General features: G+C 43.3%; 3 protein-coding genes and 1 non-coding gene across 5 annotated transcripts; 3 read left to right on the top strand and 1 right to left on the bottom strand.

Annotated features, from left to right (window-relative positions):
* Positions 1-6788: 6788 nt before the first annotated feature.
* KRT24 (keratin 24) lies at positions 6789-10941 on the top strand. The gene is made up of 8 exons (XM_037129725.2): positions 6789-7449; positions 8243-8325; positions 8699-8855; positions 9133-9294; positions 9387-9512; positions 9876-10093; positions 10282-10394; positions 10575-10941. Exons 1-8 carry the CDS (start codon positions 6868-6870, stop codon positions 10676-10678), a joined length of 1545 nt encoding a protein of 514 aa, XP_036985620.2. The 5' UTR covers positions 6789-6867; the 3' UTR covers positions 10679-10941.
* Positions 10942-16829: 5888 nt separating this feature from the next.
* On the bottom strand, positions 16830-16936 carry LOC119037579 (U6 spliceosomal RNA). The gene has a single exon (XR_005080223.2). It is a non-coding gene; the product is annotated as a U6 spliceosomal RNA (small nuclear RNA).
* Positions 16937-25389: 8453 nt separating this feature from the next.
* Positions 25390-33545, top strand: KRT222 (keratin 222). 2 transcript variants are annotated; one of them, XM_037129777.2, is made up of 6 exons: positions 25390-25543; positions 28756-28884; positions 29628-29848; positions 31879-31952; positions 32129-32264; positions 32692-33545. In XM_037129777.2, the coding sequence occupies exons 1-6, from the start codon at positions 25448-25450 to the stop codon at positions 32918-32920; spliced, it is 885 nt and encodes a 294-aa protein (XP_036985672.2). In that variant the 5' UTR covers positions 25390-25447; the 3' UTR covers positions 32921-33545. The 2 variants fall into 2 exon arrangements, with proteins under 2 accessions (XP_036985672.2, XP_036985673.2); XM_037129778.2 differs by having other exon boundaries at positions 25483-25625.
* Positions 33546-39683: 6138 nt separating this feature from the next.
* On the top strand, positions 39684-59582 carry SMARCE1 (SWI/SNF related, matrix associated, actin dependent regulator of chromatin, subfamily e, member 1). The gene is made up of 11 exons (XM_037129706.2): positions 39684-40140; positions 42142-42193; positions 42373-42416; positions 45369-45473; positions 50576-50656; positions 52000-52131; positions 52392-52563; positions 55476-55648; positions 56175-56276; positions 56922-57132; positions 59307-59582. The coding sequence occupies exons 2-11, from the start codon at positions 42187-42189 to the stop codon at positions 59513-59515; spliced, it is 1236 nt and encodes a 411-aa protein (XP_036985601.1). The 5' UTR covers positions 39684-40140; positions 42142-42186; the 3' UTR covers positions 59516-59582.
* The last annotated feature ends 11279 nt before the right edge of the window (positions 59583-70861 follow it).

The following is a 70861-nucleotide window of genomic DNA, read 5'->3' as shown; positions in this document are numbered from 1 at the left end:
AAAAGAATCCAAAAAACAAGGATTGGTTAAGGAGCCTCTGGGACAACTTCAAACAAACCAACATTCAAATCATAGGAGTGTCAGAAGGAGAAGATAAAGAACAAGAAATTAAAAACTTATTTGAAGAAATAATGAAAGAAAACTTTCCTAATTTGGTGAAGGACATAGACATGCAAGTCCAGGAAGCACAGTCCCAAATAAGATGGACCCGAAGAGGACCACACCAAGGCACATCATAATTAAAATGCCAAAGGTTAAAGATGAAGAGAGAATCTTAAAAGCAGCAAGAGAAAAGCAGATAGTTACCTACAAAGGAGTTCCCATAAGACTGTCAGCTGATTTCTCAAAAGAAACTGTGCAGGCAAGAAGGTACTATTAATAAGCAGTCAAAGTGATGAAAAGCAAGGACCTACAACCTAGATCACTCTACCCAACAAAGCTATCATTTACAATGGAAGGGCAGATAAAGTGCTTTCCAGACAAGCTAAAGTTAAAGGAGTTCATCATCGCCAAGCCATTATTATATGAACTGTTAAGGGACTTATTTAAGAAAAAGAGGAAGAACAAAACTACGAACAATAAAATGGCAAAAGACACATCTATCAACAATGGAATGTAAAAAACAAACTAAGTGAACAAGCAGAACAGAAACAGAATCATAGATACGGAGATCAGTAGGAAAGGTGAAGGGGAGAATGGGGTGAAAGGTACAGGGACTGGGAAGTACACATTGGTAAGTACGGAATAGACATGGATGTTAAGAACAGTATAGGAAATGAAGTAGCCAAAGAACTTATATGCATGACCCATGGACATGAACTAAGCAGGGGGACTGCCAGAAGAATTGGGGAGTACCAGGTGTGGGGGGGAATTGGTTCAACTGTAACAGCATAATTAATTTTATATATATAAAGAAAAATAATATACAGTAAGAAACAAAACAAAATTTTCAAAAATTTTTAAACATTAATAATCCATTCCTAGAAATCCATTCCAACACCAAGAGGAAATTTGTGCAGCTAGCCAGCCAGCCCACTCCAGATTTGGGCTGCACAATTTCAACCTGTCCTAGCTGCAGTTTGGCGCCACCTGCTGGCCACTGTCTTTTCTGTCTAAAATCACGAGAGGATTCTGGGAAGAGCCCACCTTCAAGAAAGCTGCAGTTGCAGGAATCTTCAGCTTGTTTAGTTGACCTAACTCATCCTCAGCCTCCCATTTTCCAATCTCCTCTTCCCTAAACACTCCTGCCCACCCTGCCTGTCCCCCCTGACTGCCCTATCTCCCCTCCTTACTCCAGAAGATATGAACTAGGGCTGGGCACACAATAGGAGCAAACAGCTCCCATTACAATCTGGGTTATATGTGTCTGTAGGTTCTCTGAATAGGAAGTTATTGTCTATTTTATATGAATGAAGGTTCAAAGGACCTTTTAAGCAAATATAATCAAAACTCTGTGCTGCTTCAATTTGTATTGACTCTGGGCCCCACAGGACAGAAGCACCTCAACTCCCACAAAGTCACGTGCCCCTTCTCTTAACTCTCCATAAACTGATGAAACAAGCTTCAGGCAAAGTAAAAAATTGAGCTCTTTAAAGAGATACTAGAGCATTTAACCTCAACAAGTGTGAAGCAAAGTCATTTTCTCCCAAAACAAAATTTGGCAAAATGGAGTGATCGAGCAGATGCTGGGGGAGGAGAGGAAACCTTCCAACAGATGTGCTTCATTGAAAACTATAAAGAGAGAGAATGGAAAGGAGTGACAGGGAAAGAAGATAGAAAAGGAGAGGAAAGAGTGAAGGAAGAGAAACAGTCCCAGAACCGGCACATCTCAGCTCTGGTTCTGTAGAGTTTGTAGCTCCTTCGGTGTCTGGCAGCAGCACAGGACTGAACCTGATTTGTGGATGGAGCCCAATGCACTGGGAGCGGTTTCTCAGGACACGCATTGCTGCAAATTCTGGTTTTTCCTTCAGGTAGTTGAGGCTAGTGAGGCTCACAGGGGCCACCATCAGGACACTGACCTAAACGATGATTCTCTGCAGGGAAGTCCCCAGCTGATTCTGGCCTGACCTTCCCTGCACCGTCCCCAGACAATACCTCCTTTCACAAACAGCCCCTCTAACACACACACACACACACACACACACACACACACACACAGAATCACAAACCCAAAAGGTGGAGAATAAAGGGTTAGAAGACAGAACACATAATAAAGGACGGAAGCAATCAGTGACCCAAGGTGTTCGTGAAGTAAGGCAAGCCGTGTTGTTTTTTGCTAATTTGAGGACAGTTGCTTATCTACCTACAACATGCTGGTGTTATAAAGTGGCTGTGAACACATCAAACTGGATCTTTTCCTTTCCCATACCATCTGCCACGGAGACCTCTGCCAACACTCCACAAACACTCTACGCCCAGTTACTTCCCCTAACTATTCTGATCTCATGCTTTTACGTGAAAAATAACAGAATATCCTCTAGAGTGAACAGAAGTTAGAATTCCCAAGTCCATTCTATTCTCAATGCTAAAGATTAATCAGGGACCAAATGCCATATTTTTCCATTATTTTATTTTACTGATAATCTAAAAATATATTAATATATTAATCTAATAGTTTAAACATTCTGATGATTTATCTCACAAAAATGTTGATGGTTAATATTTGCAAATCGTTCTGCTAGGCAGGATAGATAGTAAGCCAAGGCAGGGAGTGGGAGGGAGACAGGTCTCACCCATTAACCCAGCAGTCCTGAGCCTGGTTCAATAATACCGCTAGGTGTGCCAAAAATCACGAGAAAAACCATGATAGCACAGGAGGAAGGAAGCCCTTGAAATTCTGTATGTATCGAGTCCTTTATCTGGGAAAGAAAGGCTTTGAAACTCTGCATTTATCCCAAAGTCTGGGGGGCTGGGAGGTGTGGAGAAGACAGAGTGGAACCTACTGTAGAAGCTGGCTACAGTCATAAAACCCCTAAAATCCCAATCGTCGGGGCACTCAGACTAGCTGGGTGCCTGCTTGCAGCCTCCTGCTAAAGTGTATTTCATACATAAACATATTATCTTATTTCTACTACAGGTGTGGTCTCTCGTCTGAATTCTTCTCTTGCGAGTGAGGCAATAACCGAGGAGGAGTCCCCGGCCTCAGGTCTCCCCGGCAACAATTCTGCATTTACCGCAAAAGTCATATTCTACAGTGAAGTTCTCTGTAGGTAAAAGTAAACTGCTAATAACGAACCATCCAGAACAGCGAGTCACTGAGGGCAGCACTGGAGTGGGAGTGCAGACCTGCGGTCCAGCCCATTTCCTTTGAATTTCCATATTTAGAACTCCTGGATGCCAGGCCCCAAGGCCGGCTTTTCTCAACGATATTTTTTCCACTGGAATCTCACCAGATTCTCGAAGCTTTCCTTTTACAGATGAAAGGAACACCGAAAACGAACTTGTGAACGTTGGCAAATCATTATTTCAAATAAAAGAGAGTATTAAATGTGGGTATGTCTCAGAACAATCAGGACCAATGCTTACTAAAGAATTCTAACACAATAAAGAAGGGGGGAAAAAAAGAAGCAAACGAATTCTAACACTGCGGGCCAGAACAGAGTTGTATTTATGTGTGTGATTAAAATCCTTTTATCCACTGAACGTCAACGTGCTAGACAACTGATCGTCAACCTATGTCATCTCATGGCACCCATACACTAATTACTAAAGTTCTGCAGCCCATCAGAAAATATATTTCTGGCCAATGTGACAAAAAATAAGTACCATTTTGATTCATTTACACTGGACCACTGTTGTGGTGGTGGCTGTTGTCATTTTTTTTTAATTTGATAGTCTAAGGAAAAAAGAGGCCAGTGCCCCTGACTAAACGTAGTACGTGTTTTAAAAATGCTTGTGGCACGAGGGTTGCAAATCGCTGTTCTGGGTGGTTTGCAAATCACAGAACTGACATTAGTCCGTTTATGACAGATTCACCACTAAAAAGAAAAGGATGCGATACACAGAAAAAAAGCATGAAACTGCCTTTAAGGAAATACTGGCACAAACAAGAAAATCCTGTGAGTTCACCTCTATCTACATTGACTCCAACACTGACTCACTAGGTAAAGAATCTGAGGTGGTAATGGCTGTTTCATTTACTAAATAAATGCCCTTCTAAGAGGTAATCTCTGAAGTACAGAGTATGCAAGAAGCATCTCAAAAGAGCTTGATTTTGAAGTCGAATTTTAAAAAACAAAGAACAGACATGTCGGTGTTAAAATTATATTAATTGTTATTACATGTAATAAAATCATATCAACAAGAATATGATATGCTATAAAATAAGACACAAGACAGGGTACCTCGGTCATCACAAGCTTCCTCAACAGAGACTCAAATGTCCAGATATCCCACATCCCAAGGTAAATGAAGCCCCCAAAATGCAAAGGCTATGCCTACCATGACCACTGAAGAAAAACCCCCCAGACCCCAGGCAAAAGTCTCAAGCCACCAACGCTACTGAACGTCTTTTCTCAATCTTGTTACATGAAGTTCCTTCTCCCTCTGCTCAGAAATTTCTAAATTGTATTAGATTTTTTTTTCACTTGTCTGCTCTTCCTTTCTTGAACCTCCTTTTACCAAGCAACAGACCTTAGGGAAGTAGAAAGATTCCATTTCGTAATGCTAAGCGGAAGGAAAAGCCCAGTGGTGGTCCCTCCCCTCTCTGGCTCTCACGTTCCATTAAATCATTAGCACTTCGACTCCTTTGGTTTCGGGCTGTGGGGAGGGGTGAGGCAAGATGACCGACAGGCCGTGATGGTTGGTGCATGTTTTAGCTGCCTGAGAAGGGTGTGATCAGAATCACGCCCAGCTTCACGATTTGAAGTTCGTAAGACACCTGTACCCCTGGGAGAGATGGCACCCTAAGAAGAAGCCCGGTAACATCCCCCTGCTGGGAAAACAGTACAGGTAGAACAGAAAAGCTTGTAACCTGAAGAGCTACACAGCAAAGGGAATGGCCGCTGACTTAATAATGTGTCCAAATCAAAGGCAGTCTAAGGAAAAATTAAAGAAGGCAGAACATTGCATTAAAAAAATGGTCAAATATAAGGACATAGGGTGTCCAAACTTTTGGCATCTCTGGGCCACACTGGAAGAGTTGTCTTGGGCCACACATTAAATGCACAAACACTGATGAGCAAAAAAAAGGTTTTAAGTTGACGATTTTGTGTTGGGCCGCACTCGCAGCCACCCTGGGCTGCACGCAGCCCACGAGCCCCGGGCTGGACACTCCTGGGTGCTCATGGTTTAACCGACTTTGCCAAGTGTGAAGAAAGTTTTAAACAAACAAAAGTCGGCAAACTCGTGGGTGTAAAGCGAGGAAAGTCAAAAAATATTTTTGAAAGCACCTATACTTTTATAAAAAGATACTTTTAAAAATTGTGGTAAAATACACATAACACAAAATTTACCATCTTAGCCATTTTTAAGTGTATAGTTCAGGAGTGTCAGATGCCTTCACTCTGCTGGGCAACCAATTTCTAGAATTATTTTTATCTTGCAAAACTAAAACTCTGTCCCCATTAAATCACTCCCCCCCGACCCTGATAACCTCCATTCTATCTTCTGTCTCTGAATTGGACAACACCAGGTACCTCATATAAGTAGAATCATACAGCATTTATCTTAAAAACACCAACACACTTTTAAACTACCAGCAGAGGCAAATGGAAAATTCTAAAGCACAAAGGGACAGAAAAACAGGAAGCAAAATGTGAACTGGGGAAGATTCTAGATTTCAGTATTTATGTAAGGACCCCCAATCATAACATTAGTTACCAGAAGTGGATACAGATTCTCTTTTCTAAATATCTTTTAAACAGAACAGAAAAGACGGGGAAAAGCCAGATTTCCATGTCTGCAAATGACTCCATCACGCTGGTTAACAGAGGGGGAGGCAGGTTCCACTCTTCAGATGTCTCTAAAACGAACATGAAATCAACATCATCTTAGTTTCGTAAGATGTGAGTCTCAAGAGGGAAGCTGGTATCATTACATCAGATTCAAATTCAATCAGAAAGATCACCATCTTTGCAGCGTGGCACGAGGGACCACTCACTCTGATGATAAAGCAACCTGCCAAAAAACCTTCCAGTCTTTCTGGGACATTCTCTGCTCACGTAAACTTGTTGCAGAGCTCTAACAACACATGCATGGGAGACTATTACTTGCTTCTGCTTTTTTATTAACCTGAAAAATATCTCATTTGACCTCAAAATGCAAAAAAGACAGTAATCTAAAAATCACAGATTTCACCAACCTCAGAAATAGGCTGAGTGAAAGAAACCATAAAGAAGGACAAGTACACCTAAAACGAACACTGCTCCTGAAGCTAGCTGCAACGTTAAGAGAACAATACAAACACAAAGTGTACAAGTTCAACGGGAAATTTCCCTTATCGCCTGAAGTATTTTAATGACACTTGTTAATCCGGGGATGTGCCCTGCCATTGGGAAATCATGAAGCAAATATAATAGAATGACTCCTTCAAAAAAAGAATTATCAGTCATTAAAACCATTGAAAGATTAAAACTGTAATTCTGAAAAAAAAATGTTTTTGCTTTGCTCCACCTTATTTTTTTTCCTTGATATAGTAAATGCCCCAAGGCTCTGACCCAGCTTCAAAAACAAAGCCAGTAGAGTGGGTCCAGGAAAAAGAAATGATCCAATTGTGGTTTAGCAAAACTGTAACAGGGATTAAGAAGTGACGCAGAAAAGGAACACCCTAGAAGTGTATGTATAAGGGCCAAAAAGGCAACCCGCAAACACATTCTTCACCCTTACCCTCCTGTTCTCCTGGACAAGCTAAACGTTTGCAGGAGCATCATGTCTTGTTCATCCCGGACCTCTTCCTCCCAGGCTGGAGGCAGCAGCGTGGTCAGGGTGTCTGCTGGTGGCAGCAACTTCAGCAGAGGAAGCAGATGTGGGCTGGGGAGCGGCTCTGCCCGGGGCTTCCAAGGAGGAGCTGGCAGCTGTGGCCTGAGTGGGGGCTTGAGCGGTGGCTTTGGAGGGGGTTTTGGTAGCTGCTCGGTAGGAGGTGGTTTTGGAGGAGGTTCAGGCGCTGGTGTTGGCATGGGTAGGGGTTCTGCCTTTGGTATGGGTTCTGCCTTTGGTATCGGTTCTGGATTCAGTGGCGGTTCTGGATTCAGTGGTGGTGCTAGTGCAGGCTTCTGCAGCTTGGGTGGCGACGGAGGGCTTTTCTCTGGAAATGAAAAGCAAACCATGCAGAACCTCAACGACCGCCTGGCTAACTACCTAGACAAAGTCAGAGCCCTGGAGGAGGCCAACAGTGATCTGGAGGACAAAATCAAGGAGTGGTATCACAAGCATGGGTGCGGGTCTGGCGACAGGGGCTCGGGAAGAGATTATAGCAAATACTACCCAATCATTGAAGACCTCAGAAATCAGGTAAGACACTCTCCACAGCTGAGTTTCTATGATCTCTTTTGCTTTCATTCAGAACACGTACTGTAATGAAGGCTGTAAGTCAAAGAATTTTTTTGGCAACATACATGCTTGATGGATACGTAAAATGGGCCTCAGTGTGCGCTAACTCTGCCAGGGCTGCATGTGACATCCCACCAGGTGAATTTTCCGTTTGCACCTCAGATTCGAGTATTTCTACATAAAATGTTATACGATGGCAGGCAGCTCGTTAACATGTATATGGGAGTGATGGCAACGAGGCAAAACGAGCTTCATCTATCTCACGATTAATTCTGGCAGGCTGACATACTTCAGTGTCTTGCTAGATTGAAATAGTCTTTACAACTATTTTTATTTCTAGAAAATCTGGCACAAATATTATATAAGAATATGGTAGGGTCTAAAGTGTTCTTGCCACAGTTTCATGGAAAAAAATATTTTTTAAGACTTTTTAAGAAGTGAAGCTCATTTTCCACGCGATTTTCTCAATGAGCTCACAAAGAATGACTGGTCTTCCAAAGTAGCAGAAGCATGCAGGGGAGCTGTGTTCCATAAAACAATGTTCCGTGCCTATTCCAATACTGTGCAAACGGTCACCTTTTTGCAGAAAGATCCAGTCCAAACACACCAGGGCTATCAATCCAGGTGCCGTTACTAAGCAAGTTCTCAAAGCAATTCACTTTTAAAAGCTGACTCAGGGGCATCTACCCAGACAGGTGGGCATGCAGACGCAAGGTAGAAAGCATGATTCATTCATTATTTTTGCCTTTCCTAGATCATTGCTGCCACTATTGAAAATGCTGGGATCGTCTTGCAGATTGACAATGCCAGGCTGGCTGCTGATGACTTCAGACTGAAGTAAGAAAAGTGGAGACTTGAAAACAAATGTAGCAAAAGTAAAACTCAATCTGTTTGCTTAAATTATTCTAAATTTTTAAAAAATCTTATAGGGGTTGAAGACCTAAATTCACAAACATCCCAAATGCAATCTTTAAATAAAAGCCATCATCCCGCCAGTAAGAAAAGAAGACAAATTGAGAATGCAATTTTTGTCATAAACAATATTAGCCATCAAGAGAATTAACATTAGGCTCATATTTTTTACAAGGGAAAAAAAACATAGTAGCCTTTGTTGACCAGGTAGCTCAGAGGAGAAAACTCCTTCTTGAACACATCAGCATGGAGGTGCTCCGTGAAGTGTACTGTACTGTCTTCCTGTGGCCCCTTCCAGGTACGAGAGTGAGCTGCACCTCCGGCAGGTCGTGGAGGCCGACATCAACGGCCTGCGGAAGGTCCTGGACCAGCTGGGCCTGACTCGCTCCGACCTGCAGGTGCAGGTCGAGAGCCTCACGGAGGAGCTGGCCTTCCTGAAGAAGAACCACGAGGAGGTAGGTGCCCGTTCCTCGTTATCAAATGGCTCCGGCCTCCCTGCTTCCCCCCTGCCCCAGGGCCATTCAGTAAAAATAAAACAAATTCTATCTGGGTGGATTTCCAACTCTTGTGACCAGGGGAAAAAAGTAGAACAAAGAGCAGATTATTATATCTGAATTTGGTGTGGGGCTTTGCCACTTCCACGTCTCAATTTCAACCATGCATTTCAGGGAGTCCATTGCTTTTCTGTCTTCATCACTCTGATATCCCCCCCCCCTCTCTCTCTCATGCTAGGAAATGAAGAACATGCAAAGAAGCTCTGGAGGAGATGTGACGGTAGAAATGAACGCCGCCCCAGGGACTGACCTGACCAAGTTACTGAACGACATGCGGGCACAGTATGAGGAGCTGGCTGAGCAAAACCGCCGCAAGGCCGAGGAGCAGTTCCACAAGCAGGTAGATTATTGCCGCTGAGCAGCGGCTAAGCCTGCAGAAGCCACTCCCGTCAGCCCATCAGCCCACAGTGACTGCTTTTCGTTTTTATTTAGAGTGCCTCGCTGCAAGCACAGATCTCCACTGATGCTGGAGCGGCCAGTTCCGCCAGGAGTGAGATAACAGAACTGAAACGGACCCTGCAGGCCCTGGAAATTGAGCTTCAGTCCCAACTGGCCATGGTATGTGCAAGGAGCTTTGTAAAATCTCCAACTGGGCGCCAAGGGATTTGGTGTGCCCTCTTTGCCAAGATGTTCCACTTGGCACATAACGACAGCAGTATTAAGAAGGGCTGTACTGTGGTCACAGAAAGCACTAAACATTCCAAGTTAAGATGATATACCCTGTTTCTGGAAAAGATTTAGTTTTTAAAAAAGTAATGCCAACAAAAGTTAAGAAAACAGTGATGTATAATGATATAGCTTGTAACTCGGCAAAAGTGTACATCTCCCAGGACCTTATAAAATTCTGTAATTTTTAAAAATCATTGATGACTTCTTACTGTCATCATGATTGTTCTACCTGTGTATCTATCTATCTCTTAGAAAAGCTCCCTGGAGGGGACCCTGGCCGACACGGAGGCTAACTACGCGGCTCAGCTGTCAGAAATTCAGATGCAGATCAGTAGCTTAGAAGAGCAGATCTGCCAGATCCGGGGCGAGACCGGATGTCAGAATGCAGAATATGAGCAGCTGCTGGACGTCAAGACCCGCCTGGAGATGGAGATCGAGACTTACCGCCGCCTGCTCGACGGAGAGGGAGGGTAAGTGAAAGTCACGTGTGCGCCAACAGGCGTGCCTTGGTGTGCATGTGTGATGAAACCAAAAAAGGGGCTTGGACAGTCCATTCAAATAACATCCGCCTTCATCACGGACAGCCCTCTGCATGGGGCATTTCTTCCGCCTTGGCCAAAGGCAAAGGAGAACAATTCTTTTTTTTTTTTTTCTCCAGTGGTTCTTGTTTTGGAGGATCTGATTTCAGAAACTCAGGATCCAGAAACATGGAATCCAGGGATTCTGTGTCTGGTGACTCAAGATCTGAAAGCTGTTCCAGCCAAGGAAGAGGTAAGCATGTTTTGAATGTCCATAACTTTATCATTGAAAAGTAAAAACATGTTTTGCTTGTCATATTAAAAGCATATACTGTTGTTCATGTAACCTTACCCAAAGAGAACGTACTCCGTGAATACACCTGCATTTCCCCAGACCATTTCCAGGCTGACATTGTGGTTCTATGATTTTCAGACCCAAGCAAGACGAGAGTGACTAAGACCATCATAGAGGAGGTGGTGGATGGCAAAGTCGTCTCATCTAAAGTCAGCAATGTTTCTGAGGTGAAAGTCAATTGAGCAGCTTCCAGATCAATAACAGCGTCTTTCAGAGAAAAAGAAATCTAAAGGACACACACGAAGATACTACATCAATGTAGCCATCATTCTGGATAACGTCGGGGAACGGCTTCTGCGCGGAAGTAGATGCTAACCAACTTCTTCTGCAGCCTCTTCTTTTATTTCTGGAATGCTCTTCTCCCTCCCTCTCTTCCCCTCTCTCTAAAAATAAGTAAAATCTTTATTCAAAAAGAATGCTCTTGAAAAAGTTGAAATGACAACTTTGCTCTGTTTCTATGCTTCAATAAACTTACTTTTGCAAGTTCATTAAATTATTACTGAAATTTTCTAAAGAAATTTAACATTTTATCTAGAAATGACGCTGTCAGCTGTGCTCTAGCTACAGCTAGATACAAATAGTCATTCATTCATTCATTCATTCATTCATACCCTCTTCGCAAAAATCAAAATTACAGTCATTTTGTATGTGACATTTTTAACGACATCACAGAACTTAGTGCTAGCTGAAATCAAACTCAGTGTCCCTAAAACCAGAGCCAACACCTGAGCCCACGAAGAAGGAACTAGAATTATCCTCTTCGAGAAAGCTACATCTTAGATGGAGAAGAAAGCTAAAGTGCAAAAGACCGGAAAACACTGAAGGGTGTTGCTAGTGAAGGGCTTGATTCCCCCACGTTCACCAGCAGTGCCACCGCGGTCTGACGCTGCGTGGTTGCAAGGTGTCTAAGAGACTGGTCGCGATAAAAGTCCTGGGAGGTAGGGTGGGGTATGTGATACAGAGCCAGATTTCTGAAAACTTTGAAAGCCCCAGCGAGAAGAGATGCTCAGATTCTTTTCCTGTACCAAATCTAGCCACGCTTCTTAGCCAAAAACTTGTCACTTGGCCAAGGTAGTGTTTCCTTTCTCCACTCTCCGTTGCTGAGGTCTTTCACCCTGAGGGTGGTCCACGTGGCTGTCTCACCTTGTCTCGCTTGGGATAATGAGGCTGTTACAGTAGGTAGGAGGCGGTTTGAGATCAGTCCCAAGAAGAACTGATGTAAGCCAAAAACAGGCTGCGTAAGAACTCCCCCATTTGACGGACTTGATATGAACAGGTCACAAATTAGAAAAGCAACCCTGCAAACCAATTCTCAAGAAAAGAACGTGGGACTTGGCAGAAATAATCAAATTTAAAATTACAACAGGATGAACCTGGATATATTTCATGTAAACTGTACCTCCAAATACAAAACCACTAGCAGCTATATGGAGTATCAAACCTTAACAATCAAGACAACCTAACTGTAGTTTTTCATCTTCTAGGCACACTGAATAAAATATAGAAATGAACCCGTGGGCACAACAAGATTTCTTCAATAGCTAACCATAGACTAAAGTAAATAGCCAAGCATGAAACCACTACTTAGAGGAAATGAGCAATGTGAAGTTGTCTTGAATCTTGTTTTCCACTGAGCCAGTACAGTAAATGCAACCTTGCAGGTGGGCACTCGAATTGTCAGAGGGAACACTTCGTAAAGTATGTGACTGTCCATCTGCCGTGCAGCACACCTGACAGTTAAACAAAATAGTGTTGAATGAGAACTGTAATCAAAAACTAGAATAATAATTAGAATTTCATATCTTGGAGGTTTGTCCTATACTGAAAAATTAAGAAATATGAACCAGCTGATCCACTGGACTAATAGCAGCAGGACAGGAATGGAGACCAGCGGAGTGCAGCCTCTGGCCCCTCGGCCATCGCAGCCGCCACATCAGGAAGCCTCACTCAGCAAAGCTCCCCAGATCCAGTCTTCTGGTCCTGCACACCTGGGACCTGTGCTCGTGGCTAGTCTCCTCCTCCTGTCAAGGGCAACAGTGTGCGGGTACTCTGAAAACTTTAAGGTGAAAACCTTCATTCTGTGCATGTGTTAAGATGCTGCATTAGTACTAAATGGTTGTTTACCATTAAGGAAAAGCTAGAATGTACTGAGATGCAGCATAATGCGTTAAAAGCAAGCTCGAAGGAGCTCCTACCCTCTGCAACAGCAGGGATGGAACTGGAAAGGACTATGCTGAGTGAAATAAGCCAGGTGTTGAAAGACAAATACCATATGACCTTTAACAGGAAGCTAAACAACAAAACAAACAAGCAAGCAAAACAAAAACAATGACAATGAAATAGAGAACGGGGACAGTGACCAGAGGGGAGAGGGGAGGGAATTTCAGGGGAAAAGGGGGAAGGATTTACAGGAACTAGTATAAAGGACACATGGACAACAACTAAAGGGGGTGGAAATGGGAGGGAGGTGGGGAGCACTGGGGGGGTGGGCTTGGATGGGAGTAAAAGACAGAAAACTGTACTCGAACAATAATTAAATTTAAAAAATTAAACTTGGGGGGAAAAAAGCAAGCTCGATTTTTAAAACTGAAACTATTAGACCATATTGGATCATGGAAAATATTTATAGCGCTGAGTAAAATGTTAAGAACAGGATGTTCACATATTATTACCTGGCCCCAAATTATTTTAAAAACCACAAAAACAAGCAGATGCTCTATTTTGAAAATGAAGTTCGGCTCTCCAGTAAACTTTTAAATTAAGAGAAAGTGTTTCTTTCTCCTAAGAGTCAGATTACTCCATAAGAAGGAAGAGCCCGCGCCTACTTGCGTATGAAGTTTTATCTGTCGACTTTTGATCCAGATTCATAATAAGGTTGTCCTTGTCTTTCTGAACTCAAGGGGCAAGGGACAAGAACAGAGAGAACACTGGGAGAGGCATCCGTCCTCACAGAGATTAGAAACAAGAAATCAAGTGTACAGTAAGCAGAGAAGAAGAAGCAGCCAAAGGATTTGAGACGCCATAGAAAGTGGCCCAAACTTGCTTAATGACTTTATGGAATTAGATGGAGTCCAAAAGACAAGTAGAGACAAAGTGATGAATCTAAATCACCTAGGACAGGGCTCCAGTGATGTTTTCCAAATAATCTCCTCAAGTAATAAAGAGCTGCAAGTAATAAATCACTTAAAAAAATTATCAGCGGCTCTCACTCACCACCTGCAGAACAGGACACAGAGACCAGGTTCTGCTATAAAACCCAGTACTCGCGTGTTGTGTGAAATGACGAAGTGGAAAGAAGCACACACTGAGACAGCGCCGCAACCCCATCTTTGTTAGTGTTTAAACTGCACATAAAGGACCAGCTGGAGTACTCACCTGTCGCAGGTGAGTACCTGGACTCCCAGAGAGGGGACGTGCTTATTCTGCTGACTGAGCCTCAAGGAATGTGAGAGTGTTTGAGAGCTCCTTACGAAACCAGGTTAGAAGGTGCTTTGCATGGCTCCGCTTGCTTGTCAAGGACACCATAGACTTGGGTGGTGCTCAGCAGATCCACCAAGTAATGAAACAAATTACTGGAATGACAGTCACACTGCCATAGCTACTTTTGAAAAGGGCAATAGAAAGAACACCCCCCAAAAAAGGTATTATGGTAACATTGTGCAAGCGTACATCTATAAATTACAATAGAAAAATTTAGGGGGGTGGGCTGGGATGGGAGTAAAAGACAGAAAACTGTACTTGAACAACAATTCAATAAAAATTTTTAAAAAAGAAAAATTTACATGGACTTCTGCATGAACTTCCCAGGAAATGATTTGCAACTTTGAGGAGAATTCCATCACCTTTCTCAACACGATGCAGGAGGTACCCAGAGGTGGGAGGGCAGGGAAGACCTCCATCCAGTTCATTCTGGAAACCCTGGTTGTCGGCTGGGAAGGACCACTGCCGTTCCAGATGGTACCTCCAGCTGATCCGTCATAGGACTTGTCCAAAGCTCTGGGACCCATTTTTAAGAAATTGCAACAGCCAAATATAATAAGTTATAATATCGTATAACATAGAGTTATAATACAGAGTATCCTAAGAAACAAAGAGAGCACGTTCACTTTGGGAAGCTAATAAATATTCATCACAGTCCTGGGGAGGGGAATTATCTCAGGGACAGACTCTGCTTTGTTACGTATTTCAGGGCACAGGGCTACAGCAGCAGGTTGCCGCTGCCCAGCAGCCAGCTCTGCTGTGACTGAGATGAATGAACCGGAACATACGTGTTTTAGGCCCTGGAGACAGAACTAGAGTCTCCAGGAGCCATAGAGTGTAAAAATCTCCTCCTGGGTGAATCCACCAAAAACCAATTTGTGCACAAAGATAATTTTATGATTTCACCTCAGCAATGTGTTTCTTAAATACTATATTCCCTAATGAAGTGTATTTTTAAAGCTCTTAAGGAAAAAATGCAAGATCTTGGGCTTCTTCAATTAATAGCTCAGATAGGAAAGTTTCCATTTAATGTGTGGAAAACATCTGGAAGCGAAATTATTGACTGCAGATATCAGCCCCTATTTTGCAAATCTCACAGCCACCAAAGCAGCTGAGACGCAGCGAATGTCCCCATAGTACAAAATGCTCGGCTTGGTCCGAAGGACAAGAAGGAGACGCCCGCCTCCTTCCACGCAATCTCAAAACCTTGCCCCCTTTTCTGAGTGAAAAAGATGATCCGTTCTACTTGACAGAGAAGTTAGATTAGAAGAGAGAAAATGTCTGTGTGTTGTACCTTCTTTCTTGCAAAGTGAACAGGAACACTACCTGATACGAACAAAAAAGAAAGAAATCCTTTCCAGAAGTGAGTCAAAACAAAAATGCACATGCCATATTCAGAAAGAAATCAAGTAAAGTCTGTCTTACAGGTACTTGACTCAACTCAAAAAACAGTTATCAGTTGCTCATAATATTCAAGGACAGTGAGAAAGTAGTATAGTTAAACTATCAAAGGCAGAATACGGAATCATACCACTGAAAAAAGATCAAAGTTAACCTTGAAAGACTCCCACTTTAGATTTCTCGAAGAGAACGGAAAATGTTTCCCTAAGTCTCCACCACGGCTGACTTCAATGACCATGGCTTTCCAGGTATGAGTCACTGTTTCCTGGCTACTTAGAGGAGTGTCGGAGATAATGATTTTCCAGAGGCGACTAAACTTGTGGTGCCTGTATGTCAACATATCACCAAATTTCACATCTGGAGTCAGCAGTAATAGATGGATTGAGCCGCTGATGAGTGAAGACAGTTGAAAAAAGTGATTAAGAAGGAGCTGAAGCTTAAAGAATTTAGTGTAATAATTTTTCTAAAGGCAAGAGTCCGAAAATGGCTTGTAAAGGTGTGACAGAATGGGGACCCAGTGAAGGGTGACTGGGTTTGCCCTGCCAACAGTCTTCTTGTTCATAGAGACAAGACTAAATTTCAGAAAATGTATTCATTTCCAAATGTAATTGTTTACAATGTAAGCCAAAAGACATCTTTAAATGTATTAAACTCTTAAAATGTTAGTACTGAATGAAAAACATTTTTAATTGAATGGACCACTAGCATAAGAAGCCCAAGAGAAATGGAAATTAAACAGGGGGGCCAAAAAATGAAAAGGAAATTTTAAATGTTCACAAATTTCAGGACACTTTGTCCCACAAAATGAGCATAATATTGCAGACTACAGTCTTCAAGAGAGCAGCAACTGGGTGAAGCACCAAATGAGTGAATGAGTCATGTATGCTGTTGTCTTAATACCAAGACTATTTTTCACACACAGCTCAAAATGTATTGATTGCTAACTATTTGAAGGTTCATGGAAAGGAAAAAGGTGATGTACCTAAACTACCAAAGCAATCACAAAGGACATGAGGGCAATCCGGCTGTGACATCTGCCACCCCAGAGACCGCCAGGTTGGATTTGGTTGATCTGGCTGGCTAGGCAGGGGTCCCCTTCCTGCCTCACTGATCCGTGCGCATCCCTCCCAGAGCTGCGGACTGGGTCTAAGAGAACAATCTTCCTGATGGAGGAGAGAACCTTCCTTCAGTCAATGGCGTACCAGGATCTGCACCTCCCTGCTAGAACCTCCGAACAAGCCTCAAAGCTATCACACAGTTGAAAAAAGGGGGGGTTCTGTTTTACTCAATCTTCAAGATTAACACTGAGAATTTATCAACGCAAATAGAAGACATTTTCTTCTCGACCAGTGCTGACTTCATTGAACATCTTGTAAGCATTCTCATGCTTAAAAGACTAGCTACTCAGCTAGTCTTCTGGCTGCTGAGGGAGAGTTCAAAGACAATGATTTTTTTTTAATGGAGCGCTTCACAAATCTGCATGTCATTCTTGCACAGGGGCCACACCAACCTTCACTGTGACGTTCCAGCTTTAGTACACGTGCTGCTGAAGTGAGCACAATAGTAACTCCAGCTTTCTCTGAATGCTCCAACCATTCACATTAGTAGGAGTATTATATTCCTGTAATACGATCTACTGAGTCAGCGATTTTTCACTGGTGTGCCGCAAAAAAATTGAAAACATGCTGTAGCTGACTATTTAGTCAGGGACACTGACCTCTTTTTCCCTTAGACTGTCAAAGAAAAAACTGACAGCATGCCCTGGCTGGTGTGGCTCAGTGGATTGAGTGCCAGCCTGTGAACTGAAAGGTGGCTGGTTCAATTCCCAGTCAGGGCACATGCCTGGGCTGTGGGCCAGGTCCCCAGTATCGGTTGTGCGAGAGGCAACTGAGCAATGTATCTCTCACACATCGATGTTTCTCTCCCTTTCTTTCTCCCTTCCTCTCTCTCTAAAGATAAGTAAATAAAATTTTTTTAATTTAATTATTGTTTAAGTACAGCTTAATGTCTTTTACTCCCATCCCAGCCCACCCCCCCCAAAGTAAAATTTTTAAAAATGATAACACAATAGCCATCCAGTGTGAATGAATTAATATTATATCTATTTTTTGACAGATTGGCAAAAAAAATATTTTGGGGTGTGCTGCAGATTTTTAATAATTAGCGTATGTGTGCCATGCGATGAAAAGGTTTGAAAATCGCTGACCTATGTAATTAAGTTCTATCAAACTGAATGGCTGCTGGTGTGCTGCATTATAGTCTCTAAACCGAACACAGGTCCACGCCCAAGAGGACAAGATTATCTCACTGTCCTAAATACGCAGCAGTAATCCCCACCAGAGCAACTCCTTCGTTATACAATGAGAAAGTCAAAACAAGCCTGAACGCAGCAATGAATGTTTCCAGAACTCACAACATATTTTTAAGAGAAGTATAAGAGTAATCATTTCATATTCAAGATAAGATAGTCTACTCTGATATTTACTCACTTGTTCAAAAGCATTAAATAAGCATTGAGTCTAAGGGATTAGTGGGAAAACCCACTAGATTAGTGGGAGTAAGACGTGTGCTCTTCCCTTGAGATGTTCAGGCTGGTTAAGGAGGAGACAACTACAAGCATTTTGAACCTCACTTAAAGTAGTGAAGCAACTAAAATTTGTTAATTTTTATGTTTTAAATGCCACCCACTTAATAGTCAAGGTTGAATTACCGCATCTTCCAAGCTGGTGAGGAAATATAGCATAATTTTTTTTAATTGTACCGCTAAAAGTTCTTTTGTAAAATGCGTCTTTGTAAAAAGCCTAAATAGACCACTTCCAGGACCCTATTTTTGCACATCAAGCTCACTGAAGAGGGAGTCCACGTGTACACAGAAGCGCAAGTGTGCTGGGAGCTATGCACATGTATCCTCCAAAGCGAGACAACTTGGCTTTGCTGAGAAGCTGGACGGCGCTCAGACACTTAGAGATGGCCTGCCTGCCTGCCAGGCTGAAAGCAAGAAAAGAAGGGGAGGCCGGGGAGACAGACTCAGGGGCATCTGGGAGCAGCTGTCGGGGAGCAGAGTCCAGCCCAGAGACAGTGGGCGGGCACTTCCCTGGCAGCAGAACGCCGAAGAGGCAACGGGCACCGTGGAGAAGTCAGAAGGCAGAAAGGGCACAGGATACAGGGAGGTGGCTTCTGGAAGAGGCACGCATGTTCATCGAGCCAGCGTGGGCGAGGGGATGGCGTTTTAAGCCTGAAAATAGAAATCAATAATTCAAGCCATGGTGTGAAGGCCAAGAAGCAAAAATAACATCCAAAGATACATGAACTTGGGTTACAGGTAGGAACTATATTATATGTGATCCACGTGGGTCTCCATACGCTTCCTACACAGTCTGTCACGGAGAAGCTACTGGAGAGGTTGAAAGAGGAAAACCAAAGCTGGCCCCACGTTCAGCGTATCTGAAACACATAAACGCTCCACTCTGAGGACTGACTAGACTATCGCAGCTGCCATGGCCTCTACCCAGGACCAGGAAGCGACCACCCTACTGCCAGAGAAGGTTCACGCCCAGACACAGGCTTGCTTGGGTGGATGTTGAAAGCCACACAGAAGAATTTCTGTAAACTTTCCACCCCCTGATTTTTCTGCTCTGGGCCTCTTCCACCCCACTACTTCTTTCACCAGAAAACACTCCACACAATGACCGTGCCATCTCCGATAAGGGTTTGAAATCAAACATGTGGTATCTTCCCATTTGTGTTAAAATGTTCCCTCATATACACTCAGTAGAAGGCAGGAGAGCCTGAGTCATCGGTTAGGGAAAAGAAGTTTAGAAACACCAGGATTTTAAAATTGACTTTTACCAAAATCAGGCACTTTAAAGGCTGAAATGTACGTGCCCAAATGCATTACATAAAAATAAATTAGTCCATTACTTTCCTCCTTAAAGCAAAAGTCCAATCTTAAGGATAATGCAAACCGTTTAGAAGTGATGTTATTTCCCCCAAAGTTTAATGCCAAAATCCTAGCACATTGCTTAGTAAAAACTCACCAAGATGGAGGATGCGTACATGTCTAATTTACTTGAACTTATAAATATTAAAAATGTAACGTTTTTGAGCCACCTGTCTCCTGGTAGTTTATCCCCCTCACCACCCCCCAACTTCCTTCAACAAAAAAGATACCTCTGTACTCACTGCCAAGGAGACTTCTGCTCCGAACCCAGCACAGGGCGATTCCCCAGTTTGGGTTTTAGAATGAAGAGGGCCCAGGGCCCAGACGAAATGTTCAGAAAACAGCGTTCATTCTATACATTATTTTCTTTTTCTTGCCTTCTTTTTTGGTTTTTTTTTCTGTTTTTTAACTGTTCTTTCTTTTTTTTTTTAAGTTTATTTATTGATTCTTAGAGAGGGAAAGGGGAGGAAGAAAAAACTCAGTGTGTTATTCCACTTATTTAAGCATTCATTGCTTGATTCTTTCTTTTTTCTTCTATCTTTTTTCATTCTACAAAATTTAATTGTCTGCTTTCTCTGTGTCAGCCACAGAGCTAGAAAGTGACAACAGACCCGTGAACCAGACAGGCAGCCCTTGGGACGTACGACTAGAATAGAACCCTCAAGAACAGACAAGCGCCCCCTGATCCGAAGGGAGAGAGGAGAAAGAAGTGATCAAATAGTAGCAAGAGTGGGTCCCGAGAGAGGAGCCCAGGACGTGCTTCTGAGCTGGAGCCCCTGCAGAGCAGCAAAATGCAAGGTAAGTTTGAGAAGCTCACTGCTCAGGAGCTCTGGGCCCTGCTTCTTCACAGTGGCCCCAGGAAAGGACAAGAGCCAAATGGGTTACACTTGCGCAGTGTGTCTGGCAGATGGAGCCCCGCCCACTCGATGTCTCCTTGCCGTGGGCACACTGAAGCGGCAGAGCGACGCTCAAGCCCTCGAGCCTGGAAGGAGGTATGGAAGAGAGCAGCGGGTGAAGCAAGGCAAGGACAAACGCAAATTAAAAATAGAGACCTCGTTCTCCCTGTTGCAATAAGGGGAGACACACAGCTCCCCTGCCTTCCCTTAGAGCATTTACTTTAGATACCTTGCGATTGTCAATTCTTTCTCAGTTTCTTGGAAATGTAAGTAAATCTTGTTAAAAGCTAAATAAGCCCTTTAGCCAACTTTATGACCCCAGAATGTTTTTCTCAAGGACCTGGGACCCGTATCTTTGGAATGTAAATTTCTAAGGAAAATAGCACCTCTGCTTCCCTGTTTCTGTGGCAAGAAGGTAGGAGCCTCTCTCCAAAAACAATCTCTTGTTATAAAGAAGCGTACTTTTCCCTTATGTGAAGCCCATTGGTGACCACAGACAGTCACCCCCACCACCAGGCAAGCCACCACAATGACCAGATGAACTCTGCCTACCGAGGGGCGCCATCAGGCCCCCTTACTTGGGGACTGGTTATCATTTACCTTGAGAACATGTGTGTAGTGGGTAATGCCTGCTTGGCTGTATAAGGGAGGGAGACACTGCTCTGTCTTTGCAATTGCTTAGCAAAGTGCCAGCGGTGTGCACCATGTTCTGGTTTAAGGCTTACGTGATAACAAAAGTGTTTTCTTTTTCTACTGCCTTTATGAAGAGCATTTCTGGGTTGGGAGACTTTGTTTTCAACTGGAAGAGCAATGACTGACTTAGCACAGACTTGGACAGATGACCTCAAGGACGATACAGTCCCCTTGTCACATCGATGGAAGTTCCCCAAATCTCTGATGCAACATCTTAGAGAAAAGGTACTCCCTCTACCAAATGGGAGCTCAAAATAAAGAATAAAGCAATGAATCTGTCTTCTCTACCTGAGCGGATAGATTTGAACTTGTAGCAACTACAACATGAATACTGAAACTTGCCAGTGTTTAACTTCGGGAGTCAGACTTCGGACATTCGTGCTACCGACCCACTTCCTCTTGGTGAAGTATGAAAAGGAAAGGAGTGGAAGGAAACAGCATTTATAAGTGATTCTCAAACTTCACAGCATATTAGACTCACTTGGGCAGGTTTTAAAATTCTGATGCCCAGCAACATCCTGAACTAATTGAATCAGAACCTCTGGGAAGGGGACACTGCCGTCATCATTCTTCAAGTTCCCCAAGTTATTTCAATGCACGGACAAGTTTGAGAACCAGGGATTTACCGGAACTTCAGTGTGCCCCCGAATCACCTAGAGATCTTGCTAAAATGCAGATTCCAGTCTGGTAGGGCTGGGGCAGGGCCGGGCCTGGCAGTCTGCATGTCTAACAAGCTCCCAGTCTAAGTAACAAGGATCTAAAGACCAGCTGTGCTCAAAGGGTAGCCTCTGCGCTTCAGTATCTTTATCTATAAAATGAGGATGATGATGATGGTACCGATCAATGTCAGTAGTAGCAATGGTCTGAGGGTTGTGTTATTCATTTCATGTAAGAGATAAGGAAATTGAAGTTCAAGGAGAGTCAGTATTTCCACAAGGCTCACCTTCCAGTAATTGGCAAACAGACACTTAACCTCAGGTCTTCCCCCCCCCACCACCACCCCCTCGCCACGCCCCCATCATGCAGCTTTAAGAGTCTGGTTTAATTTAATCTGATTATCTTCCTCTCTTCCCTGTTCTAGTTGCAGAGTCTAAATCTGAGTCACCTCTCCTCTCCTCTCCTTCCCTGAAGAGTCAGTTGTCACTTGCTAAACCTCACTGACTTCATGCCTGCTCCTCCTACTCTAATCCCATTACTCAAATTCCATTTTCTATGACCTCTTTATGGCTCTTTTCATGGGCAAAAATAGCTTTATGTTCCTCTCCGTGAATGCTGGCTGGCTCACTGGTGCCCTTAACTCTGAATCCTTCTGCACGGCTCCCAAATTTACCCAACCATGTGACCCCCCACTTCATAAACCAGCAGTGACCCCCCATCACCTACCAAATATAACCAACCCAGCCTTGGTAGCAGGCCTTTCCCTGAACCACTTTTTTTTTTTTTTTCCAGTTTCCTCTGTAATGCCTTCTGCACCTTTTCTGGCCACCACGTGCCCCAAGAGGCCACCTCTCCTCTTCAGAACTCCTCTAGCACTTTAACTGCGCCCAGCACACCCCTGTGCAAGCAGGGCCCCTCCAGTGACCAAGTAAATAAAGGGATGGCCTTCCGTTCTCGAATTCTTAACTCCTGAGGGTCTGGGGTCTCGCTCTCATGAATGTCCCTGGAACCGATGTCCTCAACCACATTTTGGCAGTTGTGAGGTGCAGTGTGACTAATTTCTTCCTAGCAACAAAGTCTATTTTCAAACGATCTCCCTTTCTAATAACTAAAGTGGATTCGCGATGCTCCCTATACGAATGACAGTGTTGCTCATCTGCAGTGTTAGGATTTCTGAGGGATGAGAGAACTAGACTTAAAGCCTTCAGAAGTCCATGGACCTTGCGGTTTTGTATATGCCATAGCATTCAGTGAGCTATTGCTGCTAACTCTTTTTAATAAAGAGTGATATTTCTAAAAAGTGCATCAGCAAGCCCTGGCTGGGTGGCCCAGTTGGTTGGAGCATCACCCCCTGCACCAAAAAGGTGGCCGGTTTTGTTCCTGGTCAGGGTGCCTGCAGGAGGCAACCGGTCAATGTTTCTACATTTCTCTCTCTCTGTCTCTCATCAGTGAACATATCCTCAGGTGAGGGGTTTGTGTTTTTTTTTTAAGTACATCAGCAATGTTTTTCCTTGAAAAAAATGACATTTGAGATCTAGAAATAGTTAACTTCATTGCTCATATGCTTGTAGAATCTTTCTAATTGCTAACCCCCCTCCTCCCCATAAAAAAATCCAGCCCTATTTCCTTAGTCAAGGGAGCGTGGGAAGGGCCCCAGTGGTAGAGCTCACATCCGTGTGAACCAGTAGGGCCAGACACTGGAGCCGCACTACCAACACGGTGGCCACTAGGCACGCGACCACGGAACACCTTCAGTGTGACTTGTCCAAACTGAAAAGGGCTGTAAAAATAGGCATCGGATCTCAAAGACAGTATTGAAAGGGAAGAATATAACTATCTCGAGAACATTTTATACTGACTACATGTTAAAGTAATTATACCTTGGATATATCAGGTTAAATCAAATCCATTAAAATTGGTGTCACTTGTTTCCGTTTATATCTCTTGCTATGGCTACTAGAAACTTTGAAGTCCCACGTGTGGCTTGCACTGTGTTCCTGTTGGAAAGCACTGCTTCAGGGTGCACAGGTTATCCCGGACGCCTGTTTAAAACGCAGATCACCAAAACCGCCGCTCTGTGGAATCTAGTTCCACTCTCTGTATTTTAGGCCGAGGTTAGAGGAGCTACATGAACTCACAAGAGAGCAATTCTTTCTCTTCCTCCTTCTCCTCCCATTACCAAGTGCCTGATTCTATTTATATGTCTCTGTTGCAATTACCCAGATAGAGCATTACTTTGGCCTAGGTTATCATAAGCGGCCCTCACAAGTGAGCTTTTATATCAGCTACATCATAGGTCTCTGACCTATGGCTTGCCTGTCCTTCTGTCCAGTGGCAACCCCTAGACCAGTCCCTGTGACTGGTGGGGCGGGGTGTTGGAGAGCGGCAGGAGCAGATTAAACAGAGCACAGGAATGACTGTGGAACCCCCTCCGGGCAGGGGTGTGAACACCGGCTTTGTTCGGAGGGGACTGTGGGAAAGCCTGGCACAGCCTGGGCCAGCCAGCAGTGCCTTCGTTCAGAAATTGAAACAGGAGCTCCAGTGGCGCAATCGGTTAGCGCGTGGTACTTACACAGAAATTAAAACAGCGCCATGCACATTCAAAGGTCCTGTGATCACTGGAGCCAAGGACTAACTCCTCCCTGCACTGTGCCGCTCTGGATACAATTTCAGGCAGGCCATTCTACAAATGACGGTAACGACAGATCTACTCTCAGACGATTTCAGTTACATCTAAGCAACCAGCTGGCCAGATTAAACAGGAAATTTAGGTGGGGAGAGGGAGAATGCAGAGGCAGAAGAAGCAGTATATGGGACACAACCAAGGAATCAGAGTCCCGGTCCCAACAATGCCCCTGCATCACCCTAGGACCTTGGGCAAGACACCTGATCCTGCCCCAGGCTTGCCATCTTTCCGGTTCCACAATGACAGGGCTGTGAAGACTGGATGGCATGATAGAGGTAAAGGTGCTTTTTCAAGTTCAAAGAGCTGCACAAATGTTATGTTTACCAGTATGAGCTGTCGTTAGCTACGTACTGGCTGATGAAGGAGCAACCCCACAGTAAATCGTACCTGAGCGAATACAGCCGCTGCAGGGACCATCTGGTGGCACTTTCTTTAACCTTGCTAAAGTGCGGGAAACATTAACGCTCAGCTCTCGTACTCTGTTGGCACCCACCTCCAGCTCTGGCGTCGTGCGTAATGTGCCTTCAGGAACTCACCTCCGTACATCACACCTGCTGTCAGGCCAGCAGCCCACCTGAGCACACGGTATGCACTTCAGGGAAATGCAATCTATCAGTCCTGTGGCTGATGACAATTGTCATCGGAAGCTGGTGGTAGCTTTTTCCAGTAACTGTCAGAATATCCCAGACTGACAACATATCCTAATGACCTGCCACAGCATTTGTTTAAAGAATTCAAGTGGTAAGAAAAACTGAAGGAAAAGTTCCGCTATCATGCTTTGGGGCCCAGATTGATTTCCATGCAATGTCTTGGGAAAACAAAATATAACTTTATTTTTATTATGCCCCATTTCCTTCCCATAAGAAAAATTACCCTTTTTCCCCAAAAAAGTGCTCGGTTTTAGAGAGAACCACTTCGGGAATACTGAGGATGTTTTCTTTCTTTCTTTTTTTTTTTTTTTTTGGTTCCTTTATGGAGGGTCTGTCACTTCTATTCCAACAACAGCAGAAGAAAAGGGTTTGCCAAATATTTGCATAATTGACTACAAACACAGGAATTTCCGTGGCTTCCAAAAAAGGAGCTCTGCCTCTTTAAGGCTCCTCGGGGCTCTGGGCTCGGAAGCAGCCAGAGCAGCGCTGCTGCCGCAACTCATCCTATCGATAAGGTTCAGTTAGCCAAGGTGGAGGATGGGAAAAGAATGGAGCTGTCCCAGCTACTCAATGAGATCAGGGCAAACTATGAAAAGCTCCTCACCAGAAATCAGATAGAGACCGTGCTCTCAACCAGGATCCAGGTAATGATTTCATACAGACAGGCACCTTCCAGGATAAGGAGACAGTCCATGTCTACCCCATTCCTGCCCCGGCCTCTCTGAGGTACAGTATTTCCTTTTCAATGCAGCATCTACTGGGGAAGGAATTTAGGTTGTACTGCAATCTGACGGGGACTTTCGGGGGCAATGCTGTGAGGACACTGTTAAATGGCCATGAAATAAATGGTGATGGGTGTGTTTAATTTTTTTCTAGAAATTATGAGGTGGCTATCATTAATAAGACCTGGGGTCAACACACGGTAAAATGGTGTACTTGAACCTCTTTTAGACTCCCTCCCAGGAGGAAGCATCTCACATACCCTTCAAAGCTATTGCAGAGTTATTTATAGAGATGATTCAAACAGCATCTTTAAAATTGCAAGTAGAGAAAAACTAAGTAAAATATTTCGAAACCTCTTAATGAATTCAGTTTTATACCAGATCGTTATAAATAGGAATTATCCGGGTATGTGAGCGATGGCATTCAGAACAATTCTGATACAAATTAGGACAATCAAATTCCCCAAATTGATAGATGCTCCATTTAGATTATAGATTTCTGCTTTTGTGCTATAAGATGAGAATGCTTATTTCCAATACTTGGCATGTAATGTTGAAGTTTTAAAAACAAGAGGGAGCCAAGTTAAATAAGGGCTAAATCCTAATTTTATAGACTTCTTTGTTTTAAAGTGTTAATCACCTTTAGCAATTAACTAGGGTCTCAAATCCTTAAACAAATGTACAAATAAATACTTTAGAAACAAAGATTCAGAAATTCAGAAATTTATTTTTAGTTTACCTATTATATCTGAGTTCAAGTTCTATTCCAAGTACCCCAGTACAGCAAAGTGTTTACTTAAGAACATCACCAAGAGGGGGAATATATTACTGGGAAATCATAGGACTTTACTCCATTAGCTATTCATTTTTAGTAACATTATAAATTTTACCTCTGGGTCACATGGTCAGTCTTCCTAGAGAATGATCAGTATCCTGGATTAAGCAAAGTCACTGGGATATTTAACTGTTGGAATAGTTCAGTAACCTTTTACAAAGGTGGGGGGAATAATGACAATTTTTAATGACTGTAAACCAAATAAACATTTTATTTTTGCAATAGTAAAAAGACAAGTTATTTAGTTTACAAGTGACCATGCTGAAATGCTTCAATTAACATATCTACTTTAGAGGATTATTTTCAAAGAATTCAGAAAGCTGAAATAAATTTAAGCCTATTTAATTACTACAAAATAAAGAAACAAGCTATTTTAGTTATGTACTGCTATATAACAAACCACCCCAAAACTTAGATTTGTTTAAAAACTGTATTTCCTGTCGTGATTCTGTGGGCTTCCCAGGTCTGCACATGACATTGGCTGGGACAGCAGTTATCTTGGGGCACCACTGGGCTGGGTCATCCAGGGTGGCTCATTCCCGTGTCTGGCACCTTGATGGGGTTTTTGAAAGTCTGGCTTGGCTGAGACAACTGGGCCTGTCTCTGTCTCCATGTGGCCTCAGGCTGTCCCTCCACCTGGCCTCTCTACGGGATCCCTCCAACAAAACCCCTGGACTTCTTACATGTGGGTCCAGGGCTCCCCTAAGTGTGGAAGTTGTCAGGACGCCTTCAGGCTTAAGCCTGGAACTGCCACTTCTGCCGCATCCTACCGGCTGAAGGACAAGACACGGGTCAGCCCAGATTCGGTGTGGAAGTCCACCACACAAAGACATGAACGTTGGGGAGTGTGGTTCATTGGAAACCATCTTCTGAATCTAGCTTCCACACAAGCCTTGCTGCTGATTCCAAAATCCAAAAGACCAGTAAATGCCATCATTTTTATGCACTCCTATTTCCTAAATTCTCACAAATTTTCTTTTGTAGTTGCTCTGATAGGTGTTGCTGCTTGCTGTTGCCAAAAATGCTAAGAACAACAAACCATGAGAAATATATGGATGCTGTTCTCTGATGCCTTGCCCTAAACTTTATTCATAGGCTTTCAATTACTGCAGTGTTTCCTTTAGAAAAGAATCTGTTGTAACCCTGGCTGGTGTAGCTCAGTGGATTGAGCACGGGCCTGCGAACCAGACAATCACGGTTCGATTCCCAGTCAGGGCACATGCCTGGGTTGCAGGCCAGTTCCCTGCAGGCCAGTTCCCAGCAGGGGACGCAGGAAAGGCAACCATACATTGATGTTTCTCTTCCTCTCTCCTTCCCTTCCCCTCTAAAGATAAATAAATAAAATCTTTAAAAATAAATAAATAAAAATAAAATCTTTAAAAAAAAAAAAAGAATCTGTTGTACCATCATATTAATTTATCTTAAAATGCATTTCATCAGAACATAAAGAGGTTATAATTTTTGCTTCAAAATACTACGACCAATTTCATACACTGCTCCTATTGCTCTTGGGGGCCAAATGCTGAGAGTTCTGTCAAAAGATACTTTCACTTAATTTCAACATCAGCATAAGAACATTGAAAGCTAACTATTATATAAAATATTCTATTTGTTACTTAATATGAAGATATTTAGAAAACAGTGTATAAGGAAGTCCTTTTTGCTACTAACCTAGATCCCCAGAATTAACATGCCTTCCGAAAAGATCATATTGAAAAACCAACAGCGAGGTAGCTTAACACAGAAATCTATTCTGGGATCTCTAACGCCTGTGGTAACTTAATTCTCTAAATTATTCATAATATACTTTCCAGCAATGTTGACTGGCTGTTTATGTACTCAGTCCAATAATTGATTAATTTTGGATACAGAGCAGTTTATTTGCTTTTATAAAGCAACCTATAAGAAAATATAGAGGGAAATAGTAGCTAATTCCGATCTTTCTTCCTTATTAATGCCACATATAATGAAAGGTTAAAAGTCAGAAGTCTCACACTTAGGTCCTATAAACTGTTACTTTTCCTTAAAATTGGTGTATTTCCCTGCTTTTCACAGACTGCCATAGCAGGAAGAGATTTTTGAGGTTCGTTTTACATCTGAGAAAACGGGCTGAGAGTAGCACTGACTGGCTCACATATTTAATTAGTAACTAAGCACCAAAACATACAGTTGTAATCTAACAAGTTAAAGAAAAAAATGATTAGGTTTCTAGGCTATTTTTCTGTCATTACTTTTAAATGTCTCATTTTCGAGAGAGCTCTTTCTTTCTCTGTCACCGTGGTTACTGGCTCTCTTCTAGCTAGAAGAAGATTTAAGCAAAAAAATGGACAGAGATGAAGAGGCCCTGAAGGCAGCGCGAGCGGAACTCAAGGAAGCCCGGCGCCAGTGGCACCACCTGCAAGTGGAGATTGAGTCCCTCCACGCTGTGGTGAGAACGATCTCCAGGGCGACTGGCCCGCTGAGTCCCCGGCGTTACTTGATTAAGACGGGGAAGCAAACAGTCCCATCGCCTGACAGTGAGAAACACAGTACGAGCCAGAAATCAAGGTCACTGAATTCTACCCCTGGTCCCAGTCCATCTGCCTCCTCCCTCCTTCGTGGGAGTGGCTGTTACCAAGTCACTCAAGGTTGGGTTCACACCTAGGAAAGGGAAGTGGCGCTTGCTTATCGCCCAAGGGCTCTCCAAGTGTTGCGGTGGGGCAACAGGCCGTTCGCCATTATCCACAGTCATGGTGGGGAGTCTCTCACCCGCACCATCGAGATGTCTCATAGAAAAATATTTAAACACTTTCCTAAACTGCTTTTTACAAGCAGTCCACTTGGGCTTTGATATTTTATAGTCTGTATTTTCAATACTTAAAAAATTAAATAAGAGTAATAAGTTAATCACACTGGGGTTTGTTTTGTTTCTGTTTTTGTTTTTTTCCATAAGAATTATCACAGCATTCCTTTGAAATAGGAAGCTCTCTAGCTACGTATATAAAAATACATAGATTGTTAATATTTAGGTCATACCTAAAGCTATAAGGAAATACCTCTTCCTTAAGTGATGTAGCATTATTGCAACCTTTTTAAGAAAGGAGATAACACAAAAGAATACAGATACTGCCGATCAGACTTCGGGAACACGCTTTCCTTCCTGACTCGCTGACGATGATCTGTATGAAACAGGAAAGGGGCCTTGAAAACTCCCTGCAAGCCAGCGAGCAGCATCATCAGATGCAGCTGCAAGACCTGGAGGCTGTGATCGAAGGACTCGAAAAAGAGCTACAGGAAGTGAGGCGGGGCATCGAAAAGCAGCTTCAGGAGCACGAGATGCTTCTCAACACGAAGATGAGGCTAGAACAAGAAATAGCCACTTACCGCCGCCTGCTAGAAAAGGAAGAAATCAGGTACTTCATACCCTAACAGTTCATGACAAGTGGCCAGACATGCAGGGTCACTCATGTCACTGTTGATGCATGCAGAGAAACTGAATCTAAAAAGGCCATTATTACCATGGCGTACTCGCTGAGTTTCTTCAATGAAATGAGTATACCCTACAAAGAATGTGAGGAAGAACTATTTCTAACCTCCACAAATTATGGACAAAACAGCCAAAATCAGGCACATTAGCTACGACAGACAGCACATCAGGCCTAACACACAACGGAAACAATTCCCAATTCATGCAAAAATGACCTTTCAAAACTTTCTCACTTTCCTTGCCATGCAAACCTTTTAGGACTAGTCATTGCCTTATATGGACCATTCGCGAGGAAAGTTTGGGAAACTATTATCACCACACACACCCCCCAAAAAAGGCCCACTGCTATTACCCAGCAAGATATCAGAATATGAACTACAGCCATGGAAGGCAGTGGTGCTGGGGGACTTAGAAGACTTCCACATGTCCCGATAACAACAGCTGTCAGAGAGGAATTCTTACTTAATTCAGTTTCATAGTCTGCACTCACTCACAATGTCATATGGCTGTGAACAGAGCACAACCTCCGAGTGTCCGTTTTCTCACACAAAGAAAACTTTATTCTTTTCTAAATAATTTTTTAAAGTTTTCAAGCACAGTCAACATACAATAGTATATTAGTTTCTGGCATACAACCTAATATAGACCCATCTGACACTGTTCATCATTATTATAATATTACTGACCATATTCCCCACACTGAACTTTACATCCCCCTGACTATCCTGTAACTGCCAATTTGTACTTCCTATCCCTTCGCCTTTTGCACCCATCCCCCTCCCCTCTGACAACCATCAAAATGTTCTCTGTATCTGAATCTGTTTCTGGTGGGCTTATTCATTTATTTTGGTTTTTAGATTCCACATATAAGTGAAACCACACAGTATTTGTCTTTCTTTCTCTGTCTTACTTCTCTCAGCACAGTGCCCTCTAGGTCCATCCATGTCGTTGCAGACGACAAGGTTTTATTCTTTTTCTTTAAGGTTAATTCGTATTTCATTGTATATATGAACCACTTCTTTAAAAAGAAACCCTTATTTTTGCTTGCTCCAGAATCCTGAGTCTTCCATAAAACTAGATGAAACTGCTTTAACCTGTAATGTCTTGACATTTACTAAATCTTTGAAAAACATAAATTAAATTCAAAATATACCACTTACTAGCTGAGTGACGCCAGTGAAGTCACTAAACCTCTCTGCGCATCAGTTTTCTCATCTATAACATGGAAAAATATTACCTTCCTCATAGGACTGCTGTGAAGATGAAATAAATTCATGTTTGTCAAGTGCTTAAAATAGTGTTATATAATTTATTATTAAATAAAACAAAGGGTTGTGAATTTTATTTAATTCCTAATCCTTCAGGATACTGGTAACTTGGTCTTCAATATCCCTATAATATGATTTTTATTATGCTATATTTAATGTATGCAAGAAAGTATCAAGAAAAATATCATGAACTCCATGTACGCACGTCTCCCTGCTCTGCAGAGAAACACATCCGCAGCTGTTGAAATCTGTGGACACCGCCCACCCCACCCACACCCACCACATGGCCCCACCCACACCCACCACGTGGCCCCACCCACACCCACCACATGGCCCCAGCGCATCCTCCTCCCTCCGCGGAACCTGGCTCTGGAATCTGACGCTTATTAGTTAGTCTCAAACTCCTTCGTACTGATACGTATACGTCCCTAAACAAAACGTGAAACTGTCTGGTATATTATTTAACCTTTACAAAATTAGCTACAATATACCGTTTTTTCACTCAGTGTAATATTTGGGAGAACTCCATGAGACCCAGTGTACCCTTAATTCATATATTGTCACTGCTAAGTAGTATTTCCATTGTATGAATATACTCCAACTTATCTATTCTCTTACTGGTGAGCATTGGTTTCGATTATCTGCCAGGACATTGTTGCTCCTATAATATAATTCTTTCCAATTTCAGATATTATGGTTGTATCCAAGGAGGGAAAAAAGAACAAAAGCCTACAAGCAGAGTTGGTTTTGTTTTACCTTCAGGTGAGTTTCTGACACAGGTAAACTAATCTGAAAACTGAAGTGCCACGTGGAGGGACCATGAACACTCTGACAAAGCAAAAATTAGCAATATTTAAATGAATTCTGACATAAATTAACTGTGATTAGTACGTACCTCGACACTGTCATTTCATATTTCATACGTGAAATTTCTACAGCCATTATAAATGAAATCTCTTTCTCGACGAAAGTCCCACAAAAGGGCGAGAATGAAGCAGTGGAAATAGTGACCAGACAAGCGCTTTTAAACGGGAACGTGGCCAAGGAGAGCGCCGAAGCCCACGGCACCGTCCAGTAAGTAAAGTAATTTTGACTAAAATACGATAATACACATGCCAAGAAATCAACTTCAGTTGAGTCATCTCGGTAATCTCTGAATGTTTCCAAACATAATTTTCATATGTAGTCATTTTTAATCTGACATGGGTAAATATACATAAACAAAAACTCATGAAGACATGCTCAATCCTTAATTCACCGTTTTTCTAGAAAACACGAAAATATGAGACTTCCATAGATTTCCTTGAAATTATATTCATATGATTTTTAAAAGCATGTTAAGTCATAAATTCCATGATGTAAACTGTCCATGAAACTTAAAATGTAAATGTGAATGATAAGTCATTCAAACTTCTTACTTTTTTTCATATGGACTGCATGTTACATATTTTTAAATATATCCAGACTTCTTCATGTAGAAAGGCTTATTTTATCATTTCAGGACAGAGAAAGTGGATGAAGTTATTAAAGAATGGGAAGGTTCCTTCTTTAAAGATAACCCTCGATTAAGGAAAAAATCCGTTTCTCTTCGATTTGATCTTCATTTAGCAGCCACTGAAGAAGGGTGTTTACAGACTAAACAGGATAATCTACCAGATATAGAAGTCAGGCTAATCATGAGGAGATCTTGCAGTATTCCCTCTATCAAATCTCCATCAGCAGCTAATTAATCCAAAGAGAGTGTTGACTTGATTTGAAAATGACATTAGGCGGACCAAGGTGGGCCATGCTGACCCCCTTCTGTCCCAAATGTAAGTTAAGTGTGTATGGTAAGTTAGGCATGTGTGTCATGATTGGTGTGTGATTTTCTTCATGGAAAAAAATGGCAGGGGACAACATTTCTCTGAGTCTAACTGTGGATGTATTTTTTGGAAAGAGGAAGCTTAAAAATAAATCAGAAATTCAGTACAGTTTCTATTTTATTTATTCTCCAAATAGTCTTTTTTGTTCCCTTGAAATTTTATCAGAGACTGTAAGCATTAGTGGCTTAGTTAAGTCTTTGAAATTTTAATCAATGGCTGAATACTCTAAGCAAAAGGGAATAATTTATCTAAATATTATTGTATTACATTAGGAATCACACTGAGATATTCATCACTATTGTATGACTGGTTATATCTAAAAAGATTTTTCTGCCCTGGCTGGTGTGGCTCAGTGTATTGACTGCCAACCTGCAAACCAAAGGGGTTGCCAGTTCGATTCCCAGTCAGGGCACATGGCTGGGCTGTGGGACAGGTTCCCAGAAGGAGGTGCGTAAGAGGCACCAACACATTGATGTTTCTCTCCCTCTCTTTCTCCCTCCCTTCCCTTCTCTCTAAAAATAAATAAAGTCTTTTTTAAAAAAAGATTTTTCTGATTGAAAAAAAAAAAACAATCATAAACAAACTTTTGAAGAGGACTCCCTATTCACTTAACCAAAATTTTTCCTTTTGTGACAATCCTTTGCATATTTAGAAAAATAAATTACTTCCTATGAGCCATTTTGAACAAACTATAGAAAATAGCCCAGTGCTAATTTGATTAAATAACACTGAGCTTCATCTCAAAGTATTCTGTATTCATTATCTGATTTCCAGAAGTTTCTTTACTGTCCTCTACCACCAAAAAAAAAAAGAGGCCAGCCGCACAAACAAAATAGGAAAGCCAATCACTACAGTTTCCAGAATGTTTTAGCCTTTCACCATCCCAGCTCTTCCATGTGTAAAGCGAAATGTGATTAACTGGAGTATTTGGTGTGACATTAGGTAAAACACTACAGAAAGTCTTATAAATAGTTCCCGAAATCATTTATGAGAATTCGGATAGCACTATTGTTCTCTAAGCTAAGAGTGTTTGCAGAATTTATGTTTTTAAATTGTTCAAACTGTAACAAACATGGATAGGAAATATATTTGTAAGTCAAGTTTCATTGCAAAGTGTTTTAAACAACCTAATTTGTTTAACACAGGCATATTTAAGACCTTAAATAATAAATACCTGTTTTAAACACTAGAAATTTATAGGTTATTAATTTTTTTCTAAACAGAAAAAATGGTGAGTACCACTACAATACTTGTTTCCCAGCTAAAGTATCATCTAAGGGCTATAGCTGTGTTAGCATTTTAGTACAGGCTTTTCAATCTCTCTCCCTCCCTCCCCCCCTCCTTCTCTCTCCCCACTCCATTTATTTCAACCAAAAAATCGGTATATTTTAACCAAAAGAAGATCATGTTAAATAATCTTTAACATAATACAGGGATGTAAAGTTCAAGTTTTCCTTTCAACTACTTCATATTACTTTTTGCCTGGCTTATTCTATTTGGTGGAAGGGATAATTTCCTTGTCACGAAAACAACAGCATGTTAAGTGCTTATTCTTGCATAGGCATCTCACCTAAAACACATCTTGGACATAAAAGTGTTTTCATTCAACATTAGTTAAGCGCTACTAACTTCATTAAAGCTTTGAAAAGTGCAATCGTAGAAGCTAGTGTGCTAAAGTTACTGTGCTCAGCAACAGTAATTGTATGCAGTATACCTAGTGTAATCGATCCGCGGTGTGAAAACTCAGTACTGGGCATCATGGATGTAATCGCTTATGATAGTAACTCCACTGTGCAACCATTGTGTGTCACATGTGCATTTTAAACTAAAGAACTTGAATTCATAACAAAGTTTTATTTGCTTTCGGGAGTTTTAAATTGGGATATGAATTTACCAAGGTCAACAGTAACATTACAATAAAAAACTGAAACGTGAACTCTGCATCTGGGTTGTGTTTGAGTTGGAGACACTGTGTTGAGTTTAATTTTTCCAACTCAAGTGGTTGGCTCACTTGAGGAATGAAGAAAATGGTAACCATGGAGGAGAGGGAAATTTGTATACTTTTTTAACAAAAGAAACATGAAAAATGGTATATTCTAATTTAAAAAAATCAAAATAATCCCATAATCCTGTAACAGGAGCCACCGGGTACAGAATACTTCCGCTGCTCCCCACGCTGTCCTCAGCAGACCTGCGCGTAATCCATAATGCTTACGCCAGTCCCACAAGGACTGTGATATTATCCTCATTTTCTAGATGAATAGAAATTAATATTCTTCTGTCTTTCTGGAATAATTAAAACAGATGCTTCCATAACAAAACACAAAAATAGTCATTCCAATGGCTGACAACCTTAGGGTCCCACCGGGCACTGTCATGAATTACCCACAAGACCAGGAAGGGGTCACCTCCACGTCCTAGGCCTCAGTGTTCACACTTGAAAACTAAGGGAAAGGCGGTCCTCGGTGACAATGCCCAGACTTATACAAGAAACTATCTGGCAAAGTGCGACTCACGTACACGGCACTGTCTGAGTAGAAACTGTCGCTGGGAAAGAATCCATTAGAACAAGTCCAGCCGACAATGGTTAAATAATCGTTCAAAACACAACAGGTCATGAGAACATTTGAAAGTTGTTGCTTCCAGGAGAGTTACTCTTCCCCAGTGAGCTACCCAATTTGAGTTGTTCGACCGCAATCGCTTTTAAAGCACAAAAGTGTTCTTTGTAGTCAAAAAAATGCATGAATTCATTAAAAAATTTCTAATGGAAACATTATGGTACATGAGCCAAAGTTAAACTTTAAGTAATATGCGTAGACACATTAAATTATCAACACATGAAATTTTTAAGCAGTTTGTGAACAGGGCAGACCTCGGTTCTGTGTTTACAAGCGATGGCCAGCACGTACACGCAGACTGCCAGTGTTCACGGACATACTACAAGTGAACATTTGGAAATAAGGTGCACGTGCAATTCAGAACAGTGCAAAACAGTTCCCCAGTTTCCCTCATGCACGTAGTACCCACCAGGAGTGTCCAACCCTTGGCCCACAGGCTGCGTGTGGCCCAGGGTGGCTATGAATGAGGCCCAATGCAAAATTGTCAATTTATTTAAAATTTTTATTTGCTCATCAGTTTTTATTAGTGTTTGCATATTTAACTTGTAGCCCAAGACAACTCTTCTTCTTCCATGGAGCCCAGAGGCACCAAAAGTTTGGACACCCCTGCTGAGAGGCTAACTTTGGGCCTCATCATCCCTGTAGCAACTATACATCTCTGCCCTTGTACCTGAAAGCAGCTATAAGTAACATGTGAATAACAGGCTTAGGTATGTTCTTATAAAACTCCAAAAAGAGAGGGCAGCCAGGATCTGTCCAGGATCTGCCCTAGATCCTGGCCTTACTCCCAGATCCACTTGGCCGACTCCTGCCCTAGACCCTCAAAGAAGGTCTGTGAATGACGGATCACACCCCAGATTCTGCAGGACCACCTGTTTTCAAACACTCTCATACCATGCGTCTCCAGACCATGTGTCAAAGCTCACATCCATACCCTCAAGGGATTTAAAGGCAATTCAGAAGGTTGAAAAGCAAACCATACTTCGTCCAACTGTGTAAAACAATGCGAACCCCTGTCCTGGAAATCTGCTGGCCTTCAGTGTTCCACAGCCATCTAGCAACGGAAACGGAAGCCGCATCATTTCTTCTGCTCCCACAGGAACAGCCTGTTTCATCATGTTGCCTATAACCAGACTTTGATAAGCTATTTGGCTCAGGCAGAGTTCTGTCCTCCCTTTCCCTACTTTAAGAAAAAAAAAATCGTTTAAAAAAAGCTTCATTAGAACGTACTATGCACAAACTGTATAGCTTAGTAGTTGGTTCAAAATCTTGAGTCATAGGTTTTTTTGAAAATCTGATAAACTACTAACCCTCTATCTGGGGGGGGAAAGAAAGCACATAAAATGTGTAGTTTTAAAGGTTCCTAAGACTTCCTAGAGCCAACTCACGGATTACTAGGTGGCCAAGGGGGTACAGGTTTTGCCTTGGTCTCTCCCATTAGCTCCTTTTTCTTCTTCCTTCTGAGTCATGGTTCTCCTTGTACCCTCAATTCTGTCTCCTTCCCCAGCTTCTTCCCACAGAACTATGGAAAGAAATCAGAGACCTGAGCTTGAATCCCAGTTTAATCACTCACTAGTTTTGGCTTCCCTTGTTTTGGGGGGAAGAAGAACTTCAAAAAGTATGAATAGGGCCCTGGCAAGTGTGGCTTAGTTGGTTGGAACACCATCTCGTGAATAGAAAGTTTGCAGGTTTGACCCCCCGCACATACGAGGTTGCAGGTTCCATCCCTGGTCTGGGCAAGTATTGGAAGCAACAAATCAATGTTTCTCTCTCTCATTCACTCTCTTAAAAAAAAAAAAAAGCAATGAAAAGTGTCCCTGGATGTCGATTACAAAGAAAAAAGTATGTGTAGGGTCAGAGGAAAGCAGGCCAAGTCCCTGGACCTTAGGGACAGAAAGCAAACCACTTGGGCCTAAGATTATCTCTGGGGTTTACTACTACTCTCACTTTGGGGAAAAAAACAACTTGGTGTAAGTAGAGTCTACCTTACTGAATTATTTCATTCTTCAGTATAATTTCCTCAAGACTAGGATAGAGATTTTTTTTTTGTTACATTTTGCCTATCTTTGGCAAAAGATAACTTAACTTTGCAAATCTTCAGGAGTGGAGAAAGAAAATGGAGAAAATGAGATACCCATTTATTCATTCCACAGATACTGAGCATCTGGGTGCACAAGCACTGTTCCAGAAGCCAAAAGTCCCAACCTCAAGGAGCTTTCATTCTGAAAAGAAGAAAAAGACAACAAAATAAGTACATAATAAACACAGTAGGTTAGGTGGTGGTAAGTGCTATAGAGAAAGAACAAAGGACAGGCCATGAGTAGAGCGGGGGCTGGGGCATGAGCTGCCATTTTAACCAGGTCAGGAAAGATGAGCTGAGGTGATGCTTGAAAGGTCAGGAAGTGAGGATGTGTCATTGTCACTTCACTCAAATCCCCTCCTTCCCTTTTCCACCATTTTTGTGCCTCCCTTTCCCACTGCAGTGTGCATGGTTTCTAACACTCAGTGCCTGCAGCTCTTTTTCAGACGACTGCCTAGAGATGACACAACAGAGCATGCGTCCTAGCAGGGCACTTGCCTGGCCCCTCTACCACAATCCCAAAGGCAGGAAGAAACCAACTGGAGTTGCTGGAGGAAGCCAGAGAAAGAAGGTACCAGGGTCTCTGCTGAAGCCTGTGTGTATCTTATATTAATGTTTTACATGTCTCTGATGCTTATATATTTTTTAATATTTTATTTATTTATTTTTAGAGAGAGGGGAAAGGAGGGAGAAAGAGAGGAAGAGAAACATCAATGTGTAGTTGCCTCTCACATGCTCCCTGCTGGGGACCTAGCTGGCAACCCGGGCATGTGCCCTGACTGGGAATTGAACCAGTGACCCTTTGGTTTGCAGGCCAATGCTCAATCCACTGAGCCACACCAGCCAAAAATATATTATATGTATATATTTTTTAAAGCAATTTCATGTATATTACTTCAAGCACTACTCAAGATTGCCTATTATCATTTGAGGACCTCCTATCTTTCCCTTCAATTTCAATAATCTCTATTCATGCCTATAAAAATATTGGAGGTGGAAGATTTGGACAGAGTGTCACTTGTCCCGGGCTTTACCCACTTCTAGAGACGCCCTAGTGGCTGCTGGCATCCGCCCCACCCCCACCCTGATGATGGCTAAGAGCAGCCCAAAAATTCAATCAGTCACTGAAAATGTCAACACTGTTTTCAAGTAACTACAGGTCAGAGAGCCCGTCTGTTGCTTTTCCTTCCACAATGGCCCCCAACACCTGCCAGCTGTTCACATATTCAAGGAAGGGGCTACTAAATGGTAAGCCAACATACTCATGATGTAATGGAAAAAGCCCCAGACTAGACCAGAAAGCTGCCTCAATACCATTTACTGAGCATCTGACAATGGTTCAAGCCCTCAGTAGACACTGGCAAAGCGAAGATAACCGATGCAGATGACTTTACTTTCAAGACCCTCACAGTGCGTTGGAGGTGACAAACAAACTGATACAATGGATCAGATACAGATTACCACAAACATGTCAAAGAACCATGGAGTTGGGAGGAAGGTTGGCGCAGGAGGGCATCACAAAAAGACCTGTGAGCTGGATCCAAAAGAACATGAGTTTAGCCTGAAAATGGGGGGCAGCCGTTCCCTGCAGTGGGAACCCAGTGAGCAAACACAACAATGACCAGAGACTAGGGCCACCAGGACGCTGCACAGGCACACAACCTAGGGGATTAACATCTCTGGGCCAGGGTTCGGAAACCAGGGGCAACTGCACCAAATTCGACTTTGGAGAAACTGAAAAAGCCCGGGTCGTTAAGGCATGGAGTCCTGAGAGGCGCCTGCGGGGCCGGAAACTCCGCGCCTCCACCCTCGGCTTGCTAAACTACACACAGCCAGCTTAGATGAAAGAGGAAATAAAAAAACCGGAAAAAGAAATCGCGGGGTGGGCGCGACCGGAGCCTGGCCCGAAAGGCGCGCGACCAGCGCGGCCACAGTGGTTCCGGGGCTGCACGCCCGGGCGACTCCCGCCGTCTTCCGGCCCCGCGCGTGGAGCCGAACCCGTGGCTCCCAAGTCCCTCGGCGCAGCTTCCCACACCCGCCGCCTCCCTGGCCGCCACCGGCGCCGCTGCTGCCCCAGACGGCAGCGGAATCCGTGCCTCTCCGGCGGACAGGCCCCCTCCGCCGTTTCCGCCGTGACGAATCAGCGCCCGGCTGGGAAATTACCCAAATTCGGGGAGTTTTGAGGAACTGGAAAAAAATTCTTGACTGTACGAAGCATCACGCATCCTCACACGGAGGCTTTTTTCTCTAAAGACAGTCGGGAGACGCCTGGAAAGAAATTAAGAAGAGTGTTGAAAGTGCGAGAGCGGAAGATCCGGGCGCGAGGGGCGGGGCGTGCGCGGGACAAAGGGAAGCGAGGCCGGAGCTGCGGGCGCTTTTTCTGCCCGCTGGTGAGTGTTTCCGACTGGGCTCAACCGGGTCGCGAGGGGGGCAAGTGGTGATGTCCCGTCTTGGCTGGATTCCGAGTCCCGGGGGTTGCTGGGTTTCAGACTTGGCCGCGGGGCCAGAGCTTCGGGCTGGTTGCGGCCTCCCTGAGGCCTAGCGCGGAGCGAAGGTTGGGAGGGAGCCCCATCTGGGTTCCCTCCTTGGCGACGAGACTTACCCTGTCCACGAACCCCACGAAATTGGTCAAAGTAGCTATGCATGCCCCGTTTTTGTGGATTTGCTGGTAACGCGCATCCTCCACGGCAGAGCTAAAGGGGCCGATCTCAGAGCAAGCCCTTGGGGGCGAGCCAGGCCCGTAGTCATCACCCCCTAGGAAGGTGGTTTCCCGTTGATCCAGGCAGTGAACCGAGTACCCCAGGTGTGGCTTAGAGTGAAGAGCGAAAGCTCTGGAACACTTTGGCTTGGGCTTGAAACCCATCCCTGGCATCTCCTGGCTATGTGTTTTTAGATAAGTTCATTAAACCCACGGACACTCCCTTTCTTCATCTGTAAAATGCAAGTAGCAGTACAAAGCTTGTTGGTTAGTTGTGCCTATTAAGCAAGATAATGGAAGTAATTAGCCTGTCCCCTATAGGGATTCAGCAAACACTTAATCTAGTAGTTTATGTCAAGTAGTGGGGATGGAGGTGGCCAGATAATAAGGGCCCGCTTTTAGAATTGATATTATAACGAAGGAGCGCGAGCGATCATTTAAAAGAATGAACAATGCGTGATGTACAGAGGAGCTCGTGGCATTCTTTGTCAGGGCTCCCAGAGCAAGGCCTATGGATCCTGACAGCTCCCTGAATGTGAGCAGAAGGGGAATCTACACCAGGAGCAGTGGTTTCTGCTTGTTTCGTAAGGAGAAAGTGAGAGGTCCAGTTTGTCTTTCCATACGAGGCCTCTTATTGCTTATGCTCCAGGGAATTCCCTTAAAATGCAAACTAGGAGGGGAAAAAAATCCTGTTTGCTTCACATAACGCTGGATGAAGATACTGCAGTAGTCGTAGAAGTTATTTGCCTTTTTTCTAAAAATGAAGGTCTCTCTGCTCTGTGGGCAATGTATATTGATGTCAGGAAGAAGCTCCTGTGTAACTGTCCTGCTGTGAGCTGGTAATACTAGGGCAAAATTTGTTAAGAATCGAGTTAGGTGCTTGAGACTACAATAATGAATTAGATAATAATGAATTAGATAGACAGTCCCTGTTTCCAGGCAGCATGCAATCTAGCTGTAGTAACGGGAATATGATATAATACACAATATCGCAGATCTGTGTGAATTGGGTAGGAGTAAAGAGGAGGAAGCAATTCTGCCCAGGTAATTTGTCAAGAAAGCTCCACTGAGGAGATATATTTTGAAATGGGCTGTGAAGGGTTAATAAGAGGTTTTCAGGTAGATTCTCCCAATTTATTCCTAGCATTTAGAAAGCTGTTGACCATTAGGAGAGAATATACAGCTTATTTAGCATACCTGTTACCTTGTGCACTGCCTCCAGGAATAAAAGGCCGGTCTATTTTAATGGCAGTTGTTAGGCTGAAAGGAGGGGAGAGCTTCTGCCTGTCTGGGAGCTGTCAGTATCTAGTAGGCCTCCTTAGTGCGGGCCCTGATGATATCTCATATTCAATTGTCATTATATTTTTATTGGTCTGATCAGATGTGTACATGGCATCAGCAAAATTTTTTCCATACAAGAGGTGGCTCAGTAGCATAAGAAAAAACTTCAAAGTACATGTCTAATACTACTTTTAATATCCCCAGTAAATTGTTAGTAATCGTTTAATTCTGATCAACCAAATGACTTAAAGAACTAGTATAATATGCACAAAAACTTGGATAATAGAAGATAATGTAATTTTACTAAGAGATACCAATTTAACTATACCCTATTCTTTAAGAAAACATTCTCTCATGCTTGCTGAGTTTTGATTCTCTTTTTTTTTCTTTTTTTTTCCTTTTTTTATTTTAGTGTCTCAGATTCATTCTTAAGGAACTGAGAACTTAATCTTCCAAAATGTCAAGTAAGTTTCATTTTTTTAATATTTATCAATCTATATAAATAAGAGACTAATGCCCTAGCAAATGGGAATTCCAAAATACTCTCATTTTTTTTTTCTTCAAAACAGGACCATTGGTAGTTTTGTTGCATAGTATTATATCTCAGTTGTTTACAAGAAGTTATTTATTTTCTTTCAAACAGAAAGACCATCTTATGCCCCACCTCCCACCCCAGCTCCTGCAACAGTAAGTTTTAATTTTCTTGTTAATGTAATAGCCAAGTCTGGCCTTGATACAAAAACCCAGATGTCTTCCAGGAACAGTCACTCAACCATCACAGCAACAGGATGAAAAAGTCAGCTAAAAAAAAAAACAGCACTTCCTACTAAATAAAATAACTCTTTGCATCTTACCTTGAACCAGCCCCAACATTTAAAGAAACATACTGCTGAACGGCCAACCTCCTATGCTTGGTTGTTTTTGTTTTTTTTTAATGGGAAATAACTGACGAGCTTAACACTTCTTTCTTGTTAATTTCTTATTAAGAGTCTTTAAAGTTAATATTGAATGAATGCTCACTCTGGCATTTATTATTTTCCAACCTAACCTTAAATTGGTTGCATTTTTCTCCCCTTGTGTATATACAACTTTCATATTAAATCAAAATAGAGAGTCCTGTTCTATAATAACACTCATTGTAAATCTTTATTTTCAAGCTGTTCAAGTAAGGATTTCATTATCTGTGAGTCAGATCCTGCTATTGAATTTCATTCCACTCCATAAATAATACTCTATTGGTTTGGGATTTGATATGTTTCAAAGTGTCTAAATAATAGGCACTTTTGTTTTTTTCACCCAGCAGGTTCTGGCCCAGCTTGGTCAGCATGTCAAATAATTGTCCAGTCCATGAAACAAATATAACAGTAACTCTTCAGGCCTTGTTGTTTTTTTATTTCAGAACAAACAAAACACTTAACATTGACTATATCCTACAAAAGCAATTCTTTAACAGCTATTAGTGCTCCTTCCAGTCCCCCTACCCACTAAATTTCAAGCTAGTTTACTAATTAGGTCCTTGTGTAATTTTGTTTTCTCCACTAGATAACTATTCTTAATTACTAACCCTTGGATAAAATGTTTTAGTTATGTTTATCAGTAATTTGGTTCTCTTCAGTAAGATGTTTTTAAAAAGAGATACTATATCACATGTTTTCAGTTTAATTTATATAATATATAGTCTCCAAAGTTACTTCCAGTAGATCTTAAAGTCCTGTGTTTGTTTTCTTTCTTAAATCAAAGCACATGTCTCATGACCAGTCTCCTTGGCACTCTGCTAGTGGCTATACGGGTGGAGTCGAACAATTGAGATTCCTGACCTCAAAGAGCTAACCATGTACTTCATTTTTGGAAATGGTATAATTGTCATGTTTTAGTTTCCTTTTTTTTAGCTCCCCTACCTAATTTTCTTACATTATTGCCTTAGTGTTGAACAGTGATTCTCATAGTTCATGAAACCTTCGAAGGTGTCATTTTTATATAAATACTTCCTCAGACAGTGTGTAGTATCTGGAATGCACACTTGGTTTTTTGAGATAAAAATAGCTTGAAAACCAAGTGTCCCCTATGACTTCCCAAATGTAGGAAGGAATGTTGTTTAACCTCTCTTCAGTCATATTTGTATACCATTATAGTTTCACATCGACACATAAAATACAGAAGATTAGGAGTCAGGACATGCAACAGAGCGGATAGTAGATGAGTTGCCCTCCTTTCTTTTTTCCATTATTTCTGCCACCACCATCACAGTTGACCATCACCACCACCACCTCCTCCTCCACCATCTGAGTGGACCACTCCAAGTGATAGACACTTACTTCCTTTGTGCCTTTGATGCTTCATCTGTGTTTTGCCTACTTAAATATGCTTGGTTTGCGTCTTTTATAACTGTGTAGACTAGAAATTGATCAGTTCTCTTCTAAAGAGTATCAAGTGCTTGACTGTCTTTCGGAAATTGAGGATGTGTGCAGCGGCATGTTCTAGAAAATTATTTCTTTTATAACGGCTACAGCTTAGTTGGAATGTATTAAGTGTTTTTTACATCATACATTTCAGGACTGATATTGTTAATTGCATGTTAAAATGAAATTACTCTCATTTGTTTTGATTGAATTTCACTAGGGAAAAATACCCTACTTTTGGTCTCTCTTTGCTACATTCTTTTTATGCATTATACCTTGATTCTCATAAACATTGGATGTCATTGTATTAATCACAAGGGCACTGCCATGTAAGAGCCCATTTGTAACCACATCAACACATTATTCATAAAGCCAAGAGTTCTGTTGCTACAATGAGCAGTTATGTCTTGAAAGGGCAAGAGCTATCAGGATTTTTAAAAAAGAAATTTGAATCTGTTAACTAGAAAAATAGTGCACATTAAAACTAAAAGCAGAAGTTGTTCATGATTGACCAGTGAAGATGGATCAAAGAAGAGATGGAAGAGAAAGCCTGTAAAAGAATGACTGGGTTAAAAAAGATCAGAGCATGCCCCAGAATGAAATCCATACATTTCTTACAAGTCTTTGTTTTGAAATCATGTATGTGATACCCATTGAATCCCACATATGTTCCTTTCTATTGACAACTTCTGGCTTCCTGACTTGAGTCTCTTCTCATTTCCCACATTATATAAAGTGATTTAAAACTGTCATTGAAAGCAGTCCATTTCTTGTTCTTGTTTTTAGTAGATGAACACATTGGCAGCATCCACATAAATGTCGAATAAATCATGTTTTGTTTTGCATGTAAAGTGTTTTCAGACTTCTAGTTTATCACATTTCAAGCTTTCCTCTCAGACACATATTGCTAAGTTGTTATATCATACTATTTACTGACCATTAAGTAACCCTGAATGTTTGAGACACTTCACTGTATTGCTTATCCCAAATATGCAAGCACACACATTCACACTCACACAAATACCACTGTTCCCGCAAGGAGAAGGAAGTAGGAAAAAGAGGAAAAAGCCCACTTGCAGACTGGTTTCTCGATGAAAGGAAAAGAACAGCTCCAACACATCATTGCTTGTTTAAACTCAGGTTGCTTTTGCATGCCATATGCAGATCATTTTTCATTTCTGTGTTTTCCTCGTTTGAGCTCATTTCTCATTCGTGTTTTTGTCTCATTTGTTTCCATCAGCAAATGCCCAGCACACCAGGGTTTGTGGGATACAATCCATACAGTCATCTCGCCTACAACAACTACAGGCTGGGAGGGAACCCGGGCACCAACAGCCGGGTCACGGTAGGAGAATCAACTATTACAGCATCCGGCAAACAACTGGAATTGACCAGAAATGCCTTCAGAGTTAGGTCCTTCTGAATCACCAGCATAGCCATGAAAAAAATTTTAACCTGGCTTTTCGACTATTTTAAACATTCACTGTATGATCTTACACTGAAAAAAATTGGTCTGGATATGTATATAGAAGAAAAGACTTCGTTCTTTTTGGTGGTTGGTAGAAAGAAAATCTTGGACGCTTAATGCTTATACGATGTTTAAACAAACCTAGAATTTCGTATAGTTAAAAAACCCTAATTGAGATGAAGCGTTATCTTTCATCGAAGGTAATTGTCATTAGGCTCTAGAACTCAATTTCTTTGTAAAGACTGGGCTTACAGACCTGGCTCTTTTTGCCTGGCCTACCAGTTTGAATTGCTACACATAATTATTTGTCTTTTGGATTTAATAGTTGACCTTACAACTGAGATTCATTTCTCATCAGTTAAAAAGAGAAAAAGATTCTTGTGTCATACCAAAGAATTGCAGAATGAAGGTTAAATGAGACTATTTGAAATACCAGACTAGATATCTACAACTGGAAGTGTATTTATAATCTTTAGGATAAGGGATATGGTTTCTGCAACTGAAGGTGTTTCACGTAACTGATCAACCTAAGAGAAAAATAAATAAGTGTAAAAGTAAAATAAATGATAAACCTAAGATAATAAAAACTGGATGATGTACTTCAGACTTTTTATTTTAGAATCATCTTAAACTCTATTCAAAGAAGTCCAGGTACCAAAGAAACAAATAACTAAAAATGATTTACCAAAAGTAAATAAATCCAAAAGGCAAATACCTGCATACATTGGAACGTGGCATTGGTGAGAATTAATACAACCCAGAACAGCTGTAAACTTCTCAATGCCTGGATTTTGTTTGCTGTCCTCATAAATAATTCAGTTCATGTGACTTCAGAGAAGCCCTCTCACCCTGTAGGCAGGCCAGAGCAGAGAGCCTGTAACTGCCAACTGTCTATCTTGGTAAGCATATTGCTTAGCTTCATAGGTTTCGTTTGTCTAGATTTTTTCATTGTTTCTGCATAATCTGTACTTCATAAGCATATCAAGTTTTACATGCCTTGCATATTTCATGGTACCTGAAAAGAAATCTGACAATGTGTGTGTGTGTATGCATTTCACAATGCATACGATTTTTATGTGCATCGATACGTGTTTTTCCCTGGCCTAAATGTGTTCTCTCGAAAGTGTTAATGAGTAGCAAGGTTATCAAATGATAAAGAACATTTTGATTTAAACAAGGAACAGAATCAATTTTGGATCATTTCACGTTAATGGAGAAAATTAGTCATAAGCGGTAAATAAGAGAACGGTTACATTTTAATTGCTCTATACAGTCAGCTCTTGATTATCTCTGTTAATGGAATAGAAATGGAAGTAACTGTGATATTAGAATCATGTGTGTTTCAGTTTGTGTAAGCACTGCGTTCTTAACATGGATGTGTCCAGGAGAGTTCTGTGTCAGTGAAGTGAGATCACTTCATGGAGAATCACCAGGCAGAGGAAGGTGCGCTGTCTGTCTCAGAGCCTGGGTCATTTACCTGTTTCTTTCTATCCCTGCTGGGGGGTGTTGGCACCTGGCATCTGGAGTGGGCTTAGCCTCAGGGCAGGTCCGGATGAGGGGGTTGTTGGGCGTGGAACATTTGGCATTTGGGCTGTCTCGTGGTGATTTTCTCTGCACTATTGTCCCTTCCGGTGTCAGAATAAACAGTAAATTAAACTGCTCTTTAGACTTGCCCCGGAAGACCTATGAAGTATGGAAGCTTTGAGCCTGAGTTAATTCCAGCCCCTTAAGCTTTTAGTGACCTCCGATTTTAGTGATTAGATCATCTAATCACTCTCTGAGAAAACTTGTTATGACTAAAGTTTTACACTAGCTTTTTTATATATCTAATTTCAGCTCTGTTAGAACTCAGTAGATCTGACTTTGACCATTATGAAGGTGTTCTGTTTTAAGACTACCTCTATTCTGTGTTACTTCGAGGATTGGGGGGAGGAGGTCTACTCCTTGGTGGTGGTGTCTGCAAATCACCTCAGGTCAGTGAGGTTCTGAGAATCATTAAAGGGACGATTCTGTGAAGCCCTATAAGTAGTTCCCGGTAGGCCCTCCAGAAAATCGGTCCTTCCTGTTGGCTCCGGTGCACTTGAATCGTTCTCCAACAAGGACTTTATACAGCATACACCCTCTTGGGGTGCTTATGGTAGGTATGCAATGCAAGTCACTCCTAGCTAGGTCTTCATTCAGATGGCAGTTAACATTTTCAAGTACAGAAGGAAAACAAATTGAGACAAAATGTTAAAAACAGCTTATTTCCATGCATTAGTGGAAATTCCATCCCCGAAGAAAACGCATCAATGAAATCCTACCAGAGAAACAGCTGAAAATTGGAAAGAAGCAACCAACTTTTCAGTAACCAAAATAAATTTCACAAAATCATGGACTTTATTCAAAGGCGAGCCCAAGACCTTACTGTTATGAAAGCACAGTTCTCACAAGCATAATTACTTGTTTTTCCTCAGTGCCAGGGAGAAGCAGCAAATTGGAAGGAGGGAGGGTGCTGCTAGAGACAGGTGTCCTGATAACAGCAAGGAAAGAAATGGCTAAAAAAGGAATGTGCCTTCCCAAAGCAGAGCCCTGGGGCCATAAGACATAGACAGATGTCTGTCAGAGATGGTAAATAATAGGGACGTATAATGATACAAATCTTCAGTAGCCTGGAAATCAGCTAGAATTGAATTTTGTTGTTATTATTTTGGGTTTTGTTTGCATTTGTAAATTGACTGGTTAGTGTAATGAAAACTGGACCTCAGTGTGCGAGAGACTTGGGTATCTTTGGGAGAAAAAGGAGAAAGAAGCAAATTCATTAGTGTTATACAATGCAGTTCTTTGGAAAATACCCAAGAGCAAATATGACTATAATTTGTGTTTTAAGTGGCTTAATTCACCATATTAAAGCATAGACATTTCAGAATTCTTTCCCTCTTTAAAAAAAAAAGTTACAGTGGCCTACTGACTTCAGTTATTGGCACAATTCCAACTTTATTGGTAACCTGCTTTGTGAAATTCTGAACATTGTTGTTGGGTGTGAGTTGGAAACGCTTTTCGATCACTTCCTGTGTGAGTGATCAGACTTGTGCATGTCTTGACATGATTCTGTGGCATGAGGTTGGCCTTGGCGGAACCCCTCCCTGCCCACCCCTTGAAAGAGCTCCCGCAGACCCCGAGACAGGCCTCCCCGTACTGTTCAGACCGGTGCTGTTGGAGTTTCCCTGCGGCTCACCTCCCTCCACCGCCCGCTGCCGGCTGGAAGCGGGGCTGTATGCGTGGGCCCAGCATGCAGTGTGGTGAGAATGTGTGCGAGGAGTAGGAAGAGAAGAGATACTGCTTCAGCGGTGACATGCTCTCTAATAATTTCGTGAATGAAGAAGCAGAGTCACTGAAAAGTACACAAGGGTGCAGAGAGACCCTCAGAGGAAGAGGAAGCACCGTCTGCCAGCGGTGGAGTGGGGGCAACCCGCTCATCTCTGGGCCCGTGGGTGGAAAACAAGGTTACGATTGGGGTCCCAGCCCAGGGTGGGTTGTCCCCAGGTTCCATCACGGCAACAACGGAAAAGCAAAGGGAAAAAATGCCACTTCAGCTTTCTTACGAGGATTTGCCAAACTCTGCCTTTGACAGTCAAAGTTAGCACTTCTTTCCCCTGCCTGGCAAGGAGAATCAATATCGAGGGTCTCCCAGAAACTGGGGGAAATAAAAGTCACTCAGCCATGGTTTTATCCTGGGTCTTTGAGCAAACTAAGTTCAGAAATAGGCGTTCATGGGTTGGGGTTATGCCGGCTGCCCACTCGGAGTTACCTGCTATCTCTTGCCAGGATATTAGCCCATAGAAAGAACTGACTTTTTTTTTTTTTCTTTAAAGAGAGAAAGGGAAAGGGAGGGAGAAAGAGAGGGAGAGAAACATCCATGTGGGAGAAAAACATCGGGTTGGTTACTTCTTGTACACACCCCAACCAAGGACCAAACCCACATCCTCAGCGTGTGCCCTGACTGGGAATTGAACCGGCAACCTTTCACTTTGGGGGGCAACGTCCAACCAACTGAGCCATGCCAGTCAGGGCAAGAACCAATTTCTTATCTTTCTCTCTCTTTTTTTATTCCCCCTCTAACCTATTTTTTTCTTTACCTTTATAAAATGTATTTTTCCATCTCTCCTACTCCTTCATATTTTTCTGTTTGTCTATATATTCCCCACAAATGCAAAATTCTTTAATAAAATGGGGTTCCTTGACCTACTGTAATGGCTCTGTGGCTGCCATTTCTCTGGTGCTGGTAAACTTGTCCGCTCCCACACTTTTGTTAGGACTAAGGATAAAACAGACATGACTTTAGTTTACACCTCTTGAACTAAACCCCCTTTATAGACAACCACTATATTAGGACCTAGAACCTTAAGAAGAGTAGTTGTGATAAAGGAAATAAATTTTGTGTTGTCTGTTTTTGAACCTAGGAAGTAGTTTTGTGGGGGCAGCATTGTTTCTGTGGGGGCGCGTCCCCACAGTAATGCAGACAGACGTACTGTGCCCTGTAGGCAGGGTGAGTGCGGCTGAGCGCCGCAGAAGCGCAGGTCCCGGTGCAGATAATCAAGTGTTGACTGTATGTGTAGTGGAAAATTAAGTAAAATAAAAGGGTGCCAGGTGATGTCCTAAGTGTGGGACATTGGATATACAACAATGTATTTTCAATGTATGGATTGTTATGTAACAATTTATTTGTTCTTACAGCCAGGTTGTCAAAGCAGTAGCAATAAACTGCTATGTAAAATATTTTCAAACTATGTGCTTAAAGTCATTTTCTTTACTTTCTTTTGATATGAACATTTCTGAATTTGCAGTGATAGCTATTTTCAGTGGAGAAAATATAAGAATCTTGTGTCCATGGACGAGTAGAAGAAAGGCGCATTAGAATTTTTTTTAAGGCACTCTCTTTTCATTTTGCTTGTAAACTTCTTGCAATTGAATAATGAATGTATTTAACTGTTTTGTAGGCATCCTCTGGTATTACGATTCCAAAACCCCCAAAGCCACCAGATAAGCCGCTGATGCCCTACATGAGGTACAGCAGGAAGGTAAGCGCCTGGACCTGGGGCGGAGGGGGGGCGGTTCCCTTTGCTGCTTTGCTTCCCCAGAGTTCGGTTTGGCTCAGCCAGCTTTTCTGTGTGTAGCCAGAAGAAAGAATTGCAGTTTTTAAAGAACTTAGTTCTGATTTTAAAATCCCGGACTAAAAATCTAACAAGAAGAACATGATTAAATAAACTTTTGAAGCCGTTACGACGGTGTTACGCAGCCAACGTCGTGCAGTCTTTCGGAGAATATTTCATGACACGGGAAGGATGTTAAGTGAGGAGGGGAACATGACTGCATGTATTGTTTTTATAAAAGTAATAGCAACTACACATTTGTTTAAAGGAAGACAGAAGTCAAAAGACATGGTTATCTATAAATAAATAATAAGCTATGGTCATTTTTATTTTCTTTATACCACCTTGAATTTTAACCTTTTTCGTATGAACCTACATTACTTTTTTTTTTTTTTTTTTAAGGAACTGATTCTTTTTCTTTTTCTTTTTCTTTTGTTTTTTAGGTTTTATTTATCTTTAGAGGGGAAGGAGAGAGGGAGAGAAACATCAGTGTATGGTTGCCTCTCGTGCATCCCCTGCTGGGAACTGGCCTGCAACCCAGGCACGTGCCCTGACTGGGAATTGAACCTCGATCCTCTGGTTCGCAGACCTGTGCTCAAACCACTGAGCTACACCAGCCAGGGCTGAACCTACATTACTCTTAAAATAAGAGATAGAGTCAATATTTTAATTAAGGACAAGAGCATGTAGCTATTTCCATCACTATTTAGAATATTTTGTCATAATTATATATATATATGTATTTGATGATGTATTGTGCAGACTAACAACTTCTAAATTTTTGTGACCTCTTAGATATATATGACTGTTATTGAGTTAGCTTATCTGAAGTGCCTGTAGTGATTGGAGATGCCCACGACCTGCCTTAAAGCGGTCCCTCAGACTGTAGGTGAAATGGGATTGGCCACCCGTGGATAATGTTACAGCAGGCTGATGGGAACATATAGACAGACTTGATTCTATTCCCTCTGCTTTCGTTTATGTTTTAAAATGTTCATATTAAAAAACATTTTTAGCCCGGCTGGTGTGGCTCAGTGTATTGAGTGTTGGCCTGTGAACCGAAGGGTCACTGGTTTGATTCCCAGTCTAGGGCACATGGCTGGGTTGCAGGCCAGGTTGCTGTTTGGGGGCGTGTGAGAGATAACCACACATTGATGTTTCCCTCCCTCCCTTCTCCTTTCTGTGAAAATAACTATTTTTAAAACAAAAACCTTTTTAAAGGTCTATTTTTTAGGCATTGATAATGAAATTTCAACTGTTTCCTTTTTAAGGTCTGGGACCAAGTCAAGGCTTCCAACCCTGACCTAAAGCTGTGGGAGATTGGCAAGATTATTGGTGGCATGTGGCGAGATCTCACTGATGAAGAAAAACAAGAATATTTAAACGAATACGAAGCAGAGAAGGTAGAATGGGAGCTGCAGTGGGGTGGACATGATGGAAAGGGCATAAATGTTGCTTATTACTTAGAAAAGAAGCATAACATCTAATTGGACACCTGGGGCTATACTGCGCCTTTGTCTGCTTGGGTCACTTAATTTCTCTAGACTTCAGATTCTTTGGTTGTGAAAAGGAGATAATTAAGGTGTCTTTTGATATTCATATGAATAGATACTCATTATAACTGGCAAAATGTTAATTATAAAACAAAAAATTTGCATTTCAGATAGAGTACAATGAATCTATGAAGGCCTACCATAATTCCCCCGCATACCTTGCTTACATAAATGCGAAAAGCCGTGCAGAAGCTGCTTTAGAGGAGGAAAGTCGACAGAGGCAGTCTCGCATGGAGAAAGGAGAGCCCTACATGAGCATTCAGCCTGCTGAAGACCCAGATGGTAAAAAAAATTGGGTTTTGTTTGTGCTTAAGTTTTTACTTCCTATCCTAAATGCTAAACAAAGCATAATTTAAATGCCATTTCATTACTTTGATTATTTGTAGTAAGGTTTTTATATGAATTTCCCACAAGAAAAAGAAATGTCCTTTTTAGTACAGAAAAATAGCAAAAATTATTGTTTTATCAAAATCTTTGTACTCAAAATGCTGAAAGATTTTTGAGTCATAATTAGAATTTTGCCTCAACTGCTTTTAAAAAGTTAAATACCTTCTAGTTATATCCTGTTTTCTTATTGGTTCCCTAAATTCTGAATTAAGGACTCTAAAGAGAAAGTTAACGAGTGGAAAAAAGCACTATGAAATTTCTTTTCCAGTTAATTGAGAAATCCAACTAGAACTCATAAATGTAGCTCATGATAACACTCAGTGAGGGTACACAGGTTTTACACACACACACAACAGAGCTTCCTCACTGGCGTTCATGCGGAGTTCGCAGGGCCACAGGTTGTTCCCCTGGGCACGTGCAGCCAGGCAGGCTCTGTAGCCGCAAGGAGCCCTGGAGCGTGTTCATGCACACAGCAAGCATGCCGTGCAAGTGATGTTTTCTCTGTGTTCCTCTGTGATACGGAGGAGGTTGGATGCTCCAGCTGCCAGCAACAAAAACATCAAAATAAGATCCCATTTTAAAGTAGTGGCAGCTAAGAGAGAGTTTGTAAGAACTTTAAAGAAGCTACACCGTTGAGAGAGGAAGCAGTAATACCACCTAACAACATGAATAAGGAAAGGAAAACAAATATTTTAAAAGAAAGGATTGGGATACTGGCTGATATCCTCATAACTACGGAGTAGAATGTGGTCAGTGTAATGAACAGCATGTGGAATAGGAAGTGTCAAGTGCTAAGCAGGATCAGTGGTGCTAATGACCAACTGGCACACGCAGGCCTTAACTGCTCAAATTGGATGATCGTTGCAAGAAAAGGACACAGACTAAAAAACATTTTTTTTTAAATAGAATATCCAGTCTACAAATAATTGGGAGGTAGGGGCCCAGCATAAGAGGATATAAGGCTAGCAACATAGAAGCCATCAGTAGAAGTAGTTTTCCTTAGGTGAGAGGTGACAGCATGGACATTGAGACGCACTGAAGGGGTCACTCAGGAACAGTCTCCAAAAGAGGTTTCTTCCCTCTGCTTCTCAAACTGCTGCCTATTAGGTTTTTACAGAAAGGACAGGTAGTAAATAAGATGCCAGGGTGAGAATGACTTCTGACCTTGGACTTTATCCCTTAGAATTGAGTAGAGAGAGGAAGACTTGGGAGGTAGAAGTGTACGTAAAACCAACAGAAAGACGTGTGTGAATACAACAGCTGCTAACTTCTTTTAAAGAGAAGGCTATTAAAACTATAAGACATACCAGTTATTCGCACAAGACAGCGAAGCCTTTTTTAAATGACATTTTGGAAAATATTTATGAGATAAAGTAAATAATTGGCAAATTAGAAAATAGAAGCCCAACTCCCTCCCCAGAATATATCAGACAACTAAAGTGGAAGGAAAGACAAGCCCAAATTGCTAAGACGTTCCTTCACTGTTGGTCAGTGTTGGAGCCATGTAAATGAAAGAAGAAAGCAGAGAAAGATAACTCAGATGAAGGTTGCACAGATGTACTATTTATAATTGTGTGAATGTGAAAATGCCTTTAAAAAGTAAAAAGGTCACAGAATTTTTTTAATTCCGGCTATCTTTTATTCCAACATTTTTAGTTTCAGAAGCATATATCCTAAAGAAGTCACTCGAAAGGAGACAAAGTAATTTGCACGACAGTTTGTAGTGGCGCTGTTTGTGATACAAGAGTTTTAGGGATGACCTGAGCACCCGATGATAAGGGAGATACTAAACTGTGATGGGCAGCCAAGGTCGGGCCTGCAGCCGGGCACTCTGCAGGGCGCTCCCTCTACCCTGGATGGGACGCTCAGATGACTAGGTGATTCCGAGAGGAGTTTTTCTTTTAGTGTGTGTTTAAGAGAGAGCTTTTTTTTTTTTTTTAAGTGAGTTGATTTAAATATTATTAAATAAACAGCAGTACAGGTTGTTAGTAGCTGCGTCAAACACTGGAGGTGACAGCAGAGTTTGAGATCAGGGAAACACCTGCATAGCTGTTGGAAAATAAGGGAACATACCAGGTCTGTACTGAGTGCATGTGAATCTGAGTGGATGCGAACAACGTAATACCTCTACACGCACAACCGTATCTGTAAACTGATAAAAATTTAAATTTGTTTCCTGTAAAATTCCTTTAAGACCTACATAGTTTTTTAATCTAATGAAACGTCTGTATTGGTCTGGGAAACTGAATTGGTAGCAGTGAGTAGAAAGAAGTACTGTGAAATTTCTTCCCAGTTAATTGAGAACTCCATCTAGAATTTATAACTGTTGCTCATGAGATAATGTCCCAGAGGTAATGTTTTCTCTGCAGTGTGCATTTTCATCACTTTAAATCATGCTGTGTCGACAGAGACGCCACCCGATTCACAGTTCGTCATCAGTTCTAAATGCCTTCATTACCGCCAAGAGAGTGAAACCTTCGGCAGACTTTGTTTTGCTCCATAGCAGCCTTCACATTGATTTCCAGGCCAGATGACACATGATTAGTATAGGTCATTTGTATTTCACCCAAGTCCTTCTCAGACATGTATCATGTCGTAAAGATTTTGTGAGAAAAGCCAATTCCCTGGTCCCTGAACACTGCATGTCCTGTGTGGTTTTTATCAAGTGACCGCCCAGAGCCCCCCTGATGTCCTTGAGTCCCGCTTGCGAGAGCCCTGGCTCCTTGGTAATCAAGTGTGCGCAGCGTTCCACACCCCTGTTCCCGGTGACTGGTCACCTGATTGCCAGAATGTCTCGTTGATTCCAGACTACGATGACGGCTTTTCCATGAAGCATACGGCCACCGCCCGTTTCCAGAGGAACCACCGCCTCATCAGTGAGATCCTCAGTGAGAGCGTGGTGCCGGACGTTCGGTCCGTTGTCACGACAGCCAGAATGCAGGTCCTCAAACGACAGGTCCAGTCCTTAATGGTTCATCAGGTAAAGTCACACTTGTTATCGTGAAATGGGCCTGAGCCACAGGCCCCAGGTGCCGGGTTCTGTGGGCTGCATCCGTGTGATCAGTGAGCCTGTTCAGTGTGTCTGTGTTCGGTCGGACCTGTGCCTGGTTCGGGAAGGCGGCCTGAGGGAGTGGGCCTTTCCCGGAGATTTGATAAGTTTATCGTGAAAACCGTAACACAGAGCCTTGTAATAAAAAGTGTTCGTGAAGAATTTTGAAACATCCTGCCAACCTTTTACTGCTTTACTCAGTATTTCCGAAATTGCTCAGGCCTGAAATAGCATTTAACATCATATACTTATTAGTCATAACGATTCCTCTATGCTACATTTAACTTTTTTAAAAAATCTTAGCTAGACACATTGTGTAATAAATGATTTTTATTAAAAATTAAAACACTTGTTCAATATAAGAAAGTGTGAACTGTTACAAAATGAGACTTTTTTAATTTGACATTTGCTTTGGAGAAAGTAGTACAGTTATAAAGCCTGTTCACATGTCTTACAGCGAAAACTAGAAGCTGAACTTCTCCAGATAGAGGAGCGACACCAGGAAAAGAAGAGGAAATTCCTGGAAAGCACAGATTCATTTAACAATGAACTTAAAAGGGTATCAATTTAACGTGTTAACTATGTGTGTATCACTGCGCCTGTTACCTTTTACTTCTTGTTCTTTTTTCCAAAATAACGCTTTTGTTGAATGTTGTTCACTTTGAAACAGGATTAACTTCGCTATGACCAATAGTATGACTTCAGTTTATAAAATTATTTCCATTTTCTGGCAAAATTTTACAGGTTTGAATTATACAATATGCACTCAGGTACTAGGCCCATAGACTGTAGAGCCCTCTGATGTTTTAAACCCATGCAGTCATGAATTGTTTTATTTGATTGAGCCTTGTTAAGGGGATAGCTTTATTAGATGTAGCTCACAGTATGCACTTTGTATAAAACAGGTAAATCTGGGGTCGGTAGCCTGGAGTATAAAATGGGGTGTATGTGTGTGTGTGTGTTTTTTTTTCTGGGGCTTTCAGCTGTGCCTCACCAACTGGTTTTGTGATGTCTCGTGTTGCTTGGCTGCAGCTCTCTCCCTGTAGCCACACGGGTCTCAGACAAGACCTGGAGCCCTCTTCTGTTCCTCCCATACACATACAGTTTGTAGCCAAGAAAACCCATTTTTGAAGTAGTTTCATTGTTTAAGAGATTGTAAGAAGGGACCGCTACTAAGGGAGTTTTGGTTTTTTCTGATGACTAGTTGTGTGGCTTGAAAATAGAAGTGGACATGGAAAAAATTGCAGCTGAGATTGCACAGGCAGAGGAGCAGGCCCGCAAAAGGCAGGAGGAAAGGGAGAAGGAGGCCGCGGAGCAGGCCGAGCGCAGCCAGAGCAGCGTCGCTCCCGAGGAAGAGCAGGCGGCTAATAAGACCGAAGAGAAGAAGGAGGACGAGAGTGTTCCCATGGAGACAGGTAACTTCCCCACTGACGCCAGCGCACATGTCCGGAGTTTTTCTGGCTGTCTTTCGTTTTGATTTCTTCTCTCAGTGCTTTGGAGAGGTTACTCTTTATAGGAGCTACCCATTTCTTTCCAAATCTTATCCCCAGAGCAGATTCACTGAAAATGTTGGTATCAAGCAAAACAACAGTGGTGTGTTATCTTTAGTCTTGCTCCTGAGGTCTCAGTTATTTCACCAGATTGAGCCGTGTCATTTTCTGGCTGGGGAACGTGAAGTGTGATGGTGTGATGGTTAAGGACACTGGCCCCAGGGTCAGATCTGATCTGACACCGCCTCACCACGTGCCAGCACTATTACTCGGGCTGTTACTTCACCTCGGTTCCCTCGTTCCTGAGCTCTCTAGCACGTGCCTCAGAGAGAGAGCTCCAAAGGGTAAATGAAGGAAAACGTACGTACAGTCATTGAGTGGTGGATCTGACGTGGTGCTGTACAGTCTTTAACCTTTATTGCCGAACTTGTTTAGATAAGACGTGGTCATTGCTCTTAGGATAAGTCACTGTTGGGCTGCCAGGACAGGGCCGGATCTGCCTGCCGCCTGTTCTGTAAAGTTTTGTTGGGACACGGTCCCATCGTTCGTTCACACACTGTCTGCATGCGGCTGCTTCAGGGGCACAGCAGGGCCGCTGAGCGGTCGCCACGGAGACTGCCTAGCCCGCACAACCCACCATACTTCCCCGTGAGCCTCTGCAGAAAAGCTTGCTCAACCCATCCTAGAAATACTTTTCTTCCAGATGTACTCATTTTCTGATTAAAAGCATTCCTCAAGGGAAAAAAAAAGCGGCAGCAAAACGGACATAAAATACTGATTAAATTGCTTACTGTTTGAACTTTTCTGGCCACCTTGCCTTTTGTCCCTGAGCAGTGCCCTGAGCAAACAGGATTGAGCAGACATATCATGGGAAACAGCGGAGGTTTCCTGGGCGGCAGCAGGGAGGGCGTGTGGGGGCAGCAGTCCTGCTCGGTGCTCGACTGACAGCTTCCGATTCGACATCTGAGAAACATTTAATAGAATATAGAGCATTTCTACAAAACTCAGCAGATGAGCATTTCACATAGTCAGATTTTAAGTTTCCTTATCTGAGCCCTTTTCTGGTTTGTGTGAACATGTTTTTTATTCTAATGAAATTTGGAGCGTGCATGCTCCTTTGTGGTTAATGCGAGAGTTGGAGAGCCGGATGCGGTGCGGTGCTGACTTTTCGACTTACCCGAATGCTCAGCCTTCGTCTCTGTTTTGGCATCTGAAGAGCACGTGCCTGTGGGCGCTCACTCAGAGCTTTATCCTCTTAGCCTCGGGGAAAATCCCCCAAAATTGAACCTGTTAGAGCAAAAACCTCGTGCTCTTAATTTCCTGCAGGAGACAGTCCTACGTGACCGTTGACAAGGCCCCTCCAGTGCCAGCCTGTGTCGCTGCCACACAGGCCTGCCCGCTCGCTAAGTCCGCAGCGCGGCACACCAGCATCATCCCGTAGAAGTGAACGTGGGTCACTGGGTGCTTATCAAGCACCTGCTAGTGACATTTTGCAAAAGTCAAGCTAAACAAGTGAAATTGTTTTTAATAATATGTTTAATTAACCCAGTATATCCTAAACTGTCATTTCAGCATGCAGGTTTTTTTTTTAATTACAGTTGACACTCAGCATTATTTTTTTAGCTTCAGGTGCAGAGCATAGTGCTTCAACATTTATGTAATCCCCACAGCGACCCCCGATAAGTCCAGCGCCCACCTGACATCATACATGGTTGTTACAATACTGCTGTGTTCTGCATGCTGTACTTTGCATCCTGTCTTATGTAATCAACATTTTTACTGATTTCTTACATTTTTTTTCATAAAGTCTTCAGAATCTGATGTGTATTTTATATTCACAGCACATCTAGATTTGGAGGCTAACGTTTCCTCTGAAAGGCTTGGCCTGTATTTACATTTCATAAATTTACAGTTAAGTCGGTTTTTAAACCCCATATTGATCCCAACGTGCTCAGAGCCTCTCAAGGAGCTTGTCTGGGTGCTGAAGAGCCGCGCGTGGCTGGCGGCTCCTGTATCGGCCAGTGGAGCTTGAGGCTGTCGGCACCCTTAGAAGAGTAAGTTTTGCCTTAGAACTAACAGGGACAAATGTGTGATTACAGAGGAGACACACCTTGAAGAAACGGCGGAAAGCCAGCAGAATGGTGAGGAAGGCACGTCTACCCCGGAGGACAAGGAGAGTGGACAGGAGGGGGTGGACAGCATGGCCGAGGAAGGGACCAGCGACAGCAACACGGGCTCGGAGAGCAACAGTGCGACTGTGGAGGAGCCCCCGACAGACCCCGCACCGGAAGATGAGAAAAAAGAATAAATGCTGCCTTGTTTTATGTATTCTGAGTACTTTTTTAAATGAGAAAAAAAATGTTTTTGAGTTGTAAGGTGTTACGTGGTTTCTGTGCTGACCTTTTCTGTCCGTGTCACACCGCCAGAGGTTTCGGGCCACGCAGCACCGTGAGCCGCACCGTGTGGTCTCCCTTCTCAAGGGGTCGTGACGACAGTTCTCTTCTTAATTCTCGTTCCTGGCCCTCAACTGCTGAGAGCCTCAGAATTTAAATTAATGAAGGGAATGCCCACCTCTTCTAGAGAATTATCCTTTGATGCTGCAGAATCTTCTCTTCAATGCCTTCCTGCAGCTCACCGGGGTGCTCACCAAAGCCATAGCTTTAAATCTCCTCAGTCCCCATCAGCACCTCCCTGAAACTTCCCTTCCCTGGCTACTTCCTCAGAGAGTAGCTTCCTGCAAACGTAATCATGTGTGAATGTACGTTTGTTCACCAACCCTGTTCTACTTGTAATCAGTGTCCGGTAACCGAGAGTCGTGTTCAAGTGTCGAGTGCACCACAGCTACACTTGGGTCGTGTGGATTGAGAAGTGGCCTCCATAGAGTAGTAGCTTCTGAGCTAGTCGCTGAGTGAGCACAAACATGCTCTCCTGCTTCCTGTTTCAGCTGATGCTGGGTGCGTTCTGGTCAGTTCATGCTTACTGTACAGAAAAGAGATTCCTTTTTTATCACGTTTTCCAAAGACAGATCACGAAGCTTAAGGAATTGAATCTTCTTGTAAGGGAGCGTATAACTTCAAAATGATTGGCCCATTTTGGGAGAAAAACAGCTGGGAATTAAGTTCAGCCACTTGAAATTGTTTTACTATAATCAAAACATTCAAAACCTCAAGGCTCAGGATCCCACAGATCAGAGCCTACCTTTTTGATAAACTTAGCAAAGTCCTAAAGAGACTAGAAGCAAGATGGTTTGTGACGTGTGTGCTTCCCAAAAACTAGAGTAGATTTTTACTAAATAGTGGTATATCTAATGGTATATGTTTCTTAAAGGTCCAAACGTAATAAATAAATTTTAAAAAAAGGAAAAAAGTCTCAGTGTTTTTAATGCATGAAATACTTATATGCAAAACAAGCAAATAATTTTGTTAGAGTAACACGGGGTCAGTATGGCGTGGTCATTCGGCCATTATGAAATTGCACAGTCCTTTCTCACCCAGATTGTCACATTAGGTAGTCATTTACTCCTAAAGTAGATATGTCTGAGCAATTTGAAGAAATTTATGACGGTCATTCGGAAAAGGTGTGGCTCAATAAAACATATAGGCCCTCTGCTCACATGGAAATAACTTCTCCACGTGGGCAAGACCTAATCTGTAGTGAATTCACTGACTGCGAGACTCCAGTGTCCAGCCTCCTGAGACCGAGAGGGAGAAGGAACGATGCTGTGTGGGAACAGCCTGCTTTTCTACGTGACAGCCTGGGATCTTTCTCTTGTCTCTCGAGAATCAAAGAACAAATGGGTGGGAACAGCCTGCTTTTCTACATGACAGCCTGGGATCTTTCTCTTGTCTCTCGAGAATCAAAGAACAAATTTATCTACTTGATCGATTAGGCTTCATAGGGCTTAGAACTTCAGCACCTTGATCCCAACAAATCGGATGTCCTCTTTGGTACCCTCCCTGATAATCCAAACAGTGCGGAGGAGTAAGCCAGGTATTATTCATGGTCCTGGAGTCCAAGTGGGTGGAAGTGGGTCCTTGGCCGAGCTGGAGATGGCAGTCAGCAAGCACATCGGCCTTCCTCAATGCAGCTGGCAGAAGAACAAGTGTAAATCACGGGATCTGACAGCTCTTAACCACGGGACGTGGGGAGGAAGATTGGTTAAAACTCCCCTTTGTCACAGCAACAGACTTAGAAACCACCAGCGTTCAAGCTGTTTCCTGGTTTCTCTGAGAAGGTGGGATGTAGTGGGGATCTGCGACCGTTTTTCTCTCTCCAGAGGCATGGAGCAAGTCGCTTAAACTCTGAGCCTGTTTCAAGGGTAAAATGGAATTACTTTCTGTCTCTGTCCCCTACTGCTTCAAGTTGCCATGGTTTTTAGTGCATTTATTTATTTAGTGCATTTATTTTAGTGCTTTTATTTATTTAGTGCATATCATATTCATAATATGAATAAAGTTTGAGGGCTTACATTTATATTAATTTTTAACACAATGTGAGGGAGGGGGAACCCCCACCTAGTCCCCCAGTTTTCTTACAGGAGTTTCAATTTCATATCTTCATCTGCCAGCAGGCGTGTCTAAGCCGCTGTCCTATGGAACGTGAGAATTCTGTGTTCCGTAAAGCAGAGCTTTTGGAAAAGTTTACTGGGAGCTATCTCATTTTCACAGGGTGACGTGAATGTCCTGTGAAAAAAGATGCAAAAATACTTGATTCACTACCTTTGAAAAACAAAATCTGAAATTTACCTGATGCCCTCTAGATTTTCAGTTTGGATCCTTCCCGTTCAGATACTAGTTTGGGATTTTAGACCGTTGGTGCTGACGCAGAGAAACGCCTGTTGCCTCCAGCTAAATGGAAGCTTTGGTTTCTCGTGTTGAACAGGCAGTGAAGCTGGGATTATACTTCGGTAAATCCTCATTTCAGAAAGGGCTCGCCTCCAGCTCCAAGCACTGCCACACACACAGTCTCCCCAGCTGGTTTCGGGAGTGGCTTTCACCTTGGGGCAAACCTGGTTGGAACCATTGACTTCACCATATGCACACCAGAGGGCTTCACGTCTTTACAAATGAAAAATCCCCTGCGTATCAAGATAAAATGTACTCAGGGCCTTCTCGGAAGAAATCACGCTGAATTACAAGTTGGTTTAAGGCGATGTTCCTTTGGTCAGGATAGTTAGAACTCTTGAGTTTAGTAGAAAACAATGGCTAAATATTAGTAGTTATAAAACTGTTAATAAATGTCTTAACATTATGTAGGACCATATGAAATTGCCAGTGTAGGTTTCTATCTACAAAATGATAGTTCCACCTGCTTCAACCTAATAATTCTGCACTTTATAGTCCCAATTATGAACTCTTAATAGCAGCTTTCTGAGTGTGAAATGATGGGACTTTCAGTTTATCAGACTGACCAGTGTACTTCTCCAATAATTACTGCATGTTGTTCAAAACTGATTGAAATGCAGATCCCAGTCTATTGAGCAGTTAACAGCCTGATTAAAATATATATTGTGGTGAACAGATAGTTAAACTACCTGGCTTAGGTTCACATGTTTTCTCATTTAGCACCAAAAAAAGTCCTTCTAATTCTTTTGCATGTTTTCAGGAGTAAAAAGTGTTCTGTGGGGAGGGGAAATTCCCAAGTGATACAGTTGCCCTTTAAATAAAACTGAGATAGTAGCTGCAGATAAGGGGCTCCACCAATGAGCCGCATGAAAGGAAAGGAAAGCTACCTCAGACTCCTTGACATTCAGGCCTAAATAAGTAAAATCTTTCTTCTCATTGAGCTGAGATCTGTGCCCCCCCCCCCATCATTTCAATTCCCTGGCCCTGGCTTCTACACCTTGAAGTCAAAGACAACCAATTTAATTCTCTTCCCAGTAAGACTTTGGCATATTTCAAGGTGCCCCTTGACATCCTGTCGCAGAACCGGTCTCTCAGCATCTCTCCCAGCATCTCTCTTGATGCATGGGAGGTAGGAGCCTGCCCCTTTTGTGTGTCTGAGGTCCAGACCACTAGAAAGCACCAGTGTGTTCTCAGACGAGGTAAAATCTAGCTCCTCCGCCACGCACTGCACTAATCAAGGCACAAATCTCTATGCCTCAGAAACCGCCTTTTTCTGAGGTTTGTTCTGTGATGATCTCAAGCTCTTGTCGAGCACACAGATTTCACAACTATGTGTGAGATGCCAACTCCGTAAAATGAGTGTTGACTAACATTGTCCCACGGAGCAAAGTTCAATCATTTGCATGCCACTGCCACAATTTTTACTATTTCTAGGTATCGCCGGTACCATTATTACTTAACAACAGCTTTCTTGAAATCAACTTATTTATTCCACTTTAATAATTGATTTTAAAAGGGAACTTTGTATCAGCATCAGTGCAAAACGATTGTCTTCTGCCGTAAAAGGAATACTCTTAAACAGCTCTTTTACTAGTTATATTTATACTTAAACGCATTCCTTTGGAAAGAACGTTATTTTAAAAGGTCTGCACACCATTCAAACTCACCCAAAGGATCCCACACGGTTGCTTGGATAAAGCTTTTTGGAGAAAAGGCACTAAAAGGAGGAAGATACGTTTCCCGATACCTGGAGCTTCAGCCCTGGGTCAGCAGCAGCTGAGAACTCAAAGGCAAACTAGTGAAAGTTAATTCCATCGTCACCTAATAATACTAATAAAAGCCAACATTTCTCAAACACTCTATGCCCATGGACTTTATACCCTTCTGAGCCATATTTCCCAATCCCTGAAATTAATATTAGAGTAGAACATTTCACCAGTGTTCCCAACATCATCTTGGGGCATCAGTCAACTCCTACAAATCATTTTTCAGCCTCAGGCTGTAGCACAAGGTGCTAAGTGACGTGGAGATTGAAGATTTGTCCTAAGGATTTCATCCTTGTGGATCAAGGGTAGGAAGGACTCCAGACATAAGAATCTCCTGGGAGACCAGTATTCTTATAATGGGAGATGTACGGGCAAAAATTATTCCCTTTTGAACCCTCCCCTCCGTTCCTCCGAGTTCTCCTCACCACCGAAATGAAAACAGAGAGAGACTTAAAATACACGGCCTATAAACGTCTCCATGATACGAGTTCAGTGTGCCGCGCGGAGAACCGTCCTCCCGTCTCACGGGGAGTGTTTTGTTTGCACGTTACCCCTGTTGTGGTTTCCTGTCAATCTGTGAGCCTTGGAGACCTTTTCAAAGGTCTGGCTGCTGTGGCTCGCTGAGCAGTGAAAGTCACAGCAAATGAAGTGAGCCAAGACCCGGCTGCTGTCGGCTCACTGGAAAGTCAGAGAAGAAGGGGCCTTGGAGACAGACAGGTGCAGGGGGTCAGCCCTGGGCCAGCTGCCAGCTGCTCCCCGGGTTGCAAGTCTGATGGGAACCCTTAGACTTTAGGGGAAAGAAAGAGAGAACCCACTGTTACCTTTCTCTGTAGGAATCTTAGGGGAGACCTTAGGGGAAGGCCCTAACAGAATATTCATTAGCTCTCCAGGTGTATCCTTCAATATGCTGATTCATCAAAATGTGTGTATAGAGAGGTGAGGGTTATTTTCCGGTTAGTTTTATTTTTAAAGACCTTTATTGAACAGGGGCCAGGACCAAGGCTGGCCTGCCAGGGATGGTCTGGAATATGCTCCGTGGTTAGGGAAGAATAAAACCTTGTGATCCATGAACTGGCTGTACATGGCTCAAATTGTTTGGCCTTGTTTCATTATTTTGTCTCAGTTTCTTTTATTCCACTTGTCAATGAATGCCCTTAGTTCCTTACTATCCTGTCTCAAGACCACCAGAGCAGGTCCCAGAGGCTCGGGCAGGCATAGTTACCTGCTAACTGACCTCAGGGGCACAGCAGAACCAGAATTCATGGAACTCAAGTAGAAGAGATGCTACTTTGACACCTGGGTCTGAAGAAGCAAAGGATCTGTTAATAAGGAAGGTCTGGTCCAGAGACCGGATTTGGACACACCTGGGCCTGATAAACTCCGCCAGACTGGAATTTCTTTGTTCTCTGTGTCCCCTCCTACATCTCTAACCTCAGGTGGCTTAGTTCAGAGACCACTCAGACTCCCTGAATTAGAAGTAACTAATATGTGTAATATTTATTACACATTATCCCTACCCTTACCTTCATCCCTTCAAACTGCTCCCAAGCCTTTGTTGGAAGAGACTGATTCAAGCCTCATCTTTGGCCTTGTTCGGCTGGCCAGACGAAGACATCTCTCTTTCTCTGGGAAAGCCTGCTGCCTCAGACTTTTGGCTGCCCTGCAAGTGGCCGGCAACAAATTCATCACCTTTCACATAAAAAAAAAAAAAAACCTTTGCCTAATGCCTGGTTCATAGTAAATACTCAATAAATGTTAGCTTCTGGTGTTGGTGGTGGTGATGTTGATGATAGTTCAAGACAACTTGGGGAACACCCAAACCCATGCCTGGGCATAGCTAATGAAATACAAAGGAAGCCGTCACTTAACCAACTGCGGGGTAATTCCAGCTGAAGCAATGGCAGGTAAACAGCATAGGCAGTCAGCTTCAAGTTAAGAAAAGAGGAACTACTGGATCTTTCAACAACTTGCTGTCGACCCCCGCCAGGTGCCAGGCTTGGAGCTCAGCGTTTGGCAGGTATTATACCTCATTTCCCACCTTACAGGCACCTAATGAGGGACGACTGAAAACATCATCCCTGTTTTCCAGATGGAGAAACCGAGGTTCAGAGAAGTCACCTATCTTGCGGAAGATCACACAGTCAGCCCATGGCGGACACAGGCTCCCGCCCAGGTCTGCCTCACCCCAGGCTGGGGAGGGGGCGTAAGCACCTCCACCTGTGAGACACAGACTCCAACTCACTTCCCACTGGCCTTCTCTCTTCCAAAACTCTCTAAAAACACCAACAGTTTTTTCATAACCACTCTGATTTTTGAAAGGATTTTTTAAGAGGGAGAAGAGCTTAGACACAAATAACTTCTCTTTACAGAACACGGGGACTGGCGTGCTTATAGTCCCTTCCCAGATCCTTTTGCAGATGCAAACATCCACACCGATGACATTCCAGGCTGTAAATAGCAGCTCTGGGGGTTTTTAATCGTTTTGTTGGTGTTCTCAGTCAGGCACTCCTTACAAAACAATTCTCACGGCATATTTAATGAGCTGTAATTATTGCCCGGAGTATGTGGCTTAACAACAAAAGGTGAGCAAGCCAGAAGAATTGGTATAGGACCCCGCCATGGTAGCGTCTGTTCTAAACACCTCGCAACCCATTTGAACACATAACAAGAATACTCTTTATGCACCAAAGCAGGGAGCTGATGCCCATGAGGCGTCAGGGAAGCCATGTGAATCAGAGTAGCCGACCTGCCGTTGGCTGCAGCCACGCTACCGCCCAAAGCAGGATCTGCGTGGGTCTCCCCTCTTAGCAGGCTGTTGGAGCAAGACTATTTTTTCATTAGCGCCACCCGCTTTGACCATAAATGTTATGATTTCCCACTTCATTTCCTAAGGTAAGTTGCTAGACACTTGTGAAGAAAAGCGAACCAATCTGTTCTGCGGTAGGCAAAGCTGCCCTGCTGCCCGGGTCGTTAGAGCAAGACGCACTGGGCAGCCCGAGACGAACCACACTTGATACGTGGTTGCCTTCTCAGGATCAATGCAGGGCGAACCAGGTAACTTCCCCAACAGGTCGGAGGACCGACACAGGCGTTCCCTGTCGGAGCGGGAGGAAACGAGGAGACGGGCTATTTTCTGAGTCACTCCGGCCGGAGGCAGAAGCCTAGTCCAGACGGTGGGATAGATTATTACCACCCACCTGGGCGAGCAGCAAACAAGCAGTCTCCGCCGACGTGGCCTCCCCCGTGTGCCTCCTGCGCCCTCTACAGGACGTTGCTAAGAGCTGGATGCAGAGAACTAGGGCAAACCCGTCCCATTTACTGGGACCGAGCGGGGACTTGCAGAACTCAAAGTAGGAAAGTCCCGGGGCAAGCAGAGACAAGCTGGCCACCCCATTAAATAAAGGGTGACCTAAAACTGCGTGGAGCGGATAGAACAGGGAGCCTGCCCTAGTAATCCGTCATCACTTCGTGGTTGAAGTGGCGGTGGAGGGTGGAGAACTCCAGCCCGAATTCCCAGGAAAGAGGCGAAGGCCGCTCCCCAAGAGGAGAGAAGTAAGCTATTGAAAGAAGAGGCCCTTGGCCCTGAGTCCAAGTCCCCCCTCCTCCGCAAAAGCAGGACGCTGTATCAGATTCCACCATCCAGGCTGGGGGAAAGGGCAGCGGCCACTGACTTACATGTTTCCCTGTGAGCTGTGAATCATTCTTTTGACTTTTATTCTCCCAACAAACAACTACGGAGCATTTATTCTATGCTAACAACCCTTCTAGACACCAGTATAAACATTCAGCCCCGGCTGGTGTAGCTCAGTGGATTGAGCACAGGCCTGTGAAGCAAAGGACTGCGGTTCGATTCTCAGTCAGGGCACATGCCTGGGTTGCAGGCCAGTTCCCAGTGGGGGACACATCAGAGGCAACCACACATTGATATTTCTCTCCCTCTCTCCTTCCCTTTCCCTCTCTGAAAATAAATAAATAAAATAAATAAACATTCAGCATGACTTAACCCCTGCTACCCCTGCTGTTCATCTGATGAAGGATAGGTTTACATAAATGGTCAGAGTCCAGTGAGTGAGTGGCCACAGGAATGAAAAACTTTGCACAGATCCACAATCCACAAGCGCACCCTGCAAATGCCCTTCCTGCACTGAGTGGAGGGGAGCGCCCTTCCATGGGGTAGGCTAGCGTGGAAGGACTAGCAGGGACCGGTTGGCCGGAGTCAGGCCGAGTGCCAGATGAGGGGAGCGCACCCCAACCTGCTAGTCCCTCCACACTAGCCTACCCGCTCCCCCTATCCCCCAGGGCCTGACAGACCCCAGAAGGGACAGGTGAACAGCTCAATTCAAAGCATGAAAGCAGCAGCAACCAAATGTTCAACTAGTTCACAGGAGGTGGGTTAAACACATGATGGTACTAAAGGTATTTTGCATGTTCATGGTGGTAAGAAAGATTACCTAACGACAGGAGGCAAGGCACCTGCTATCGGATTAGGTGCTTCCAAAAGGTGAATGTGCATGGGGACCCTGGGCGGTTACTCTGCACCCAGCGGAGACTAAAAGGAAAAACACAGAAACTGGGTCCGAGGGTTTTGTGATCAGTGAGCGGCGACCTTTTATTCTTCTCTTTTTGAGACCGGGTTGAATATAGCTCATCGTTTTATAATACGCCAGGAAAAATGCCTTTAATGTTGTTAAGTTCGCACATCCTCCACTCTAATGAAAACTACAGTTATTTTTTTTTAAAAAGCTATAACAAAGAAGCAAACCTGTTACAAAAGAAAAAAGAATAATCCTGGATTAATACATTTGAAGTTACCCAGGAAGAGAAGAAACCACAGTTTATACAGGGAAATTAAGTCTCCTTTCAACTCATGGGGCACAATTATTTTGTCCATCGTCCCACCCTGCTAGTGCCTGAAGGGGTGTGAACACCCAGGCCAGAAAAGACACCAGCCGGAGAATGACGGATTAGCTGAGCCGCCCCGGGCAGTTGTAATGAGAGGCTGGTGTCCTTCCAAGAGGGGATCTTTGAAGAATAACAAATCTAGGCTGCCATCGAAATGAAAAGATGGAGACTGATTCAACAGCAGGGCTGGGCTGAGTGGCGGCTTCCTACAGCCCCTGGGGTATGTGTGGGTGACTTAGAAGGAACAAGAGGCCACCAGGACAGGTTCCCAGCTGCGAAGGGCCCAGCTCTGGCCCTCAGAGGTAGGTCCAATGCTCAGGCCGGGCAGCCACCCAAGGGCTGCCCCCTTGCTCACAGCCCCTCACAGGCACCTCCCACCCCCACTCCATGGCGCTTCAGAAAAGGAACGAGATTGTTTATGTAAGTTTTAAACAGGATGCTTCCTGTTCGTCCACATTCGAGACCCCAGGGACACCTGGAAAAGCCCTATCACATTGAGTTCTCTGCCCTCAGCGCCTATTCCAGCACCCACGGCCTCTCCCTGGGGAACCCTGGATAAAGGAGAAGGAAGAGGGTGAATAGTTGAAGCCAATCCATACCTGAACTTTATCCATTTGGAAACATGGTGCTGGGGTCAAAGGTGGCCACCTCTGGAGGTTGCCCAGCACCTGTGTTCCTTGTCCTTTACCCCTCTCTACAGAGACACAAGAAACTGGAATATACCTGAGTGGGACCCTCCTGGCCTCGCCTGGAAACCAACCCCCCTGCCAAGCCTAGAGGCTGGACAAATCCCTACAATGCCAGGGCCGTGCTGGCAAAGATTTCCACTCCCTTCCTCCTGCCCCAGACCAGAAAACTGCTCTGTTATTCCTAGTCACCCTGGCTATGTAGCCCCTGAGCCCCAGTACTGACCCTGACAAGATTTCAGCTCTCCCAGATCCCGAGGAATATCCCCAACCCCGTCTTCAAAAACAGAAGAAAAGGTGGCAGCTGGAAGCCAAGGACCCAGCGATGGACCTTTTCCACACATTCATTCACTATCGGTCATAGCTTCATGTCGGAGGTGGGGCACCCTCAGAGATGAGGGGGACCAGGCAGGGCCCAGGTCCCGAGGGTCAAAATCTCAGAGACAGGAGAGGAATGCATGAATGCTCTAGGCAAGGGTCACACCCCGAGCCAGGGGAGCTCAGAGGAGGGAGCTGGTGGGTCCTGGGCAAGGACACCAGGGAGACTTCAGGGAAGCGCTGCCTCTGAAAGGGCGGTGGGAGACGGGGAGGAGAGCATCGTGGGAAGGAAGAAGGCCCTGCTGGGAAGCGTGGAGCAGAGACGGAAAGGAGCAGCGACAGGCCAGAGCGAGTGGGGGCTGTTCCGAGGGCCTGGCCCAGGGGGTTCTGACTTCCAGCCCAGACTGAATCGCAACCTTGACCCACTCCTCCTGCCCAGGAGGCATAGGAACCAGGTTTGGGATGCCTGGGGCACAGGAGCATCTCTGTGTGCAGTGGCCCTAGGGCCTTGTTCTCCGTTCTGACACTGGTTTTCGGTCCTGCTGGGGCATCCGGGGCTGCTGGCAACCCGAGGTCGCTGCTGGCAACCCGATCCCCAGCTTCTCCGTGGGCCCCAAGCTCTCAAACCCCAACCAAACCAAAATCCACAGGGGTGGGAGAGGCCGCCATGAGGTCCCCCCCCACCCAGAAAGTCTCCAGTCTGCCCTCTATGCCCCAGCCCACTGTTCTCAGCTCTATGAAGCCACACGACAGAGTCTTTTCCGAAGAGTAACGGGAGTGGCAACCTGAGTTCGCTGGGCCCTCCCAGTGTCAAACCCGCTGGCCCCCTGGGACCTCCACACTTGCAGATCAGATCATGCATGGCTGATTTTCAGTGCCAGAAGGGGGGCCCTGGGCTGGGGGCTCTGTCTTGAGGCATCAGGGTTCCAACCTGAGCTGCCCCATTTCCCCCAGCACCCCCTCTCCTGCCCTCCAGCCCTCATGTGGTGTTTGTGTTCCCGTCTGTCTGCACCCGGACACTGCAGTTCCCAGAGAACAAGGATGTCACCCACACTTGCCTCCACACTCTCCCCACCGTCCCTGGCCTGTGGCCTACACTGAGTGTATGAGGTCTGTGAAAGCAAAGGGCTCAAAAGAA

The sequence above is a fragment of the Artibeus jamaicensis genome, unplaced genomic scaffold (genome assembly GCF_021234435.1).
Source record: "Artibeus jamaicensis isolate MK-2021 breed Jamaican fruit bat unplaced genomic scaffold, CSHL_Jam_final contig_2259, whole genome shotgun sequence".
Lineage (NCBI taxonomy): Eukaryota > Metazoa > Chordata > Mammalia > Chiroptera > Phyllostomidae > Artibeus > Artibeus jamaicensis.
The sequence above is the reverse complement of the archived record's forward strand: the minus strand, read 5'-3'. Positions and strand labels throughout refer to the sequence as shown.

Coding starts and splice junctions, on each gene's coding strand:
- KRT222 (XM_037129777.2), top strand. CDS start 25,448: ATGGAGCTGTCCCAGCTACTCAATGAGATCAGGGCAAACTATGAAAAG. Junction 29,849..31,878: donor CTAGAAAAGGAAGAAATCAG/GTACTTCATACC, acceptor TTCCAATTTCAG/ATATTATGGTTGTATCCAAG. Junction 31,953..32,128: donor TGGTTTTGTTTTACCTTCAG/GTGAGTTTCTGA, acceptor AAATTTCTACAG/CCATTATAAATGAAATCTCT.
- KRT24 (XM_037129725.2), top strand. CDS start 6,868: ATGTCTTGTTCATCCCGGACCTCTTCCTCCCAGGCTGGAGGCAGCAGC. Junction 9,513..9,875: donor TTCAGTCCCAACTGGCCATG/GTATGTGCAAGG, acceptor TCTATCTCTTAG/AAAAGCTCCCTGGAGGGGAC. Junction 10,395..10,574: donor CTGTTCCAGCCAAGGAAGAG/GTAAGCATGTTT, acceptor TATGATTTTCAG/ACCCAAGCAAGACGAGAGTG.
- SMARCE1 (XM_037129706.2), top strand. Junction 45,474..50,575: donor GCACCAACAGCCGGGTCACG/GTAGGAGAATCA, acceptor ACTGTTTTGTAG/GCATCCTCTGGTATTACGAT. Junction 56,277..56,921: donor TTAACAATGAACTTAAAAGG/GTATCAATTTAA, acceptor TCTGATGACTAG/TTGTGTGGCTTGAAAATAGA.